Source organism: Podarcis gaigeae (assembly GCF_964106915.1).
Source record: "Podarcis gaigeae genome assembly, chromosome: 5".
Classification (NCBI taxonomy): domain Eukaryota; kingdom Metazoa; phylum Chordata; class Lepidosauria; order Squamata; family Lacertidae; genus Podarcis; species Podarcis gaigeae.
Window position 1 is genome coordinate 42,235,524 of NC_139681.1, and position 72,089 is coordinate 42,307,612.

Here is a 72,089-nt window from a genome sequence, read left to right on the forward strand (position 1 = left end):
GTTCCTGTACATTGACCTCCATCCCCTCACCATCCGCTGTCACTCTGTGAGTACTTCCTTCCCCATCGCCTGCTTACCCCAGCATGTCCCAGTCCTGGCTATACTCCTTGCTGGGATCCTCTTCCTCGTCCCTGTCATCCTTTCGTCCATGACAGGTCCTCTCCTCATGCATAAAATGAGAGTGCACACCATTTTGACAACTCACTCCCTAAACTAGTTGCTTTGACCAGCCCATGGGTAAATGGGTGGGTCATATGTACAGCCTTGCGATGGAAATCTTGGTTGCTATATTCTGGGCCAGGCAAGAATTTCTCCCTCAGATATGTATATTGAGCCTGTCTTGAGGTTTTGGCTACCTCATAGCAATTGTCACAACTTGATGGTGGATAAGGCACTGGGGATGGATCCTTAGTCAATGCGGAGGTTGGGGAACCTCAGCCCCCCCCCCGCCTCACAGAATGGGGATACCTCATTAAAGGGGTCTAGGAGGGAGGTGCTTATGTCCTGATATCCAGATGAGGGCAGATAGGCCATAATACTCTCCATAGTGGAGAGCCTGGTGGGTCACATCTATTTGATGTACATCACAGGGTGATTCTTCTCACAGGATCAACCCTAATGATCCATCAACCAGCAGGCGGTCTGGATGATTTTGGATGCATACCCAGTGCCTATGCCAAAACCTGCTGACATCTGTAATCAATCAAGATGTGGTTTGTTTCAACCCCAGATCATTGTCCTGTGGTTCATGGGTACTGCCACTGTGCTGGCCCTGCACCAGCAGTAGACTCACTCCGTCTGTGCTTGCAACATCAACAAACAATTTTAAAAAGGCACATAAACTCTATTCCAAGATTAAGAAGGAATCAAACACAAAAGTTAACTGATCTCTAAGGTCTTCTTAAAACCAGGTTTTTATTTGACATATAAAAGACAGAATTGGAACTAGGTGGTCTTCCCTGGGAGGAGCCTACTATGCAGAGTTTGCTCCATGATTCAGAAGGCATCCTTGCTAAATTTCAGTTGATAGGGACACCTGGAGCACTCTCTTAGCTGATGATTATGACAGGACTGATCAGAAGCCTCTAGCACATAATATACATTTGCTCTACTCAATTTACAACTTCTGACTATAGGCACAACCCAAAGAGATTAGGCAGGGACATAGGCATCATTTGCTCTCATTCTGATCTGAATATTCTGTTATAAGACTGGACATTTTCCAAGCATAATTAAGAACTGGGGGAAATCAAAAGCAGGGGCTGTTAAGCTTCTTGGAATCTCATGGAAAAGATTTACTGCAAACAACCAAACATATGATTATGTTACATTAATTCCATGGTCATGATATCACAATGAGAACATATTATAAGTCACTACAGATGCTCACATTATGATGTTCTATCATTGCCTTTATTTGCAAATTCTGAACGTTCCAACATTACTTTGTGTAAACAATGACGACGCTATTTCAAATAGCAAACCAGAGCCAAACCAATTCCTAGAAACAAAGTCAACTACAGTACACTTACAATTTACACAGGGGTTATGTTCCAGCAATGACACATAAAGTCCAAATTGCAAATAGCCAAAGCACATTGGGTGTTTATAGCCCTTGCAAGCCCTTACAGCTGAATGCACACAAGTTAAATGCACATCAATTGTGGGTCTACTGTAGTTCCAAAAGAACATGTCAGATTGAGTGTACAAAAACAGGGCTGTAGCTATGGGGGGCGGGAGCTAGCCGGGTATTTTGCCCCTAGTGAAGTCTCCAGAGGAGCACCACTGAGGCTTCCAGCCTGTGTGGCTGTGCGTGCAAATGCACACATGGTGGCGGGGGCGTGTCTTTGACCCAAGTGAAATAAAGCCTAGTTTTGGCATTGACAAATGAGCACCAGCTCATGTTCACACAGAACTGTCTGAACTCAGGAAGAATTTCTAAGCAATAGGAAAAGGTTGGAATCCTTTGATGATGTTTTACTTTCAACCAATTCCATTGCAATTCCATTTTGAAAGTCTCTTATCAGAACAAGCTCGGTGTATGTTGAGCAGCCAGTGACAGGAACTACATTCTCTTGACTACTTACGCCCCACTTAAATAGCTCAGTCCTGGTCCCTAAGGATCACTTGTCACATTAGGTAACCACAAATGCTTTCTAATACATAGGCACCCCACAACTTGTCCCAGCAACCTTGATACACGTGCATTTATCATGGGCACTTGCCAAATTTCTTGTGAACACATGTAAAACATTCTCTATGTTTAGAGCAAGAGCCATAGCTCCATGGTGCAACATTTGCTTTGCATGCAGAAAGACCTGGGTTAAATCCTTGGCATCTCCAGGTAGGTCTGGGAGAGACCAAAGTCCTACCCTGGGGAGCCTCTCCAAGTCATTCTAGGCAGGACTAACCAATATACCAAGTAAGATCACTTAGCCATAAGAAGCTTCCTATGCACACCTTTAAAATAATGTGTGATGTGGCCTAAAAGCAGTCTAAGAAGGAAAGTTGTAAAGGTTTGCTTATTTTTTTAAGTTCACTTTGGCAAATCTCCGTCTAGAATAATCTCTAGTCAATGAAAATGCCCCACTAGCATGTCCTCCTCATCTGAATTTGCTGCACACATGGAACAGACAAGAGAACATTCTCAGTCAATATTGCAGTCCTGAAGGAATATAAGGAGGAAGATTATCTTTTTGAGTATGCACATATGTTGCCAAGCAGGATCACTGATGCAAAGAGAAGAGCGAAGACCAATATTAATCTTCTTTAAATGAAATCCACGTGGTCACAAATTTTGACAGGTTATGTTAGACACAGTGGTACAATATATTTTTGAAAGCTGAAACATCAATATTTTTTAAAGAGTGTAAAAGCAGAAGCAAAAAGCCGAATAAAGAGAAACCCAAAAGCAAGTTGTATATCTACTGCTTATGCAGCATAATAACACTTTTACATATTCTCTTTTCACACTTCAGGCAAATGGTTGTTTTTGCATTTTTTTTTGTTATCCCCCCCCCCTTTGCAAAATGATTTTTCTGCCTCATTTTTCAAAGAGGGTATGGTTGCTGTTCTCCTGCACAGAAGAAGGATCACAGAAGAAGCATCACGCATGACAAGATTCTGGTTAGCAATGTTTAAATTCAATATATTATTTTAGATATTCTACCAACATAAATCTCTGTTTTCTTTACACTGTAAATCTTATCGGTGTTCTTTTCATAGAATTCGAGATCTGATGAAGCAGTCCAGTGGCAAACTGGGCCAGCCATTTGGAAAGGCTGCATAAGGTCCATGGTTCAATCTCTGGCATCTCCAGATGAGGCTGGGAATGTTTCCTGTCTAAAATCCTGGAGAGAAGTGAAGACAAGACTCAGTTAGATGGACCAATGGTCTAACTTATTATAAGGCCACATCCTAAGTTATGATGGAGCAGGCCCCAAGCAGCAGCCAGAGCACCAAAGGGGAGAACCCAGACAGATGGCACAAGCCCACACAGTGCTAGACTCCCTGACCCAGACTCTGCAGAAGAATCTTGGGCTTCCTTGTCATAAAAGTCATGTTTTCCAGGCTGTACTCCCCAATGCAGGCAATGCACTTGCTGGGAGCAGATGGAAAGAAAATGCTCAGCTTCAGACCCAAGAGCTGTCCCTTTAGGTTCTCCACTTTGAGTCACAGGGTATGGCTCTTGATAGGGCTCTACTGGAACTGAGACGCCAATGGAACAAGTGATCAGCTTCCAGTGATCTGTCCAGGGTCCTGACAGCTCTGTATTTTCACTGCCCTTGCTTCATGTGCCTTCCTCTGGATTTGTAATCTGAGATCGGATCACAGATATGTCCCTACATGCCTGCCAGTTTCTGTGCACCTCATCTGCATAGGTAAAGGTAAAGGTACCCCTGCCCTTACGGGCCAGTCTTGACAGACTCTAGGGTTGTGCGCTCATCTCACTCTATAGGCCGGGAGCCAGCGCTGTCCACAGACACTTCCGGGTCACGTGGCCAGCATGACAAGCTGCATCTGGTGAGCCAGCGCAGCATACGGAACACTGTTTACCTTCCCGCTGGTAAGCGGTCCCTATTTATCTACTTGCACCCAGGGGTGCTTTCGAACTGCTAGGTTGGCAGGCGCATCTGCATAGGAGTAGCCAATAAATGTGTGGTATGCCTCCCACTGGCTCTGCTTCCTTGTACATAACAGAAGTCTGTTCCAGCTCAGCTATCCTTAACTGAAATACCGAAAACAAGCTAGAATGTTATGCTCTACTAATGGGCTATGTTCCAATGACAATCACAAATGAATATGTACCTAAAGACATCAGCGAATAATTTCCTATTACTCTCATCTGAGAGCAGGAGCAGTCCACAATTGTGGTGCCATAATTGAAAACACTTTCTCTTGAGTATCCACGTGCTGTATCTGTGGCATCATGTGAAGAGCATCCCCTGATGATCTCAAAGTCCAGGTAGGCATGTAAGGGAGCAGGCAGTTTTCCCTTGGTCCTGAGCCATTTTAGGATATATATTAAAACACTTTAAATCTGATTCAGCAGCATATCAGAAGCCAGTAATACAATACAGTAATACAAAGAAGAGCCACTCCCTCTGACAACTGAACTATGATGCTCTATAGATATAAAAAAATGGCTTTAATTCAAATTAAATAATCAGTAAATATTGTCTGTTAAACTGCTTGTATATACACAAGGTAACAGGTCTTCATGAAATAGTAGCAGTAAGTACATATGTCAAAGCCAATGATATGTAGAACCTCATGGTGCTCTTCTCTACACTTGAAATTATTCCACATAAATTGCTTATAAACTTTTTTTGTAATAGCTCAGACCATTGTATACAAGGGCTGTATCCAACATTAGTGATACTCAAAGTAGACTCACTGAAATTAATGGACATGACCAACCTAGATCCATTCATTTCTAGGTAGAACGTAGTTGGACACAACGTTGTGAGCCAGATTCAACTAAATAGCTGTGCTTCCAGGAACCAACGCAAGGCCCACAGTGCAATGGGGCCTTATTCCTCTCTTCCCCCTATGTCACCCCCCCCCAATCAGTTCTGGCTTGGTGGTCAGGAGAACCCCCAGAGCAGTGCACACTGGGAAGAAAGGTGAAATCATTTCATCAGGCAAGCAGAAATGCTTGCACAGAGTGATCTCCTTAGTGCAGCCTTGAATGTGTTTAGGGCAGTACTTGACTAAACAGTTACACTAATGCAATGACTTTTAGCTGCACAATGTAACTTCCCCACCCTGTCCTCTCCCTATGTGCCCTCTAAATATGCTCCAAGGCAGGCATAGGCAAACTCGGCCCTCCAGATGTTTTGGGACTACAACTCCCATCATCCCTGACCACTGTTTCTGTTAGCTAGGGATGATGGGAGTTGTAGTCCCAAAATGTCTGGAGGGCCGAGCTTGCCTATGCCTGCTCCAGGGTTTCTCCCCAACCAAGAGGGCTAAGGGAGGAGTGGGTGGAGAAGTTACAATGGGAGGAGGAGTCATAATGCACAGCTTAAAATTAGTTGAACACTGCCCTTCATTTTTAACTTCCACATTCAGTTTTGACATTCAGTTTCAATGGTATAGGAACCATTAGTCCATTTAAAAAATATGATTTAGATTTTTTTTCAGGACAAAAAAAACTTTATATTACTGTATTCCTATTAACTGAATACCATTGCTAATACACCCTAAAATTTATGCCTCAATTCAGCAATGTTCTCTGCTATGCAAATTTATTTAAAGGAGGAAAATATATTGCTAAAAAGCATCATTATTGGCACAGGGTTAGGTTCTGAGCCTATTCAAATTATATAACCACTGCTGTGCAGAATTCTGGAATGGATTGTCTGCATCCAATTGATCATTTAACCTGATTTTCCTTTTGGCATAAATGAGATTCCCAATAAGCTTATTGTTACTAACCTTTTTACATTATCTTTTCGCATTATCACTGTTCTGTACCTGAAGTAATGTCATAACACACACACAGACAATCACAGTATTATTGCTGTGCATTAGTTAACAATGATGTTATTAAGTGCTCATCCACAGCTAAGCTTTATTTAATGTTGAATCCTATGGTACTTAATATTTAGGTTGAGCTAGAGATGTAAACTGATCATGGCACACAAAACCTCATTGCTACACTCAAAATGATTTGTCACCTTCCAAGCAGGCCATTTCTACTTATTGAAAATCAGCCCAGCAGCAGACTTCTATAAGATAAGTTTCCAGTTGCAAACACATATTTGTTTGCTATTTCAGAAGAGCAGAAAGTTTTTAAATTAGCATGGAAACTGGGTTATCTCAAAATAACCTTCTCTTCTTGTGCCATTTCATACCCTCCCCCAGATAAGCTTGAAGCATTTTGCTTGGTCAACATTACAATGCTTATTCTTTTGCTGTCTATTCTGAAAGAGTTTGTTGGATTCAAAGTGAGTTTGGAGTGAAGGGCTGTCAACTTGCTTGTAATAAATTCAGCATAAGAGACAACAAGTCTTCATGTTGAGCCCACAGTCAACTTGAGTGAAATCTGCCATAACTAGAGGAAAGATGTTGTGATAGTAAGCCAATAGCTCTCATAATACAAAGGGCTTTGGATGCCTGCCTCTCACTATGATAAGTGACAGACTGATGTTGTAAAATAAAAATATGCACATCACAGCATCTCACATCTCAAAAATCAGATCTGGCTGCTAAATTCTTGCACTGGCTAATATAACAAGCCTTTCTTGAGAAATATGTGGTTGTGTGCAGACCACAGCCACCACTAGCTTATGAGTCCACCTTCATCTATAAACAGGCAAAGTTAAAAATTAATATGAAAGCCAGAATCAGTATTTTCAGATTGTGGTGAGCATTCTGGAATCCTAGAGCTGCTGATATCCAGTCACTAGGCTACAGAATAAATATACTGTATTTTAGAAGTTACTGTAGGCTAAAAAGATAATGCAGAAAGTATCACTGTTCAATAGACCTTAGAAAAAGTATTTCTAGATTTTGCACAGAATCTTTTAAATTCCCATTAATGTGTTTTAATAACACCTTCTAAAATAGCAAATAAAAGCATGCTGCTGCTGCTATTTAATAATTGATAACACTGTGGACTTCAGAAAAATAATAAGCAAGTTACTAAATCAATGATGTAAAAACCCAGTATGTGAATGTAGCTCTTGATACAAAACTCTGCAGGGGACACAAAATTCAGATCTATACATTAACAAAGCTTTCAAAGAGTGTATGATAACCAGGGCAATGAGGCAAACAGGAAGCAAACAGGATGTTGGTTTTCAGTTTGGAAAATGGGTGCAAACTGCTACTCAGGTATAATGCTATTAGCTAATCTTTTTAGTCTAAACCTCAGTTTCACAACTGTAAAAGTGAAAAGGGGTAGGCACCATCCATATATTGCCATGTTACAAGGTAGAGGGTTGTAAACTTCTGACAAACAAAGCCATTGGTTAAAATGGGGCAAAACGTGACAAGGAGATAGAGTTGGGTGGTTTTAAAGCCTTTAGTGTGACACATTTCATGGATTGTTTTGAAAAATTAATGCCATTTCACAGAACTGTGAAAATAACTGAGGTTGCTCTTCCTGAGGGTAAATATGAGGAGATAGGCAGAGGGAAAGGAGGGAAACCTAGAGACAGAGACTATGATGATATAAGTCTGGAAACAAGACTGGTAAAGGAGGCTGAGTTGTAGCTAGGTGATCTTGTGCCCCTGACAGAACCGTCCAAATTGCACCCCATAGCCATGGACAAATTACCTCTTCTTTCCGCCTCTCCTCCAACCCCCCTCCACCCATTCAATTCCTCACACACTTCAATTCCTCATGAACTAATCAATATTTTTATTTATAAACATATTTATGAACATATTTTTAGCCAATTCCCCCCACACACACCTGCACCCCTGGCAGAGGCTTTCCTCACCATCCCCTACCTACTCCCCTGGAAGGAATACTAAGGACTCAGAGTCTTCTGATTATTAGATTAGAAAAAGAGATTACTGCTGAGTTGTTTCCGCACAAACTGTGTAGAAAAAGCATAGGAAGAGAACGAACTAATATATTGCTGGACCCATTCAGGCCCACTGCTGAACTGTTCAGTAACAGAAGCCTGTTTAAACACTTACCCCCTCTGCTTCACCTATGTGCCCCCTAAATCTGTTCTAGGGGTTCCCTCAGCCCTGCAGAACAGATTTGGGGATGGGGTGGGAGCGGGAGAGGGGGGTTGTGTTGTGCCAGCAGTAAATCCTGTACTGATGAGATGAGTTAGTAGAATACCACCCCTTGAATCCAGTTCTTTTACCTCACTCAGCTATCTGTTGTTGATAGAGCCTGGCAGAAGAGGGAGCGTGCTTTAAATGTTGGTGCACCCTTCTTATCCTCTTCTTGCAGCAACTGATTGCTAACTGCTGGATCCTTGCCCAGGTAGAAGAGCTCCTCTTCCAAAAGGTAGCAAACAAAGCACAAGTCATCTTTCTTGAAACCTATTATTGCACTGACCACCGTATGTGAACTAAGAGAACCTATATACCATTTTCATAAAATAGATTGGTTTGACATAAAATAAAAAATCCTTTCACATAGCCCAAAGTGAGGCTGCAGAAGTGTTGTGGGAATGCTTTCATTATATGTATACTCTCAAACGCCGCAGAAAAACCTCTGTCAATGTGGCCTTCTGCTGGAAGAAGAATAACAGCAACTGCCCAGTTTGGTTTGAGCAACAATCATTCACACCTGTCTTGGCAATCACCACCTTAGCTAGGAAATTAGAGCCCTGAAACTCTAGGGAAAATGAGAGAAGATGAGACTCATGAACCATTCTAGCAAACAATGTGCCAATAATCGGCATACCTAGAAAGTAAATAAGCTTCAGCTTAAATTTTGAACTTGGGCTTTTTATTATGGTTTCAAGCAGCACAGTTCTGTTCTTCTTAAAAGTAAATCACTAGACTCCTGAGTTTATTTTATTCAGTCTTCTGAAAGCACTGTAGTGACAATCTAAAACTAAGTCAGAAGTGCTTTCAGTGGGCTTGAACATTGTGTTAGAGAGTATAGTGTATGTGCTCAAGGGAATTCCTTGGGTATGTGAAAGCCACACAATATTACAAACTATCATCTTGAAAGTGATACTTAAAAATGACATTAGGAGACATGGAGAACTATATTTAGAAACGACTGAGCGTGAACTGGCACTGTGCTAAACTAACACACGTTGCACCAAGGCTAACTAAATATCAGGTTTTATATTTAGCACCGCACCACATTAGAAAAGTATACTGATTACAATGTACCGTATTTTACAAGGTTGTGGGGGGGTTTTTTACATTCTTTATTGGTGACAATGTGGCCACCATTTTGTCTAGCTTGTAGAAAACACTGCTGTTATGATAGCTGCTAAACAAATCATTACATTTAAAAGAATCAAATAAAATGATGAAATATATCATTCGGGTCAGTCGTGCATCATGAAGAGACTAAAATGAAGAGCTCCAGCGTAACATCCCAATTTTAGCTCCTTGTGAAGTAGAAACTGTTGCTACTCTGTCCCACAACCAAGCCCAACCCATTGATGAGACAAGGTGAGGTGCTCAGCTAGAGTGCTGGAAGACCAAGGGGCAGCAACTTTCTTGCCTCTGCCGCACACCCTGCTGCCTCCATCACCAGCAGAGAAGTGGCAGCAGCACTGTTTCCAGTGAAATCTCATTCTGGTGAGATTTTCGTTTCAAGCGGCAAAATGGGGAGCACCACCCCTGCCCCTGGCACACAGGTTATTACATTTTTAAATACCAATGATAGATAGATGATAGATTGATAGATTTGGAAGCCTTTTTGTAGCAATTAAATATACCCTAAAGGAACTGGGAGAGGCCACTCGCTGCAAACTAATCATAAACTTCAGTAAGGTCCCTATTTATGTTACCTATGCTAGAAATCATAAACTCTTCGCTGGAGTCGGCAAAAATGTAGCCGTCCAGATCCTGTTAGACTACCATAATCCCCCATCATTGGCCTTGCTGGCTGTAGCTGATGAGAGTCACAGAAAAGTCACAGATTCCCTCTCCTGGTTCGACACAGTCAATGGGAATTTTACTTGCTCTGTGAATTTCTACATTAATGAGGAGGGCTCTGCCCGCCCCCTTGTTCCACTCACCAGCTCCCGGACAGCTCCACTTGAATTTGCTCTGTTCCAGTGAATCAGGAATGATTCGGATAGAGTGGGGGCACAGCCAGGACTAGGACCAATGAGTTGGCTGGATGGGAAGCAGGTTCTGTCACTCATTTCTGGCTACTGACAAAGGATTCCTTCCTCACCTCTGCTCACTTCCCAGCCTCTGGGTGATGTGGATTTCTTCTCCCTCCCCTTCTCAGCTCTACCTTCCCAAGGTGACAACAATCTAGACCCTGCTCTGCCCCAGCATTAGGAGCTCCAGAAATGGTGTAATGACTATCTAGCGCATACTGTATATACAGTGCATATGTACAGGAGTAGTCAACCTTTTTATACCTACAGCCCACTAATGCATCTTTCTTGATGATAAGATTTCCTTACTGCCCACCAGTGCTGCAGTAACATGTGCCATAGAACCCCCTACTGCCAACCTGGAATCCTGAAATGCCTACTAGTGGGCAGCAGGGAACAGGTTGACTACCCCTGGTACAGTACATATAACTAAACTCCAGGTGCACTGAAACATTCCATGCTTGTACAGCAATGATAATTGTCAATGTTTTCAGATTTCTGTATTGTTGCGGCATGGAAAAAGTCAACTTTCACAAGCAACTTTGAAGTTAATATTTGAATTTCCTGGATCTGTGAGTTCTGTTTTAAGTTGTTTCTTCTTCATTTTCAAAACAAAAAAAAATCCTTCCAGTAGCACCTTAAAGACCAACTAAGTTAGTTCTTGGTGTGTATCTGAAGAAGTGTGCATGCACACGAAAGCTCATACCAAGAACTAACTTAGTTGGTCTTTAAGGTGCTACTGGAAGGAATTTTTTTTGTTTTGACTATGGCAGACCAACACGGCTACCTATCTGTAACTCTTCTTCATTTTGCACAGGATAATAATAATGTTCAGAAGTACATTTCCATGCAAACTGAAAGTCATTCTTAGCGTTACAGTGGTACCTTGGGTTAAGTACTTAATTCGTTCCGGAGGTCCGTTCTTAACCTGAAACTGTTCTTAACCTGAAGCACCACTTTGGCTAATGGGGCCTCCTGCTGCCGCCACGCCACCAGAGCACAATTTCTGTTCTCATCCTGAAGCAAAGTTCTTAACCCAAGGTAATATTTCTGGGTTAGCTGAGTCTGTAACCTGAAGCATATGTAACCTGAAGCGTATGTAACCTGAGGTACCACTGAAATCACCTTAAATGTTAAGCCATATTCTTTCACTACTGAGAGTTATGCTCGAAATATACTGCACAGTCCTTTCTTAAACTCAAGTCAGTTTGAGTGGAGTTCAGATAGAAAGTGCCACTGTGATCAAGGTTGTGTGTAAAACTGCTGCACAGAAAGCATTATACAGATCTAATGCCATCTTGCTGGATCTTGATATTTAACAAGAGCGCAGTTATCCTGACAGATCTTCTCTCCCTTTCATTCTTACGGTGTGAATAGCAAGAACCATGCAGGTGGCCCTTCTCAAACAGTTGGAGTTCCTTCAGGAGATAATGAATGCTGCTGACCTGATCTATTTAAGATAAAATGGGAGCCTTTCAGCCATCACCAGTAGCCTTCTTTTTTCTGACCTCAAAAGCATCCAGTGTATCCCTCAGCATCCTGTAGCCATTCTCCCTTTTGCTGAAAAAATGTCTTTCCTGTTCATAGCAGATTAAACCTGGAGGAACAGAGTGGGGGAGAGTGGCCTGTCAAATGCACATCTGAAAGAATATTCCTCCAGAAATCTAGCAGCTGACAGAACCATATGAAAAGTGAGGAAATGCAGCCCAAGAAAACACACAGGTGGGCTTTAACCACCACAATGGTGAGGCTACATGAAATGCCATAGCTGCAAACTCTGCTGGCTGCTTGCTGATAAAATATTGAGCTTGTTTACCTATTCCAGGCTGTCTGCCACTTCTCCAGCACAGCATTGCTGATCTGTGTCGCATGCAAGAGCAGGTCTGTGCTCACGCTCTATTCCCAGGAAGACAGAATCAAAGGCACCATTTTCCCAGCCTTCCTATGTATATAGAGCTTGTTGATTCCATTGATTTTGTGTCAGTTTTTGTGGGGTTCTAATTTAATTGATAGTCTTGTAGTTCAGCCCTGGTTTAAAATGGTTCAATCAACTGCTTGCAACATTTATGTCTCTCTGAAATAATTGGCTTCAACATATAAGACCAGAACATTTGAACAAAGCATGAAGATTACCTGCCATAAAAAAGAATTAGAAGAACCTAAGATGGTGGTTTCGGGCAGCTTGTAATAATAATAGTAACAACAACACCAAGCATTTATTTAAGAGTTCTCAAGTGTTCAGCTCTGCTTCATATCTCAGGTCTCCTTGGAAATGCCCTTATTTCACAAAGAGATGCTATAAAGTTTGAGGAGGTTTTCTCATGTAACCTAAGTCCCACAGGCCAAACTCAGAAGTGCAGAGACGTTATTGCCATTAATTTTAGCCTGGTTGCTAGGGTTTTACAGATTTTGAGGTAATACCACCAGGGAAAATAACATGCTTTTTAAATACTGACATATTAGCTTTAATTTTCAGATGCTGCCTTGGTGTTACAGGATCAACTACACAAGTATTTGCTTCAGCAATGAATAGATCTCCAAGCTATTTGGATGCTCAGATAGTCCTTTTCTTTTTATTTAAATAATGGATATGTTGTGTATTGACATGGGAAGCACTGTGTTCATTTAACAAACAACTTAATTAGTATTTTAGGAGTTTTGTGCCATTTGCAAATGAAGACTACAATAATAAAGACTACAGTTAATAATGAGCCAGGTCTATCCATTTCAACTGACACAGATCTGAAGTCTAAACTGGTCTCTTTTGAGATTTTCCGTGAACTCTGTCAGTTAAACAGTCTTATCTTAAGATTTGTTGAGCCACAAAACATTTATTTCTTTATGATTGCAGAGTCTACTCCACAGTTGCTCATGCATTTCAATATGTGGGCCGCTTGGGTGTGCACAGAAAAATGAATTCACTTTCTTCAGTGCTTCAGAGAGGGGTCCATTTCACTTGAGGCAAGATGTGCCTTGCTTCAGATAAGAAGCAGAACCTCACTTCAGTTTTCCCAAACCCCTTTGACTGCAATGGACAAATCAACCAATAGTATTTTTTTTATTGCTTGGGAGAATCTGATGGGATTTTATTTGAGGCATAGTATCCCCTTCTGAACATATGGAGCCTACTGAAGCTTGTTTTCTCCTGCTCAGGAAGGTAGGACCCAGAGCAGTGGCTTCAAGTTAAAGAAAGGGGATTTTGACTAAACATCAGGAAGAACTTTCTGACAGTAAGAGCTGTTTGACACTGGAATGGACTCCCTCAGAAAAGTGGTGGCCTCTCTCTCATGTGGAGGTTTTTAAGCACAGGTTGGATGGACATTTGCCATGGATGCTTTAGTTGCAATTCCTGAATTTCAGGGGGTTGGATTAAATGATCCTCAGGGTCCCTTCCAACTCTAAAATTCTATGACTCCATGAATTCCAGACAGATGGGGGCAGGGTTTCATATGATCTTTGTTTTTGCTAGGTGCCTAAGAAGTTGGTTGGGGGAGGTGAACTGATCTTGTCAACTCTGCCTCCAGAAACTGCTATTGGGGCACCATGAGGTTTGCCATGCTCCTGTTTCATCCTTAAAGGAAGTGGATGTCACTCTACTGAAATATGAAAGTGTACATTAATGGAAAGCTTGTTCTCTCTTCCTGTGTGTGTGAAACACAGACACACACAATATACCGGTAGATAACAGACACAGTCAAATGCTATAATGTTATACATAGAGACATACACAGACCTACAAATATTTAACACTGAACTTATATCAGATGAAGCTAGGGCCAGATTGGTGGTACGGTATGAAGGAAAATAACTTCCCCGATTCACTAATACTAGTGAATAAACTAACAGCAAGAGTACATAAGAAGATAGATTTTAGTACAGAATTTTAAGAAAATTGGAATAAGAACATCATAGAAGCAAAACACAGCCGCTGCCAACTCCAAAACTCTACGTTCCTGCTCCCAAAAGAGTCAACTTGAAAAAGAACACTAAACACAGATGACTTTTGGTATGTTTCTCTAATGTCACTTCTAAAGAGCTGTGACCAGAGAGCTCGGGGGGGGGGGGATTCCTCTGGTTAGATTCTCTCTAGCCGCAAATTAACCTCCCCTGGCATAGAGGATACAATGCCCAGTAAACCAGTGGTGGACCTTGGAGTCTCAAATTTCAGTGGTACCCTATGAAATGCCAACATGCGGTACCCCTCTGTCTATTGCACTCCATTCTGAATAATAGTTGCAGCAATCCCTGTGGGGCCCCAAGGCTTTGTGGCCAGTGCAACAGAACCGGTAGCGCTCCCCTAAATCTGCCTCTGAGTAAACAAACCCAGAGACACATGCCACCTCTCTGTCTCCCCTCCCCTCTGCCTGGCATTTTCCTTGTATTGAGAACTTGGGAGAGGTTCACAAAACTATCAGTCATCCAGGAATAAACTGTGCAATACCCTTCTGAAGCTGCTATGAAGCTTCAGGAGCAGCTCACTTCACTTTGAATTGTTTCAGACAAGAGTCACTTCACTTTGGAGGAGGTTTGAATGCCCCTGAAGCAGTCCACTCAGTTGGGTATTCAGGCTTCAACTAAAGCAGTTGCACACTCCTAGCAGATAGTAGCAATCTGTCTAACCATAAAGGAACAAAACTTAATGCTTGAAAAAGTCACAGCAATGGTCTGGTATAATAGTCATTAAAAAGGGGGGGAATAAGCATGGACATACAAGGTGAGCAACGATTGGCACGCCTAATTCCTGACACACTTACCGCAACTCTGGGTGCTCGTCAACTGTATTTTACTCAGAGCAGACCCACTGAAATTAATACACCTAACTTCATTCATTTTATTGGGTGTGCTCTGAGTAAAACTTACCAAGGTATGTGACACTGGGGAACTGTGGATAATGCACACTCATTCTCCAGGATTTTATTAAAACAACCAAGCTCTGCCTCTGAAGCAAGAATTCATTCACATTTCTGACATTTTGCCACACACATTCCCACCATTTTGTAGGCATTGCATTGCCCCAACTCTTGTATTCAGAATTTTTTGACACAGAAGCAATGTATCACAGACAAATTAACAGAGTCAAAATGTGCTAAAGGGATCTACCACATCAACATGGACTGTGCAGGTAAACTGACCCAGATGCATTGCTGAATACAAATGTTATAACTAAACACAAACAAACCAAATGAAATGTCTTTGTTTCAAAAGTATATTCAGTCTACAGGCCGACTCTAGACTTCCTTCTCAAAAGAAAACACGTGTGCCAAACTATATCCAAATCCAGACCACTTACAAAATTGAAAACTTTCCACTGCCCATTGCCATAGAAAGAGAACAGGGAACCAGTATTTTTAAAATCCTGTTTAAAAAGAATAAGGGCTTGTCCATACCCAAGTTTACTTTGTGTTTGCAGCTCTTTGTGTTCCTATTTAATTTGCACGTTGTGCATGATGTTACCCTCAAACACCAATATTGATCTTTCCTCCTCGTAAATTCAGGTTTACCCATAACAGGAACCATCTGATAAATTGGGGAAATTTGGGCTCCAAACCACATTGAAGGACTCTGCCCCATTGACAATGCTGAAGTCAGATTCATTTGCCAGTCTGGACAGTTTCTGTACAGGGAATGGAGGGGACGCCATCTTGTCCTTCAGCTCAGGAGCCGGGCCAGTCCTGACAGGCAAAAACATATATCTTTGATAAGTCACTCACCCAAAGCTTTAAGATGCAAATGTGAGGGAAGGTTTAGTTCCAGTAGAAAACACTTCAAAGGAGAGCGAGCAATGCAGCACTCTTGTAACGCTCACAGATGCCAAGGCACATGGAAGGACCGTGTTCACAGATGCACTTATTGCAGACATAGATTTCAGAGGTGTTAAAAATTGATTTGCTCTCTGGATCTCTGCCTAGCCAGGCTCTTCTGGCAAGCTGATATTTCTCATGCTCATAAAGTAAGCACTTTGCTGCTGACTCTGCTTGTGCCACTGCTTCCATGCAGGATCGGAGTAGTTCGTTTTCAGTCAGCCTAAGACACACACTGAGAGGGGGAAGTGATTTAAACCCCTTTTGCTTCTGGGTAACCCTAGAGAAGCCATGATATCCATAGCTTAGTCTTTTTATTATCTAGCCTTTTTCCACATTTATGAACTCTGTCTTTTAAAACTTTATATATACTTTTGAAGGAACACAGCATACTTCAAGAGTGCTTAACTCTTTTATTCATGCAGGTCTTGAGCAGGGGTGGGGGGTGGAATATAATGAATAAGACAGGCAAAAGGAAGGCCGTGTAATGGCTCTCTCTCTTCTGCCCCACCCATTAACAGGACATTATTTATTCAGATATCCATATTTCTATAGTGTGTTGTCTCACTTATTCCCTAAGACAGAAAATGCATTTTTTCCCCTGATGTGACTAGGGCAGCCATGTTTGTTGTTCATACATCTGTTCCATTCATGTGTAAACGGGAAGGTGACATGGCGAGGGGAACTCAGAACTCCCTATTCCATGCCTTAATTCACCTTTCTCCATTCCTTCAGGCATGGTGTAGTCCAGCTCACTTCATCAGTCAAACAGGACTGAGGTAAAAAGTGCAGGAAAGGGACATGAGATGTAAATCAGGAGAATGAGAAGGATCAGATGCCACTACCCATTTATAATTTTACTGTAAAATTCAAACCACCCACTACCATTTTGAATATGATTAGACCAGCGTGGTGTAGTGGTTAAGAGTGGTGGACTCGTAATCTGGTGAACCAGGTTCGCTTCCCCACTCCTCCACATGCAGCTGCTGGGTGACCTTGGGCCAGTCACACTTCTCTGAAGTCTCTCAGCCCCACTCACCTCACAGAGTGTTTGTCGTGGGGGAGGAAGGGAAAGGAGATTGTTAGTCGCTTTAAGACTCCTTAAGGGGAGTGAAAGACGGGATATCAAATCCAAACTCTTCTCTTCTTTTTCTAGTGGAGTCCCATACCTTCACAAGTTTCTGGGTATCACAAGTTGGAGAAGTGCTCAGGTGCTCATTGTGGGCTTTCCATAGGCATCTGAGTGAGAACAGGATTCTGGAACTGTGCGAACATTATGGAACTGTTTGTCTGAAAAGGACTGAGATGTCCTAACAAGCACATAACTTCCCAGTTCATGTTCTTTGAGGTCGATTTGCTGTTTTCCATGGCACTGGGTTGAGCTGAAGAGAGAATATAGCCCTAAGATTATTGTTGTTTTGAAATAAAATTAGTTCAGCATTAGCCGCTAGGCTGTATGCTAACCAATTGTCTTAAATAAATGCATACTGTTTGGTAGAAAGCCATGATGCATAGTGACATTTTATGAACGCTTCTAACAAAAACACATAGGAAAAAGAGGGTAAAATAGAGTTAGTGCCAATTTTCCTGTTTTGTTTTATAAACATCCGTTTTATTAAACCTCTTTTAGTTGTGCCTCTCATGTTTTGAATCTTACTCTACTTTTTCATGAGAGTGTATGACAGAACAATTTAGTAGTAAGACTGAGGCTTTGCATATGTATCTGAAAGTACTTCCCATTGAATGCAAAAATTCATTTTATTGAGCACAATTTTATTAAACTTTTTCTCCCTCTATTATATTGTGACATCCCTAAAATAATCAATTCTCAGTTATAAGGTACTGGATATTTCAAACCTATAATTGAACGAATTGTATATGCTGTTTTCATAAATATCGGTAATTTTTAGAGACACTTGCCAGACACGCACAAATCAAGAATATGTAGTTTTGGTCCTTAAGCTGATGGATTTTGCTTCCTGTATTACAAAACACACACATATAACATTCATCATGCCTGGAGACAGTTTCACAGCTCTACATATATTGGCTATTCTACACCACAGCTAACTATGACTCAAGAAAGATGCAGTGATAAAAAATATCGCTTGATTTATGTTCTTTCGTTTCGAAGTTTCTCTCTCTGAAAACTCACACTCAACATGAACATTCTTTAGTAAGTTACCCTACAAATAAACCACAGATTCATGAATGATACTGAACAGTTTGCCCCACCTCTTAAGACAAAGAATTTACTGAAGATGTAACCTACCTTCTCATTGGCTTTTTATACATTAGAGCCTTTTAAAGGTGCTGAATCACTGTTTTACTACAATTATGTGGGAAACTTCTGTGCTATATTATCCAATGGTGCTCTCTATCATGGTCAATATCCTGGAATATTCACTAAGAAATAAATCTTACAATATTGTAAGGTACCTTACAATATTAAGATTATTGCTCAATTGTTCTGCCACTATTATTGCTTTCTACTGAGCTCAATAATGGGAATAGTAGTCAAAGACTTCTTAATTGCACCTTAATATCAATTCCTGTTCCCACTGGAGGGAGAATACTTTAACTACTTATCTAGGGTGTTTTCATCTTTATTTGCAAAATAATTTTGCTATATAAAAATGAAAAGAAGCAATCTGAAGCAGTCGTTAATTAAAGCTCCCCCATGGGAACTGCCATCAGCACCAATTGGTGGAAAGGTTTTTCAAGGGAAAATCCATCACTAATCTCCCAGCTGTACTCAACACAGAGAAATAAAATGGGCTGAACCAGCGAACAGGAAGCTTTTGATTAAAGAGGCAGTAGTGCTGAAAAGCCACAATAGTGCTTCAATAAAATCTAGGAGGACAGCTCAAAAAAAACCAAAATGTAGTAAGTATACAACAATATTGGCTGACTACTCCACTTAGTATGGAAGCAAGTTGCTAGCTTCTGGTATAGAGAGACTGAAGACAGACACTGTGTAGGAAAACAACAGTAGCCAGCTAATTATACACTGATGTTTTTCCTTTCCTTTCTATTTCTGTTGAGGACCAGATTATTTTTACTTGGAATATATTAAGTGGATCTTCTGACTTTAAAAACCAACATCCTAGAAACTGTACCAGGAACTCCTTTAACAGATATGCAGCTATAAGGCAAATACAGGCAAAAAACTAACAGCCGTGGGGGTAGAGAGGAGTCAATTTTGATTGATGCAAGAAAGGAACAAATACCTCTTTAATCCCTGCTGAAAAACTGGGGGGGAAACAGGGCTATGTTTTAGTTTTCAAAAATCCTGGCAATTCAGTGACAGATGTCCTGCCTTCATCTCTGTAATGCCGGCCTGTTTATTTCTTTTCATTGACCACACTGCTGAATACACATCTAGGTTTAGGATGGGGGTGGATAATCTTTTTCAACCCATGGGCCACAATACATCATGGGAACCTTCTTAGGGGGCAATATGCTACCACTGCGCAGGGCCAGAAGAAAACATGGGTGGAGCAATTAATGTGGCTCTTACCTCTGCACAGAAGGCTAAATTTCCACCCATAAAGAAGCTAGAGGTATCTGCACATACGTACATCTCTCCATTCATGAATGCAGGAGGTATTATTACAGTTCAATGACATATTCCGGCTAGGCAAACTTGATGAGGAGGTGTAGCAGGGTTGGTGGGAAGTGTAGCCTGGGTCAGAAGAGTCCCAAGAGTCAAACAGAGAGTCCTGTAGGGTCACATCTGGCCTCTAAGCCTGAGGCTCCCTGCCCATGGTTTAGGAATAACAGCTTTTTAAAAAATCACTGACTAAAAGTAGGAGGGAATATCCCTATGAGCCAAACAGCAAGGTGTAGTCAGCAAGTAGACACAAGCATTCTAAGACAAAAGGCTTTTCAGGGATTCAGATTGGGAACATATATCTGTTCTTGAGCTAAACTATTCCCATGCAGAAGTGTGCAGCTATTTCGCTTGTGCTGCAATGTTTTTGGTCCTCTAACATCCTTTAGCTCTGAAATTTAAAGCCTTAAAACTCACATGCAAAGCGGATGAGGATTTAGGTAAGAGTGCAGAAACGTACTTACCTAAGTGCCTGCCATTAACAGAAGGATTCTTCGTGTTACAAAATAGGCTTTATACATGTGAAATTCCCTCTAGACATCCTTTGAAACTAACTCTTTTGCGTCTCAGAATGAATGAGCATGTGAGAGAGAAAGAGACAGAGAGACAATCCCAGATGAATTTGGTGCATATTGCCATTAGATTCCATTGTTTACAACGTTTCTTTTCCCAGTTTAACATGTTAAGGGCTTTCCATGTTCCCTAAAGCTCCAAAATGCTAGGAAATTCCAGCTGTTATTGGCACCACAATTAACAGCCATGTTATTTAGGGAATATTGATATGGTGTGGCTTCCTAAACTTTGATTACCTTGCAGCTGGATGGCTGACAGTGGCAGAACAATAGATCTAGGTCCCAGCTTTCTCTCCTCACTGGAATAGATATCCAACAAAGAAGAGCAAGAATTCACATGCAACTTATGCCTATTAAGCAGCTAAATTCATCAAGTGAAATAAGAATAAAAGATAAGGTTGCCAACTTTTTCCCTAACCAGGCTCCTATGCCTTTAATGGAATTGCCAGTTGTTGTTCCTCCTCTGCTTGTAGCCACTGGTTCGCTGGATGACATTAACAGGGGGCCTAACAATTACCCCAGCTGATTTCTGCACATTTTTTTATTATGAAGGCAGAGGAGCGAGCCCAGATGGGGTTTTTCAGGGCATCTGACAAGCCTATCCTGTAAAGGTTGTAACTGAAAGAGGAAATTATGAACAGATAAAACAGCCACAGTTGTCCCCTAAATCTTTCTCCTCCCTCTTTCTTTGAAGGCTCTCTAGTGCCATCAAAAGCTGCCCGTCTTGCAAATGTACTACAGAGATATCTTTTGTTAATGTCTGAGAACATCCTGTAAAACTGGACTGCCACCCAAAAATGACTGTCAGCATTCATTTGTATATGTCCAAAGAAATGGGGAAAGGTGCAAAGTCACAGCTTCATCCAGAATTGTCAATGTAACTGCAATATTAAAATATAATCTGTCTATCTTCCACTTACACACACTCATACTTGTAAAGAATAGTAAGGAAAACTGTGCCTTTTTGGAAGATTTAAATTAAGTACAAAAAGCTCAGTGGATTATTCAGCCTCTCAAAAGGCTTTTGATTTTAAAAAAAAAATCCTTGCAAGAAGCTCTCGGGAAACTTAGATACCAGAATGCAAGAGCAAAAAGCCCTGTCATGGATTTAAAAAGAGGTTAAGAGGCACGAAACCAACTGGAAACAAATGGGCAATTTTCGGTATGGAAAAAGGTTAATAGTGAAGTGCCCCAGAGACCAGGACCAGGTCTGGCATTTTTCAATGTATTCATTAACCATCTGAAAGGGATGATGAAAAGGAAGATGACAAAATTATTTAGGTCAGCCAAGGCTATGGAAGAATACGGACCCCAGGTATGGATCTAATGCTATTCAGTGCTTTCATATTTATCGGAGTTAAATCTAAGATAACACACTTGAGAAATCACTATTTAATTACAAACTTGAATTATCTGTAACCTTACGATGCAACTGCAGGAAGAAGCATATTGCTCTGCAGACGCTCTCCCTCACTCTCCCCCTGCTGTAGTCCTTCTAATTCAGCGCTGGGGAAGCTCTGTCCCTCTAGATGCTGTTGGACTACAACTCCCATCAATCCTGACCATGGCTATGCTGGTGGAAGAGGTCCAGCAACATCTGGGGGGGGCACAGTTTCCCTATTCTACTCTAGCTGCTTCAGTCTTCTCAAGTTCTGAGTACGGAGCTACCTGGGCTTTCAGGGAAACATGCAGCTGGATCCAGGATGTGGCAACATCATCTTTTCTATCTCTTTCTCTCCTTCTTCATTCTGCATGTGAGAGGTGCTTTGGAAGATTTAGATTTTTGATAGCTTGTGCCATCATTTGGCTAAATGGCACCTAATCGTTTTTTCCTCTAGGTGACCCAGGTCTGGAAAATGGAAGAGGATAAACTGGGTGAAATGAAATCCTGACAAGACTAAAATGATGGTGACTGGCAGACCAAATGTCCCAGGGCACATATGAGCCCCTTTCCATTAAAATCCTCAACAACTGTTCCTGGTTGTGTTTGCTGCAGTGGTGGCTAGGAATCCTTTGAAAGATCTCTGCTTCTTGATGCAGTTGTGGCAATTTCATTCTTATTTAGACCTAGCTTCCTTGGCCCACTCTGTTTTAACCTCCAGCTACAACTTCCCTCAATCAGCCATATCACTCCCTTCCTCCTAGCCTAGTTGAGTTAAACGTCATGGAACTACTGTAGTCGGAGGCTTTTGGAAATGTATTGTTACAAGATTCTGTCTTGCCCCAGCCCATTCAGTGATATTACTTAGATTTCAAGTGCTCAGCCACATTTACTTTTTGCCCTATACTTTCTAGGCACAGGTCCTCACTTTAACACTCTGAGCGTTGTTGGTTTTTTGAGTTTTCCCAGCAAAAACCTGCTCTTTAATGCTGAATTGGAACAAATGGCAATTCAGGTTTTCTGTGGATTGCCATTTCCTCCAATTAAATGGTAAAGAGTGGGTTTTCACAGGGAAAATTCTGGGTCAAAAAAAAAAGGCAGCAGCCTAGAAACATGGCACAAAAGTCTGGATGAGCCCCCTGCCTTCTTAGCATAACAAAGAAATAGCAGAAGTGGTCTGTCTGCAAAGAAGTGGAATGATGACTGGGTCAGCTGAGACTTTGAAAAGAAGACCTTTTTGCTTTCCAGCTCCCTTGTGCAACATTCAGAGGGCTTTCTCTTGGGCAGCTCTCGCCTAGGTAACTAGCACTTGGCAGCATTCAAGGATTGTCTTGTATCACTCACTTCCATTAAGCTGTATCACTACAGCAAAATAAAGCCATAAAGCTCCTGCAGAGGCGAAGGAAGTTCAAGGAGAGTCAGATGATAAAAGATAGGCTGTGATTCAGGAAAAGATCTCTTGCTTTTCCTATGGAGTTCACAACAATTCAGCTCACCGGTAAAAATGCAACATTAAAAGATAACAGCTCCATAGCAATAGGGGCTCCCATCATATACATGCAAACAATACACACATACACTGTTGAGTAGCTGGCACTAAGGGAATGCCTGTAAATTGAAATTTTCCAAACATAAATAATGCGGCAGAGGAACAAATTGACAAATACACTGAGGCTTGTATCCAGTGCAGTGCTAAGTAAGCACCCCATCAGTGCCAGGATAAAAACAGCCCTGCTGGATTTAGACTAATGGCCCATCTTGTCCAGCAGTCTATTCATGCAGAGTTCAACCAGATGCCTGTAGGAAGTCTGAAAGCTGGAAATGAACACAACATCACCCTGCCCACCTGTGATTCCCAGCGACTAGTTTTCATAGGCATTCTGCCTCTGACATATTAAGCAATGGGACTCTTCCCCACTCTCCTTCTCAAACCTTCCCGAAATCTGCTCAGGTGTAGACTAGACTCAGCTAGATAGACCAGTGGTCTGAATCTGTTTAAGGAGCTGTTGCTATCTGTCATTGATGGAGGCAGAAGCACTCCAAAAGCAGGTATCCAGTAAACAGAGTTTCTGTGTCAAGGGTGGAGAATCTCTGGTTCGTGGGCCCATCTTAGCCCTCCATAGATTCCAATGTGGCCTGTGAGGCCATTTTTCTAAAACCATGGCCATCTATCCAATGAGTGATCTCACATGATGGATGGAACTTCAGTCCTGTTTGGTTTGCCAGTGTATGCTAGTTCCCTGCAGGGAACTTGCTGTATGCAGTCATTTCCTGCAGAAAGCAGGTTTGAAATCCCACCCATCAGCTAATGGGTAGCTTAGTTTGGTTTCGTATGTGAGCCAGAGCCAGGTAGCTACAGGAGGCTCTGGTTTTCCTCCTCCTGTGCAATGATACAGCCACAACCTTCAGATATTGAAGATAGAGGAGAAAAGCTGGACACCTAAACGTGACATTTCTAGAAGGCAGCATTAAACACTTAGATATGTATTCCTGTCATTTTTCAGTTTTTCTGAAGGAGAGAGAAGACTCTAAGGGAGTCTCTGAATGATAGGTATTTTATGACTGTGACAGGTCACAAGACTGCTGCACTCTAGAATTGGATTTTAAGGGTGCAGGAGAAATGATAGGGCTCTACCCCACTTTGTTTTAGCAACCACTCTCTCCCATTAAGTTTCACACAGCCTATTTGAATGCCCACTTCGGCACCACAAAGCAGTATTCAAAACTGGAAGAAGATTACGCATCATTCCCCCATCACCCACCCACGCTTGCTGGCATTGCTAACATTAGGATGGCCCATTTCCTACAACAAAGGATGAATCATTGTTGTTGAAATTACAGTGAACAGTTGCTTCAGTGTGAATACTGAAGGACATTTTGGAACAGCAAACGCTCTCTGATCCTCCTCCCAAAACAAAAAAAATGAGAATGCAAGCATGCAAGAAAATCAATGTTTTGGAACTGTGTATCAGTCAGTATTCCAAATGCTTAAATAGCCTGGGAGATTAACCCTCTGGCCTTGTTAACAGTCCTTGACTGATTGCTGCATCAGCCGGTTAGAATATTATTACATTTCTTGACAGTTTCTGATCAGCATATTGAGGTAATGTCAGCCTAAACACATACTGAGGGCTGCTTAGTAGTATTTCCCTGTGTGTACCTACATGCTGTATTGAGAGAACCAGGTATGATAAGGAACTGAGCAAGCAGAGTAGAAAATTATTCACGATCTGTTAGTGACAGCAGAAAAGTATTTTTAAGCTCTGTATTTCAATGCCATCACGTTTACCCCCCCCCCCCATTTGACCTAGTAAGCAAAGGGATGCCTTACTAAGAAATAGACATCAGGTTTCAGTAGCAGGAAATGCGAAGACTATAGGTCAAGATTCACAATACAGTTCAGAAGCGCATTCTTTGATATATTTAATATTAAGTTGCAGACCCTATCATACACCTTAATGATATGCAAAACAGCAGGTTCGCTCATTTGGATTATGGGACTGTATTACCTTTGTAAAAAGGGAGAGGAATACAGGGAAAGTGGCAATGTGTTTGTTTTTCTAATGCCCCTGTACTTCATCATGGCATCATTGGGAACTAGGCCTGCCTGCCTGCCTTTAGCAAGCGCAGCTGAAACTCCCATTTTGGCAGCTTGATCTTGGACAACCGCTGCTAGACTGGATTGCTTAGGTGTTAGATACAGTTAAAAGTGTGCCGCTGGGGTCTGCTTCAGCTGTTAACACTGACTGGCTTTTTGATGACTTTGAGGCCCCTGCCCTCACCCCTGCCCCACAGCTGTTCAGAATGGGCTCTGTATTTATGAGCCAAGCTGGTCTTCTTCTGAAAGTTTTCTTTCAATACATACTGTTGGTGTGTGCCTATTAATTGAGCCACACCCATCCCCCTTTTTCATACAGATTCCTGCAAACTGCACTGTTCAGCTTCCTCCCTGAGCCACTATACCTGGGGGAAAGCCAGGGTTTAAAATCCAGATGGGAGACAGCGATCCTTGGATGGTTCTACTACTGGATATGAGCTGGATAGTTAAGCAGAGCCTCCAAGCCTGGAGACAATCTACCACTGATTAGCTGGTGCTGCAGGCAGACTTCCTCCAATGTGAGCTGCTGAACAACTTCCTGGCACCCATTGTTGGAGGCAGACCTCCAGCCCAAGGAAATTTACAAAAATGCATAAATCTGGGGGAAAGTGTGCATAAAAATGAATATCTTAGTGAAAATAACATCCAAAACTGCATTATATTAGAAGACATTACTTGCAAATCTGCATATAAGCATGTGCTTATGTGGGGGGAGAGAATTGCATCAAAATTCTAAAGAAATTTCATCAGGATTTTTAAAAAGAAATTTCCCAAATTCCTGCAGAAATGTGAAGAACCGAATTTAAAATTGGAAAAATGGGAAACTGAGAGAACCAAAACTGACACCGAAGACAGTGGATGAGAATGTGAAATTCTGTCCATATTGCAAGATGGGAAAGGGCATCTTATCCTTGCTGTAGATGAGGAGGGAGATTTCGCTAGCTATATTAGATATGCAAATGCGCTTCTGCATGTAATTTGTGCAGGCAGTTGTAGCTACAATTCCCTGTGTACATCAGAGCTCCCACACGCATCAGGGGCAAAACATTTTCTCCAGGACTGAATGTCTGGGCTTGTAGCTGCTTCCTTAAACCTGCTCAGAACCCAACCTAGTCACAAACAAACCTCACAGTTCCACATCTACAGGTATAAACTGGAAACTATACTGATTATCTCACAAATTTGTTTTGTAAATAAAGGCAGTATGGGCTACAAAGAAGGTTGTGTGCTGGGGACATGGCTGCTATGTATTTTGAGCATTTTTAAGCTCCTTGTCCAGACCAAGTCCTCTCAAGGTAGCATACAGTATGAACCACAAAACTGAAACAGAAGATTAACTTCTAAAGTGACAAAGGGAAAGATAAACAATATGCTAAAATATATATAAAAAACCCAGCATAATATAATTTTAGCAAACCATAGCAATAAAGCAGTTAAGTCAGCAGCATATCCAATAAAACTGTATTAGAAAGAAAGCCAGTTGGAACAGACAGGCCTTCAAAGCCTTTTTGAACATCAGGACTGAGGGGCTAAATGAGTACCTCAGAGAAGGCTTTCCACAAAGTAATTTCAAATTCATGGAAGCGTTCAGTTATATAATTCTTTTGTTACTTATTTATTTATGAAGGGTGTGGTTATGGCATTATCTCCCCTCTGAGAACCACCATTCCTTATGTCAAGAACCACGATACACTGGATGTTGTTTCCTTTCCCTGCAGTTTTCCTTCCCAAAATGAAAAAATATATTCCCTCTGACAGCTCAAATTAGAGCGTAGGAAGCCCCATCTAGTGTTGTTCATATTTATTCTGAATTCAACATCAGCAGGGTGAGCAAGTTTAGAATAATTGCTTTAAAATGTCATCCATTTTTAATGTCAGGCATAGTAATCAGATTTTTCACCTGACTGTGTCATATGACAGCTGAGACACACTATCCTCTTGTGAATGAACATCCTTAAATCAAAAGCGAATTGAACTGTGAAAATGTATCAGGGCAAACCACCCACCCCACATACATGATCACATTTTATTACTACTTCTTAATGTTGATTTAGTACCAACAGGCTAGTTGTCACTGTATTATAGGCATTGCCAGATTTTTGTCTATTCATTTAGGTAAATGGGTTAGCTTTTTTTTTAACACAAAACTAGAAAACCACAGTGTGCTGATTCGAGGTGAGTTGATGCAATGCTAGATAGTGCATGAAGCCTATATCTAAGAGCACTTTACAATCTGAATAGCAAAGCTACCAATTGCACAGAAAATAAGTCCTCAAAAGGGAAGGTTCAAGGAGAGTTCACAACTTTGTAAAAATAAGAAACAATTCTTGACCAGGTCACCGTAGCCTCACAGATGAAATCTAAAAGGTATCAATTCATCATGTTCAGTGACAGGCTAGAATAAAACCTCTGTTCCTTGGGGAAATGAAAGTTTAAGTGTTTAGGGTACTCTCTGTTTGGGCAGCCGGTTCTTGATGCCTTGTGCCAAATTCTAGTTAATCCAATACTGTTGTCTATTTTTAAAATTATTTATAATGGAACAGTACCAGTACTATGCACTGAACAAGCTTTGCATCCAGAAAGCTTATCATTCTTCATTTAAATAATTTACAGGCTGATCCTTTGGTCCTCCTGTGCCACTGGCAAGCCACAACACAAGGGCTAAAGCAGCTTAGTTGTGGTCCTAGGCTCAACTAGCAGCACAATCAAAATGGCACAATAGCTAAGAAACAATATCTAACATAGCAACATTGAGAAGCTCTCACATCATCCGTGGGAACTCTACTACCACCAACCAAGAGCCATGTTTTCATGGGAAATTGTAGTGAAGTGTCATCAATATGCCGATGGCAACCTGTTCAATTTCTCTTGTAAATCTGATTCAGGCAAGGTGGCAGAAGCATTACACCAGTACTTGGATCTATGTACGGACAAGCTGAGGACCAATAAATGGAAGCTCAATCCAGACAAGACAGGGATGCTGCTGGTGGGTGATTCATATGCCTAGAGTGGTGTTCCTCAACCTGTTCTGGACAGGATTGAAATCCCCTTAAAAAGGATCAGATCCACAGTCTGGTGATGTTCTAGATGCAGCTTTTATCATGGGAAGTACAAGTGGCAACCTGTGCCTATTCCAGATCTTATACTTGTGTGCCAGCTTCAGTTATGTACATCATCTGTGACTGGCAGTTATGCCACTGTCTGGAGTAGATCAAGTCCAGAGTGAATATAGCAGGGTTAGGGAGCATGTGTTATTGTAGTCCATATGTTATTGGACTACAACTCACGTTAACCCAAGCCAGCATGGCCAATAGGAATGATAGGATCTATAGGTTTGGATGTAAGAAGGCAGCAATTTCTGGCCCAACCTGCATTTTTCATAAGCAGTGCTGTTTCCATTTCACTGTGATTCAGTTTCCACCCAGTTCTTCATTGTCTGCTATGTTACTGTTGTTGCTATTATGTGATTCCACACCATGTATGCAATCCTGCTTGGTTCAGGTACATGAGGTCAGGCACTTGTATCTGAACCCTGCAGAAATCAGAATTGAACTCCCTGCACATCGGCTGATTTTGAATATGGGGAGTTCAGTGCTACTCAGTCATTGTGATTTCCCCAGAAAACCCAGTTCAGCATCCCTGTATTCCAGGACAGGGAACTGTTGGATCTCATCTCTCTCATTTCTTATGACCTTTTATACTTCACAGATCTGCTCACCTACAGCTCTTGCGAGATCTAGACTATTTCTATTTGCATATATGAACTTTTCACTGTCTTGGTTATCTCCATACAGTTCTGTAGGGTTTCTAAACATTCACCTCCAACTGCCACACAAGGGAATTCCCTGCTATCTCCATAATTAAGCTTTTGGTTCAGGCAAAGTGAGTTGGAGGTGACCTATGTTTTGCCTTGTACTGAACTAACCACCTTTTCCATTCTGTAGCACTGCATTATGGGTGCTTCCAAGCCACAAAAGCTCTTTTACTCACTACCAGGTATTCTGTGTAAGTAAGTATTCTAACCATAACAACTAGTATGGCTTTTGCTTGTTCCTCTGCACAAGCAAGATACCGTATTGGCCTGAACATAAGTCGCACCTTTAAAATTGGAGGGGGGAGGGGAAAAACCCTGAATATAAGCCGCTCCCTTCCTCGCTGCTGCTGGCTGCATACTGGGGGGGGGACCATGCTGTGTTGCCAACGGTCAGAATTTGGGGAAAAGTGAGGCTTATATTCAGGCCAATACAGTAACAGTGGCACCTATTAATTTTCCCTAATTTCCCTAAAATTAATCAAGGCAAATATTAGCATTTATGGAGCAATCACATTGCAATAACTTGCATTTCAGTCCAAACACAAACTGAGAATCAGGTAGAGGAGGAGGAGGACAGTTGCCAGCTGCTAAAAAGGAACAGGAGAAGGAATACCAGTACTTAACAGGTGTAATGGCAGAGGTACAAACTACCAATGCAGGTTAAAATCCCACTCAGCAGCTGTTTATATTCAGTATTGCTCCCAAAGAGAATTTTAACCTTTCTGAAAGGTGCCCAGTTATCTATGGTAGCTTGACTGGGCTTTGCAAGAGTGACAACTGCCTCACTGATCAGTGTTTTTTAATTTAAAAATACAAAGCGGCAAATGTTTGAGCATTTTATCCTTTTATAAAATTTATAAAATATCAAGTACACATAAAAGAAAAGCCAGTCAAAAAAAAAAAATTCAGCACAAACGCAGTCTTAAACAAAGCTGGGAGGATGGCAAGGGAAACCTTGAGATGCAGTGGGTTGGCAGCGACATCCTATGGCTATCTTGGAAAATATGAGCAAATGCATGATACATGCTGGAGGAAATGGCTAATGTGAAAGAGATCTCTCCTCCAAGCATGCATTTTCTCAATTAGCATCCCCTTCCCCTTTTTTTGCATTAGCTTTTATCCTAGTCAAATGCTGTTATGGTCATAGCAAATGAAGACCTCACACTTTAATTCAGAATTACTTGATCTTACCTATAGCACACACAGAAGGAACGCATTTGGGGCACAAACAGTCCTATGCTGACATCGTGTGGCAAAACACATCTTTGCATGCATGTGGTTTGTGATGCTTTCTCTAGAATGCTGGTGCGCATCACCCTCTTGTGGAAGCACAGCAGACATGCTGGCCAGCAAATACTTTCAAAGTAAAGCAGTTGTGCTTATAAAAATTATTACCAATCCAAAAAAAGGATATAAGAAAAATTAGGCTAGAGAGAACTGAGTTTGTTAACAAAGAAGACTTACAGGTGTAGTACTGATTCAATGTAGTCAGTGCTAGTGCCAGGTTATTTTGCACCCTAGACAAGGCTAACGACTTGTACCTGCTCCCCAAAATTGCTAACTTCAATTTTCAAAAGCAGATGTCTTATAGAAATGATAAAGTTCTTCCAAGTATAAAATAAAAGTAAAATGTTATCAGAAATTTATAAGAAATAACAAAGACTAATCTGTATAAAACTGTTTCTCTCAAAAGTCAGCACTGCACCCCTTGAGGTCTGCAGTATATATCTGTAGGGGGGACAAATACCAGAAAATAATCACATAACATCTGATGAGCGCACTGAAATTCCAGATTTCATCTATTTTGGTATCATAGAATAATAATAAAAATGTTCATCAAGTTCCTTCTCAGTATGACACTTTATAAGGTAAAGGTAAAGGGACCCCTGACCATTAGGTCCAGTCATGGCCGACCCTGGGGTTGCAGCGCTGATCTCGCTTTATTGGCCAAGGGAGCCGGTGTACAGCTTCTGGGTCATGTGGCCAGCATGACTAAGCCGCTTCTGGCAAACCAGAGCAGCACACGGAAACGCTGTTTACCTTCCCACCGGAGCGGTACCTATTTATCTACTTGCACTTTGACGTGCTTTCGAACTGCTAGGTTGGCAGGAGCAGGGACCGAGCAACGGAAGCTCAACCCGTGGCGGGGATTCAAACCGCCAACTTTCTGATCAGGAAGTCCTAGGCTCTGTGGTTTAACCCACAACACCATTTAGCTCCTATTATTTCTATAAGGGAGGCTCATTTTGTTTTTTTAAACACTCAATATTTTAGGCACACATACACAAAAACTCTTTCCAGCTCTGCAATATTTATAGGTAAATTTCACCCTGCTTCTTGGTTTTGCTTAATTTTAATGTCTATGTTTTGCCTGGGCTTTGATACCTGTTCAGGCATTGTCTCAACCTGACGGCCCCCACTACAGAGACTTTTCCCCCATCTGTATAGCATCTGTGTTGTGCTTTACTTATTACGCCAGAAAGACAGGCACCTATATCTTGTCCAGCATTTTACAAATAAATCAGTATAAAATTTAAGGCCATCTTCTAAACAAGAAACCTTAAAAGAAGATGGCTCACACTTGCATTCAAGAATATGTAATGCAATGAATATCCTGTAAGGTTTCTGTGTGCTTGTAGGAAAAGGAAAAGACAGCTTTTATGGGGAAACTGCTAGAGTAGATGAATGAGGTCTCAGACTGAAGCACTGAATAAATGTTGGGGGGAAAGATTTGTCAGTATGAACCCCCCCCCCACACACACACACACAAAAACTCAGTTTGGTGGGGACAGGGTTAAGGACTTGAGTCCTTACTGTTTTTGGATGCAAGACATTTACCCCTCACTTTTTAAAAAAAGTCTCTTCAGCGATTAGCTGGAGGTCTAGTTACATATATCTCTTTAAGGCAGGTTTCCCCAGCAGGTTGCCATCTAGATGTTTTGGAATTTGACTCCTATTATCACTGACCTGCTGAGCTACCTGATGGGAGACGGAATCCAAAATATCCAGATGATTGGGGAAGGCTGAATTAGCAGCAGTGTCATTGCCATACAGTGCACTTCCCTGTACTTAGCATGATAAATCTGATACCCACACTTCTAACCGTGCTTGGACCACCTTTGCTTTTAGAGGGGCTTGCCCAGATTTGGTTATGATCATTAATTGGCCATCAGTAAGTATTCAAGCAGCTAGAGAGGTGGTTACAGAGTTTGGAATTGCACCAGCACTCACACTGTCAGCATTAACTGTTTTGTGGCAATTTAGCTGATCTTAATAAAAGATTATTACTCAACTGTGGCTTTTGGATTTATTTGTGTTTTAATTGACTACCGTGACAACAGTAGTTTCCAGGTTATTATGACTGCAGAGACAGATGTCTTATGCAACAGTCAGCTTATTGACTGGGATTCCATTCAAAACTCACATAGCCCATTTTAAAACACCTGCCCTGGTTGCCAGTTCATTTCCAGGCCCAATTAAAGGTGCCCATGCTAATATTTAAAGCATTAAATGACTTTGGCTGCAAATACCCCAGACCACCTTCTTCCCTACAGACCCTCAAGGGTGTTAAAATCAGCAGAGAGGGGACCTCTTTGTAGTTGCACCATTCTCTAAAGCTTGTGTGTTGCCCTGGGGAGGGCATTCTATGTGGGTGTAGCAGAATGAGAGATTGCATTTGAGGAACTTCATGGAGGTGAGAAGAGGAGACAGGAGATAGGTTATAGTGCCAGGGACTGGCAGGACACAGACACGTGTGCACTGGGGAAGCAGGGCTGGAGTCTTGACTCTAGAGAGCGGGTCAGTGATTTGTGGGGAACTGTACTAGCCAGGAGGCATGAACTAGAGGCAGGGGACGCTTCAAAGGTGGAGGGTGGAGCACAGAATGGGCCAGAAGAAAAGGAAGAGCCAAATTACGCTAGTGAAGGGCCATGTGCTTCCCCCACCTCTCTTGCACCACTGTCTCCCAGAACCAGGAGGGGACTGAAAAGGGATGAGCAGTGGAAGTTGCCACACGGGCGTAATCTCTGGCTGCATGTGTGCAGCACATTGATGAGAGGTACATAAACTGGTGGAGGAGTGGCAACTGCTGCATACAATACCAACCTGGGAATAGCTACCTAGACACAATATTGCTATCCAGAGCTGTAGAAACACTTATCTTTGAGAATAAAGAGTTAACTATCAGCCGTGTACATTCCTTTGGCTAGTAAGAGGCCCTAGGCGGTATGGCCAATGCTCAGTGACAATGTGTGTTGCAGCCCAGCATCATCTGAAGGGCACTAGATTAGCTAGTCCTGCCTTAGTCCATTACTTCATGAAGAATCCATCAACTGCTGTAGTGGGCAATACAATCTACTTCATCTCATAATCTTCCCAGGTTAACCTCCTTGAACTTGTTCCTATGCCAATGCTCTATCTCTTGAGTGGGGAATGTGCAACCTCCCAGCTGCTGCCAGACTACAACTCCCATCATCCATGGCCTCTGGTCATGCTGAATGGGGCTGATGAAACTTGCTAGTTTGGCAACATCTGTAGGGCCATAGGTGCTCCCCACTCCTGCTCTATTTGCTGCCACTTATTTGAGGAAGGTCCAAAGAGATGAGGCTCAAGCAACAGCTTCTTCTGAGGCAGCTTCTTCTGAGGCTGGTTTCTGAATCCAAGTGTGGGTTCAAAAATCCCAGGATACCCTGGGCACGCAGGTGGCGCTGTGGATAAAACCTCAGTGCCTAGGACTTGCCGATCGTATGGTCAGCGGTTTGAATCCCCGCAGTGGGGTGAGCTCCGGTCGTTCGGTCCCAGCTCCTGCCCACCTAGCAGTTCGAAAGCACCCTTAAGTGCAAGTAGATAAATAGGTACCGCTTTATAGCGGGAAGGTAAACAGCGTTTCCGTGTGCTGCGCTGGTGCTGGCTCGCCAGAGCAGCTTCGTCATGCTGGCCACGTGACCCGGAAGTGTCTCCGGACAGCGCTGGCCCCCGGCCTCTTAAGTGAGATGGGCGCACAACCCTAGAGTCGGACACGACTGGCCTGTATGGGCAGGGGTACCTTTACCTTTACCCTGAGCCCAACAGAAAGGATCAATGAGCCACAGGAGATGTGAGTGAGGTCCACGAGTATTTTACAAAAGCTGAACAATTTTGTGTGCAGGAGGAAAAATGAAAAGTATGCAAGAACACCACAGGCATTGTTGGCTTCCAACTTTAATTCAATTTGAAGATGCTTACGGCTTTACATTTGGGGTGAAACCTACAATTACATACACCTGTAGTATGGCCTTGTGAAGCATGAGCAGGAAATCAGAAACCGGCATTCTATTCTTTCTGGCAAATCGTGAATTCTTCCAGTGCAACGAACAATCATACATTTTATATTCCATTGGTCTTCATTAATGTGTCCTTGTGATGCATTAATTTTCTCCTTTCAGGGTAGATGTCAATTCACCAGTTTCTTTTAGTTCCTGGAAACAGAAAAAAGGGGAGGAAGCATTCAGAGGCTGGTGCCACCAAAAGAACTCTAGTTAGCCTGTAATTCAGATTTCCTCATCCTGGTGCCTCAAGACTCCAACTCCCATTACCCCTAATCAAGCAATTTTGTTGTTTTGCATATAGCTACATTACTGCAGGAGTAATTACTGCAGGAGTGCCTGGCGTGCTCTGGTCCATGGGGTCATGAAGAGTCGGACACAACTAAACGACTAAACAACAACACATTACTGCAGATCTACCAAGAGGACAAAGAGATACCAAAAAGCTTCTGTTGCTTTAGAAGTTGGTCATCTATGGACCTACCAGTCCGACAACTGGTAACCATCTCTCTGGTAGAAGCCAGGAGACCAGAGAAGAGACTGCAGAAGATAACTGCAGTTGCCCCAGCTAAGGCAGTGAACAGTCACCCCTGCAGACTCCTTAGAAAGGGGCAGGCGTAGCAGATGAGGCAGGTGTCAGCTGTCTGAAAGACGGACCACAGGGCAAGTGCATGGCAGAAGGGCATCTCTGTCACCTTTAGCTAGCTCTAGAATGAGACTTTGCTCAATATACATCCTCTCTCTTAACGTGCTCTCTAGAATCTGGGTAAGCGTGATAAGCAGGGAGAGGTTTGTTGTTTGTTATCTTTCTGAACATGGAAAGCACACCATGTTAATCCTAGGTTGCACAGTGCCAAGGAATGGCTGCCACCAAAAGTATTGGCCCAATGCCTCTTCCTCGTGGCATTTAGCAAAACAGAACAAGCAGGATGCCATCATTGTCTTAGGCATTTCTACTGCTGGGAGTTGGGGAAGGAAGAGTGAAGCAAACAGTTTTGGTCTTAGCTATGCTTTGAAAAAGCAAAGTGTCGCCATTCCTTTGGACCAGGTTACCTGAGAGATCACCTTCTCCTCTTTAAGAGCCCCTTCTCAAAATGCACCACCAAGTGAAGTGAAGCAGATGGTTTCAGGAAGAGAAATAGCTTCCCAAGAAAAGCTCACCTGCTGCCTTCTTTATGGTCTTTTTGGTTCCAAGTGAGTGACTTTTTCTTTATTTTTCTTTAGGGTTTTTTTTAGACCAGTTGCTCAAAGAAAATTCTCCATGTGGTGTGCAAGTCCACTTATATATAAAATATGACTAAAACACACCAGCTAATTAAAAATAAGTATAATTAAAACCATCTTTATGGTTGGTTTGTCATGGTGGTTGTTCTGTGTTTATGGTATATAAATGTAAAAAATAAATAAATTTATGGTATAATATATTTATACTAATGTTTTCAAATATGTTGTAAGTTATTTGGAGACCTCTGGGTAACAAAAGACTAACAAGTCCAATAGATGATTATTATTAACATATAACACCAAAAAAATGTTTAAAATGAACGCTTTATTCTCCCAGGCTTTTAGAAGCTGTCATCTTAAAATCTCAACTTTTATTCCACTGCCCATATAGTGTATCTTAAATTATACTGAGAATTTGGTTTTAGGCCTTTCTCTACCAGAACCTTTATGTTTCAAATGTTTTTATGATATTTTGGTATTCTTCTTACTAAGAAGTTTTTGGGGGGACTTAGATCTATTATTCGGCAGGCAAATACCAGAAATAAAAAATAATAAATATAATCTTAGTAAGATCAACAGAGAAAAAGCTTGGGCAGGTTAATAGATTAAAAATAGGTTCTTTAACTGGGCATCCTTAAAGAGATTTCTGTATGTAATTTTTATTAACAGTTATATTTGGGGGGGGGGATGAGAGAATGATGCTGACCTAGAAAAACTTCTAAAATAACTAAACTTAACTTTAAACAACATTTTGTCAACTTCAATTTATTCAATGCCCTCTAAAAGGCAGATTAACATGACTAATTTCCCCATCTCTCTAAAAACTATATAAAAAGAACCCTTTAATGCACAACTCCGAGAAATAAATGTGTGGGGTTTTTTAAAAAAAATGGATACATGAGCAACGTAATACCAACTTCTTTTTAAAACCTAATGAGATTTATTGATTCTGTCTTCCCGGGAGTTACAGTGCCTATGGTATTGGCTATAAAACATTCAAGACAAGAATAGGCCCAAGAGTATTTGGGTTTAGAAGCCTGTGCTTGTTCTGTTGCACGCACACACACAAATATATATCAGAAGATGCAGTTAACAAATGCAGATCTATTTTTGTTGCTTAGGGCCTTTTCAAGAAAGTACACAATAAAGCCTTACCTTTTCTCAGGAATGAGAGACAGTTTGCTAGGCAAAATGCCATCACCTTACTCAAGAAAACACAATGTCAAAAAACTAAAACTGAGAACCAAATGAAAAGCTGTAAATGCACCCACAGGGGTGAAATGGTTCTTACAGGAAGGTAAGTGACTGCTGTCAAGAAAATACATTTCAGTGCTACACTAGCAGGCAACTTAGTTGCACACTGGAGATTTAGGGCTCCTTTCACCAATATATTAAGCTAATGATGAGAGTCACAGGAAAAACCAACTAAGTCACTCAGTCTCAAAACAAAAAAAAAAGGATCAGAAAAAGGGGTGTATGTGGATGTGTGTGTGTGTCATCTCACCACGGCTGAACAAAGGGGAGAGATGCTCAAACAAGGAATAAGAAAACTCAGAATGCAGAGAAAACGCAGAGATAGATCAGTCTAGAGGTAGCTGGGCAGGGAGGAATGCATAATAATAGAGAGATTTACTTAGGAAATTTAAACGCTGCCCTTCCGATGGGTTTGCATTGTGTAGGCCACCTTACAACAATAATAAAAAAATCACATAGCATTTATGGCTGCTGTGTTAAAACCTCTGAACAACTAGGATTGTTTCTAAAGGATGTGAAAAAGGCACCAACCAAAGCAGGTTAAATGTTTGCCAGAATAAAAATGCTTTTTTGACCTGCCGGCAAAAAAAATAGGGGGACGGTGGGGTTCAACCGATCTCACAGAGCAAGATAATGAATGGCTGCTAGCCACAGTGGACTGTGTTTTTACTTCCATTGTCAGAGACAGGATGCATCTGAATATTAGTTGATGGGAATCACAGGTGGGGCAAGTGCTGCTGCAGTGAGGTTCTGATGAGGGCTTCTCACTGGCATCCGGTTAGCCACAGTCAGAACAGGATGATGGGATACATGGGCCCTTGGCTTGATCCATCAGGCCTCTCCTTATGTTCTGGGTGCAACTAGTTATGGCTGTGATCTCAACCCAACTGACCAGGGCTCAGCCACAGCTACGACACGAGAGAAAGGAGCAGGTAAGCTGATATGGAAATTGATGGTTCTTTGGGTATCCTGGACCAAGACATGTTTTAATTGGCTAATGACTCTTCAAAGTGATGGTGTTTGCTGTTTAGGGATGTAAGAAGGAAACACCACCAGTTCGAAGAGTGACTAACAATAAAAACATGTCCAATATAAAGGAGAACAAAATTTAGGAAGACCTTTTTTTAAGAATGAAGATTACACACACCTGCCAACTATTAGGTCTTTGCTTACCTTCACAATATCCAGGCCTCCGACGAGTTCCCCTTTCACATACAACTGGGGGTAGGTTGGCCAGTTTGAGTACTTTTTTAATCCTTGCCGCACCTAAAGAGAATAAATGCTTTGTCAGCCTTCCACGGGGCAGTTTTTAAAGATGATGACAGGAAAAGCGCAAGCAAAACAACGTACCTCTTCATCCTCCAATATATCAAACGTTTCATAATCAACACTAAAAAAAAAGAATAATATAAAAAAAGGGATTTTATTATACAGGCTAGGAATATTCACTCAGCTACTCTAATTTCTATCGCTTATTTATCAGTGTAAACGTGATCCCAGCGACTGCATTTCAAGAGTAAAATGCAAGACGTTGCAATACTGTAGTGATGTATTTGTTTATTTAGAGAATTTGTAGCCCACCCAAAAAAGGCTCCCGGAGTGGCTTACATTACAATCAATTAAAACAAGACAGTCCCTGCCCACAATACTCACAATTTTAAAGAGAAACGACACACAAGGGAAGGGGACAGGGAGGGAAGAGGAAAAATACACTATATATTTGGTGAAATATCCTAATAAAAGAGAGAAATATTTAATGAAGACTAGCAGATAATCTACACAGGCCAAACCATTTATGCAAATAGAAGTTAACTGGGCAAGGAATAGGTCAGTTGGTAGAGCACGAGACTCTTAATCTCAAGGTCGTGGTTTCGAGCCCCACGTTGGGCAAAAGATTCTTGCATTGCAGGAGGTTGGACTAGATGACCCTCGTGGTCCCTTCCAACTCTACAATTCTATTATTTTATGGTTCTATTACATAGGTCAGGTCCACCATTTGCAGATGTTGTGGGGGAGAGGCTGAGGGGAAGGCTAGAGGTGAACCAAAGGGAGCCCCTGATCACCTAACACTAACATGCAACATGTTCCTAAGATCAGCTTCTGTTGAGGCACACTGCAAAGCAGCCAAGGTAGCACCTCTCAGGCAAAAGGAAGCATTTCCTCACACAGTTCAGAGGTGCTCCGACATTTGCTATTACAATATTGTAGTAATAGCCACCAACTTGGATGGTTTAAAAAGGGGTTATGGATGTGTCTTGGTGGCTGGGGCAGTACCTCCAGTATCAGAAACACTGTGCCACTGAATACAGACTGTTGCGAATGGAGACTGCTGCTTTGCTGAGGTGCTGCTTGTGGACTTTTCAAAGGTTTCTGGTTGACCACTGAGAAAATGCTGGAAGAGATGGCCCTTTCGTCTGATCTAGCAGCACTGTTCCTATATATCTGTGCTCTTACTTTAAGAACAGATTCAAGGCAGAAAAGTATTTACATACCCGGTACCGTTTAGAATTTCTAGAATTTGCTTGCTGAATCCACACTTTGCCATCTGCAATAAGAAAAAAACAACTCTGACGTGCATTATGTTCCAGTGCACGTATGTGGCATGTAGCAATCCCAAGTAAGTGTCTGAAGCACATTTATACACATTTTTATTTTCCACCTTCGCTACACCAAGGATGAGGAACCTGTGGCTCTCAAGATGTCGTACTGTGCCGATCGCTGGCCATGCTAGATGGAGGTAATGGAAACTGAGGTCCGTGTGGCACAGTGTAGTGGTTAGAGTGTTGGACTAGGACCTGGGAGAGCAGGGTTCACATCCCCACTTGGCCATGACTTTGGGCCAGTCACCGCCTCTCAGCCTACCCCGCTTCACCGGGTTGTTGTGGGGATTAAATGGATAATCATGCACACCACCTTGAAAGCCTTGAAGAAAAAGGTGGGATATAAATAAAGGGGGGTGCACAGGTTCCACACAGGTTCATCATCAGAAATTGAAATACGTGGCTACTTTACCAGCTCCTTAGGAATTCTCAGGGAATGAATTATATTTGCCATCAACATCTGCTCGAGCAAAAATTTCCCATAGCAGCCCATTACTCATATTGCATAATTAGGGCTGCGCTTTTTGCAGCTGTCACAATGATGACGCAGTTGCCAGTGACCCTCACGGTTCACACGGACTGTGGTTGTATACCCATGTACACATCTATATATGACCACGCAGGGAAGTTAGCAGTGGGAACTGCCCCATTCTACCCTCTGAGCTAAGGTGTCAGGAGAAGAGGAAAAAGAGATTGTTCTGTTGTGGCACCCCATTGATGGAACCTGGTGCCAACACTGTTATCATTTCAGCCCCAGGCAAAGGTATCTTTATTGATCCTAAGCCTTTAATGTATTATTTTAACATGCTGCTAAAACGTATCCTTTTTTAAAACCTTCTGTGTTTTCATGCTCTAGAAATTGCTCTAGAAAGCCGTGCTGAAGGAGTGAAATTAAGTACTTTCTTCATTCCCTACTTGCAGCAGCTGTCGGCTTGCTGTGTAGAGATGAAAAACACACGGCACCCACATGTGATCGCTACGTTACCTCCATTATCAGAGGGAGTATGGTTCTGAACAGGCGTCTGGTTGGCCGCCTTGAGAACAGAATGCTGGGCTAGATGAAACGTCTTCCAGTCCAGCAGGGCTCAACTTGTGTTCTTACGTTTATGATCTTTCACAGCCAGGTGCACTCCAGATGTTTTAAAATGACAGCTCCCATCATCCCCAACTACTGGCTACACTGGCTGGGGTTTATGGGAGCTATACACCAAAACATCTGGGTGCCACTAGACTGGGGACAGATGGCCTAAAGGATTTTAAGCACTAAAAGCATTTCCAAGAGGCTTACCTGCTTATTCCCTTTCATAAAGAGCATCACAGAAGCTTTGTTTATCAGGTCTTTAAGCCTAAAACAAGAGGCAGGGGGAAATACAGATAAAGTAGAACAGTCTTAGATAAAGGATTTTTTACCTGGTAAAAAAAGGTGAGAAAGGAATTTAGCCTAAAAAATTGTCTGGTTTTAGAGCCATAGTGCTCCGGTTCATAATAATTGTAAGAATTGTAAAAGTTGTCGTTATGATTATCACTATCATTATCATTATTGGCTGCCCCTCTCACTGCGTTGTCCCACAATAAAACATCAAACATTAAAAACTTCCCTTCCCAGGGCTGCCTTCAGATGTCTTCTAAAGGTTGTATAGTTACCGTATTTTTCGCTCTATAACACGCACCTGACCATAACACGCACATTGTTTTTAGAGGAGGAAAACAAGGGGAAAAACATTCTGAATGAAACAGTGGATGTATCATTTTTGGGCTTCATGCTGTGACCACAGACATGTGATCTGATGGTGAATTTGGGGTGACCCAATGCCAAAATCCTGAGAATTCCTGTGGATCCATGCTTTGTAACCACGTTTTTGCACAATTGCAGCCCCAGACAACAGTGGGTGCGTGATTTTTTTGGTGCAGGCTGCAGCCATGGACATGCTATGTGATCTGATGGTGAATTTGGGGTGACCCAATGCAAAGATCCTGAGGATCCATGTGGATCCATGCTTTTTAACCACGTTTTTGCACCATTGCAGCCCCAGGCAACAGTGGGTGCGTGATTTTGGGGGGGCAGGCTGTAGCCATGGACATGCTATGTGATCTGATGGTGAATTTGGGGTGACCCAATGCAAAGATCCTGAGGATCCATGTGGATCCATGCTTTTTAACCACGTTTTTGCACCATTGCAGCTCCAGGCAACAGTGGGTGCGTGATTTTGGGGGGGCAGGCTGTAGCCATGGACATGCTATGTGATCTGATGGTGAATTTGGGGTGACCCAATGCAAAGATCCTGAGGATCCATGTGGATCTATGCTTTGTAACCACATTTTAAGTGGGGAGCGAAGGAAAAACAAAGAAGGGACATTAGAGGGGTGTGCAGAGAAGCAGCTGGCTAAGAATGCAGGAGAGGGATTTAACGGGTTGGAGAAAAGAAAGGCAAAAGTTTTCCCCCACCCAAGCCAGCCAGCCATCGCTCCCCCTCTCTCTCTCTCTCTCTCTCTCTCTCTCTCTCTCTCTCTCCCTCCCTCCCTCCCCCCTCTCTCTCTCCCTCCCCCCCCTCTCTCCCTTCCCCTCTCTCTCTCCCTCCCCCCTCTCTCTCTCCCTCCCCCTCCCCCCTCTCTCTCCCTTCCCCCCTCTCTCTCCCTCTCCCCCAGCAGCACCGGAGCTTGCCTGGAGGGGAGGGGCTTTCCCTGCTCTTTGTTCCGTTTCAGCAAACACAGCAACGAAACAGAGAAGGGTGGGCAGTAAGACCCTGAGGCACAATGCAGGAAAGCAGCCGCTTCCTCTTTTCAGGTTTCCCTTCTCCGTGAAGCTCCGCGATTTGATTTTTGCCTGGCGATTTGATTTTTGCCTGATTTTTCGGCTCCAGGGACCACACATTCGCTCTATAACACGCACAGACATTTCCCCTTCCTTTTTAGGAGAAAAAATCTGCGTGTTATAGAGGGAAAAATATGGTACTTATATTCTTGACATCTGATGGAAGGGTTGTTCCACAGGGTGGGTGCCACTACCGAGAAGGCCCTCTGCCTGGTTCCCTGTAACTTCACGTTTCACAGTGAGGGAACCACCAGAAGGCCCTCAAAGCTGGACCTCAGTGTCCGGGCAGAACGAGGTATACTGGGCTGAGGCCGTTTAGGGCTTTAAAGGTCAGCACCAACACTTTGAATTGTGCTTGAAAACGTACTGGAAGCCAGTGTAGTGCGAGCCAATGTTATACAGTCCCAGAGGCCACTCCCAGTCACCAGTCTAGCAGACATAGGCTGGATTAGTTGTAGTTTCTGAGTCCTCAACAAGGTTACTGTGTATTCTGCTTGACCTGTTGCCTGCTCCTCCCAACGTTTTATTTCTAACCAAGTTTCACAACTAGACTAGTGGAATCAGTGTGCAATTCCCACCCTCGGGATTCAGGAATCCCCACACACCTAGATCATTTTGGGTTCCACATTATTGGAAGTCCAAGACCAGTGTGGACAAAGGCAGGAATTTGCCCTATTCTTGGGGAGAAGCAGAGGGCTGGATTGCACTCTGCGTAAATTGCAAGGGATTGGCTGGAGGTGTGAGGCGAACTGGTACAGGATGAGACAATTTAACAAAAAATAAAATATCCCCAGTTTTCCCCAGTTGAAGGTGACCCAAAAAAAGGTGAGGTGGCAGCAAATACCAGGTAGCAAGATCTGACTGGCAGCTCTACAGGGTTGTTGTGCGGCAGATGGGCAAGGAAAATGAAGGTGAATGAAAACCATAAGGCACAGAATTCTGTGTACTATGCACAGTAATCCTACACAGCAATAATTTTAATGGGGAGATCATTAATGGAATATGTGATTTTCCTTCGCAATATTTTTTTTTTAAAGTAAAATGTATCATACCTGTCTTCTATTTTATGTGCCTTGGGGCAGGTCGTCTCCAGCTCTCCAGAAGCCTCAAGCTCCTGAAAAGAAAATTATTTCAAATTCATAAACCAAACACTATTTTAAAATTACGTTACTGAAAATGCAGATCTTTTGTTTTCTTACCTTAACAATGTCCAGCCCGCCTATAAGTTCCCCAGCTACATATAACTGTGGGTAAGTAGGCCAGCTGGAGTAGGTTTTCAGGCCCTGACGTACTTCTTCATCAGAAAATATATCGAAGCTGCTATACGCAATGTTATGTTTGTTAAGAATCTCCACTATTTGTCTGCTGAAGCCTGGAGGTTACGGAGAAAAGAAAAAGAAAAGCACAGACCTTAACAAGGCTTTAATTTTACCCAAACTGTGGTCTAGTGTCTACATTATAGCTTATATTAACGTGTTGCTGCCCCCACAAAAAAGGTAAATCTCAATTATCCAAATTGCATACCCTAGCGAAAACTACAGAGCTGAGTTTACAGAGCTTGTCCTGCTGCTTGCTCTGTTTTGAAGTGTGTTGTCCAGTTTAGGCAAAATCAAACCCAAATGCACATGCAGATAAATGTAATGCTTTGATCCAACCAAGGCTCTTATTTTAATATTTAGGTAGATATATTTACAACATAATGAATATTGCTTCAATCCCCTTTAAAAAAAACCACTTTCAAGAATGCAGATTCAACTTATAGGCATTAGTCCTATCAGCTTAAATAGAATTAATTTCCAAATAAATCATACAGTTCAATTTCTGAACAAAATTTACCTTTTTTAACTATAATACAAAATTTTGATATTTGAACTGTTTGAAGCACTGCATATCCCAAATCTGTAAGTCTGCACAATTTTTCTCCACATAGAAATATTTCAACCACACAAATTTCAGAAAAACGTTAACCTAACTCCTTAATTAGCAACTTGCATAAATATCAGTGTAATAAACCTGCATAAATATCAGTTTTGAAACCACAACCCATATCAAGTTTGGCATATTTTTCTGCTGTTTTAAAATCCTTTCCTAAAGAAAAATTATCTTCCTCAGACAACTAAATATGCAGTATATAAATTAAAGTAGCTCTACCTGGTGAGACCTGAAACACCTCACACCAATTTTCAAAAGGTTCCAATAAATGGGATTTAAAGCAACAAATTTTAAAAAGTTTCAGGCACATACAGACAAAAGGAACCTTTACATGATTTTCCATCTCACAAATTCATCCATTACTTTTGATATGTGCTGTAGCTCCAGGTCCTCCATGATCTGCATTTTGAGCCATGAGCAAGTAGCATTTATTTATATGGCATCTAAGTTGCTTTTCTTCCACAACTGAAGCATTAAGTTCTTGTACAGCCTGGAGTGAAACAAGAATCCCGAATTCCACTTCCCCCCACTACCACCAACCCGCCATTCATCTGGGAGTTCATTAGTAAACAGCTACAGGCTGATTGCTGATGGTTATTCTGCTGCCAATATATTAACTCGTTTCTACTGTAAGAGGCTGAGAGGAGAGAGAAAGAGAGCGCTTCATTTTAGCTGTAGGCAACTCCATGCAGACGAGAAAGATTGATTGGTGGCGGTTCATTTTTAAGGGTTAAAGTAGCAGACTGGAAATGTTATGCTTAGGGATAAAGTGCCAACACTGCTTTATTCCCATAACAAAAGGTTTAGGCTGACTTTCTGAGCAAACACCATCTGAGCAACGCAAGAGCTAATGAAAGCGCCGCTGAAGTGCACGTACGTGAACACACAGGCCGCTTGAAGAGTGGTGCGGACGCTGCGCTGCCGGTGATAGGAAGCTAAGTACAATTATAATACTAATGATGTAAGCAAGCAACAAGCCCGTGAGCACAGAGCCAAGGGGATAGACCTCATTTAACATTATTATGAACTGGCTTTCCGTAGGAAGTGGCGAAATGCGGGACATAACAAGGATTTCTGATTCCACACCAAGATCCAATTACGCTCCGTTGCAATCGACAACCTGCTATTAGTATGAAAATTAGCCTGGACACCATTCATCAGAAACCTCTTCTGCACAAGATGTGGTGTGCAGAAGCTCCTGGCTGAGCCGCTCCTGGGCCTGAAGCTGCATTGCAAGCCGAGGGGGCTGAACTCCAGTAAAAGGCCAAGGGGCTGCTTTCTTACCCTAAGCCTGGGGCCACTCAGCTGAGGCACTCTGTACATCATCGGACTACAACACCCAGAGCCTTGGACAGTGCTGGCTACGGCTGACAGGGCCCCAGCAACATGGGGGCCACCACAGGTTAGCCCCTTCCCACCACCCCTACAGCTTTTCCCCTCCGTTGTCAACACAGCTGTCCTAGCAGTCCACTTGAGGAAATAAGGATTGGCTTACTATTGTGTTAGCTGTGTTAGTTGTGGCACATATTATGAACGGCATTGGCTAGTGAGGTGTGTATGGATATATAGCCCAGTCACGACAAATGTCTCTCTAAGCCCAAGGTGGGGGGAACTATATATATTCAATTTATTATAGAACAGCAAAGGAGAGCAGCAATGTTATCTTCAGCCTTAGTACTTTGCACTAATTCTGATCCTCCCATGCAAATCACACCAGCTTTTGGAACTTGCTGCCCACTGCAACCAGCAATTGCCCCCAAAAGACCACTGAGATAGTGAAATATATCTACCTTGCTAGAGACACACTCTCCTCCCACCCCCCTGGACTGGTGGACTTGCAGACTGCACTGCGTTAACACATCGCAAATAGCTCAGCTTCTCCCTCTTATAGAAGGAATATGCATACGGTGCATGTGCAGCCGGTACCAAACCGCATAAGCACAATATTGTACTGTGGTGCTTACGTATGCACCATGTCACATGAAAGCATCTGTACATGAGAAATATTAAAGCTCTCCATAGAGCCATATTAAGATGCAAGCTTCAAACCTGAAGCCACTGCTCCATCTGCAACCCCATACAGTAGGGTGATTTTTTATGTCTCAGAGCGAAGGGGGGGAACCTAACTAGGGCATTGTTTGCATTTTGAGAATTCAATGGCAACTTCAGCAAGATGATGCCCTTGCCTTGCTGGGACTCTGTTTGCTTATAAGCTTGCGGGGAGAGAACCAAAAAATGTATAATGAGTTACCAGGGCCTAGGAATCCATTTGTCATACCTTGATCTCCATTATTTCAGTTTAGTTCATTTTTCTTTTATAAAGTGGTATACGAACATTATTGGTAATGAAAAGACAATACATTCCATAATTAGAGCCATTTCCAGAAGAAAAAGAAAAAGAAGATTCAGTAATTGAATTGGCTCAAGGAACCAAAAATTTTATTCTTGGGTTATACCACCTAAATGTCAATGTGTCCTTTAACAAAATCACTAACCTGACAGGTTCAGTGATGGAATGTCAATTAATTTTCACCAATGGATGTTAACAAGAAGTGATTCTGAAATGTTTTCTTATAGGCTGCTAACTGACATCCCTAAACAAATGCTTAAGCTATGTCTCTTATGGTATGTATTGCTCAGACTGATGCTCAGACTGATGCTTGTGCAATGGACCTCAGTGATCCACCTTGAGTTTCTGAGGGCAACTACTCTGTCACTTGACCCTGAAAATCTGCTGCTTGCTTAAAACATCTCCCTCTGCACATGTCCTGTTCTACTCCCCTTTTAATTTCATTGTTCAATCAGCACACAGCTATTCTTACAGAGCAACATGGTGCATGCGAGGACCTCTGCACACTGACAAATAGATTGTTGAAGGGGAGAAGGCAGAAAACAGAAAAAGTTAGAACTGGACCCAAGCACAAAAAAAGTTTGAGAACAGTGCTCTGGCTTGATGACTGTGGCTTTAAGCCTCAACTCATTCAGGCAATACAGCTGTGTGGACATGGCTGGACTTGGGCTGCTAGGTGCCCTGGACACAGTGGAAACCTATATCTGCATCACCGTTATTCTCCATCCATCTCCATTCCAACTCCACTCTAAGGCCCTAAACCTCTGGCCTAACCAACTGTTGATCTAGCAACCATATTCTACTTTTCGGAACCTAACAAGATGGTGGGCCAATACAAAGGCTATAGTGTGGCTGCAGCTAATGGGGTGCAAGGCAGCCTTGAAGGGGAACAGCACTATCCCAATCGACTTATCCCCTCTGGAGCCTAGGACAACAGTTCCATTTGTCGCAAAGGGTGGACCAACAATGGTGACAAGAATAGCAGCCACTCAGATAGAAAGAGTAAGATATAATATCGTTAGATACTCCTTAGGTATCTAGCCCTGCTGAATAAAATAGAAATTCAAGACAATTCCTACCACAACGAGGCTCCTGAGGTGTTCCCTTCATAAACAGCATGCAAGGTGCAGCATTTGTCAGTTTCTGGAGTCGCACATTCAGGTCTTCTTTCACATTGTCATTAGAGCCAGGCGGAATGGTTGAGCTGGAGGCGTGGCGCTGGACTTTCTTGGTCAGTTCTGGTGCATGAGCACCGTCTAATCGGTCAATTTTTTGGGAATTCTACCAACAGAGAACAGCAGTTTGGGCAAACATTATGAACTTCACAAGCACAGTCTTTAAAAAGCTACTGGAATTTGAACACACATACTCTCTTTCTCTCTCGCTAGACCATATACAAGCATTATTTTGTAGGATTCAAGTCAAAACAGGTTAAAAGCCCCCAGAGAAATCCACTGAGTGCTACTGGTGTACAATCTCATTTCTATAGGGCTAACACAACTGAAGGGAGCACACACACGGCCAGAACGAATAGTAGGTTAACTAACCCAAGCTCTGCGCTTGGTGAATGGAATTTTGTTAGAACTCGCTTTAACAACAATATCATTACCTGCCAAAAGGATTTTGGACGGATCACCACAACGAGCTTAGGAACCAATCAATAGTCATCTCCACATCACTATCCAACAGTGTTAAAAGGTTTCAAATTCAGGAACTGCCTGGTGATGCAGAATGTATTTCTCAAAAAAATGTTTCTGCAAGTTACAGCGTAGGGTAGCTTCAAATTTTTTGAAATGGGCTTTCACCACATGGCTAAGACGAATGAAATTCGCAGCATTCCTAAATTAATCAAATGTTACCTCTGAACAAAGTATCGCACCAGTACTGAGAACAGAGAACATCATAAGCATCCATGGATGTAAGCGAGCTAAAAAAAGGCTTACCTTAAAAAACAAGAATGTTGGGACTGAAGTAATTTCATATTTTTCAGACACTTCGGGAACCGCTTCAGCTTCCAGCTTAAAAACAAACAAACATAAAACATCTTTTGTTTCCAAGCTCTTATTTATAGTTTAGATTGTGCTGGCTGATCTTGTCTACACTGTTCTTTTAGTCATGTTAAATGTTTAAAAAGGATTTCAGTGCAAAAGTTTGTGACACATTTGCATTTAAATGAAACTCACAGGGAAGGCTTGTCATCCACTGAGCCTGCAGTGTCAAAACAGGTTCAGAGGTTTTTATTTTGTTGCACATTTCAAAAGATGCCTGGAGGCTGTGAATAAAAATTTTGGTGCACTAGTGACCTAGTAAATTTTCAATCATATGCAGCTACTACTATATTGAAATCCATAAATCACTGACCCCAGTTATGTCATGATTACAGTGCTTATTTTCTGCCCACAGCAATTCTTGCTGTTTGCTCTATTGACTAATTTCAAGAGGCAGTACATCATGACTGACATTTGCAGCCTTCTGCAAATTATGAAGCAAAAAAGGAGTATTTCTTCAATAAACTATTGATGCCTGCTAAATTTTTGTTTTTAACTCTTGCAAGACTGCTAGATATTAGTATACTACTGACCTGAAACCTAAACAGATCATCAAATACAAAATTGTAGAAAATGCAAATATCAAATACATTTCCATTTACAGACACAGGAGACACATATGATCCAACTATAAAGGACTATATGACGGTTGGGAAACGGGAGGCAGACAGGGTAGTTTGCTTAAGAGCACATTAATTCTGGCATGTGATATACATGTGTGAATGCCTGAAATATTGGTGAATGTTGACATTAGCATGTGAATGCCGATATCCCCAATGAGTTTTGTGTATATCCTAAAACAGATATATTTTAAGCACAGTATTCACTGGGGTTTCTGAGCTGGGGAAGGGTCACAGCACATCTGATTTCCATGCAGCAAGCCCCAGGGTCCAATCCTCAGCATCTCCAGGTAGGACAAGGAGAGAACCCAGCCTAAAATCCCGTAGAGCAGTCGCCAGAAAATGTGGATAATACTGAGTTAGCTAGATCAAGGGTCTGACTCAGTGTAAGGCAGCTTTCTATGTTCCTATGCCCTTACAACAGAGGTTCTCTTTTAGAGGACATATGCTTCTGCATACCCATTGCTGGAAAATGCAGGAGGCAAGAGTGCTATTGCACGCAGCTCTTGGCTTCTAGGCTCCCCATAGGCATCTAGCTGACCACTGTGAGAACAGGAAGCTGGTCTAGATGTGTGACTGGCTCTTCTCATGTTCTTCATTGTTGGAGATTCACAGCATTTGGGAGGCCTATCAACATTTAAGCTGTCTTAAACCAAGTGAATTTCATGTCACGCATACATGGCGATTTGTAAGTAGAAACAGCAAGACGGAATGAGCTACTTGAACTTTAAAGAAAACCCGGTGACTATCTGTTGTGAAGATGAAGGGTAATGAGACATTAGGGGTGAAGAGAGATAAATTAGGAGACCAAAGTCACATTGACATCTTGCACTTTATCCTGAAACTACAAAAAATCAGTACACGTCGATGCAAATTTTCAATACAGTGGTACCTCAGGTTAAGTACTTAATTCATTCCAGAGGTCCGTACTTAACCTGAAACTGTTCTTAACCTGAAGCACCACTTTAGCTAATGGGGCCTCCTGCCACCAGAGCACGATTTCTGTTCTCATCCTGAAGCAAAGTTCTTAACCTGAGGTAATATTTCTGGGTTAGCGGGGTCTGTAACCTGAAGCGTATGTAACCCGAGGTACCACTGTAAAGCGTATTACTTAAGGTGCAATTAAAACAAAGAAAACAACCTTGACTGTGGAAAGACAGCAATTCCAGCTAAGTTTATTTTTTTATGTTTGTATGATCAGGACATGGAGCAGGATCAATTTCCCACCCTTCTGTTGTTAGGTCATAAAGCTTTAATATTTCCTACTATTAGGGAAATGGAACCTTATTGTGCAGGTTTTCCTGTGCCTAGACGTTTGACTCTTACAGTAAGCATCTCTGCTTATTTCAGTGGCACCTAGAGGTGACTCAAGTGTCCAGGTGCTCATGACAAACTCCATCCCAACATAACTGAATCAGCTCAGTATATATGTGGGATCAATGTTTGAAAGCTCCTCAACAACAACATCTTAGGTACGGTTCTCTGTGGTGCAGCCTTTAAGTGATGGAATTCCTTCTCTCCAGAAGTTCATTATACAGTTTTCAGCAAATGCTGAAGATGCACCTCTTCACCCTGGCTTTGAAACTTGGTGTGCATTTTCAGGATGTGGGTGGCGCTGTCATCTAAACCACTGAGCCTAGGACTTGCCAATCGGAAGGTCGGAAGTTTGAATCCCCGTGATGGGGTGAGTGCCCGTTGCTCAGTCCCTGCTCCTGCCAACCTAGCAGTTCAAAAGCACGTCAAAGTGCAAGTAGATAAATAGGTACCGCTCCGGCGGGAAGGTAAACGGCGTTTCCATGCGCTGCTCTGGTTTCACCAGATGCGGCTTAGTCATGCTGGCCACATGACCCAGAAAAACTGTCTTCGGACAAATGTCGGCTCCCTCGGCCAGTAAAGCAAGATGAGAACCACAACCCCAGAGTCGTTCGTGACTGGATCTAACTGTCAGGGGTCCTTTACCTTTACTATTCTTGTGATTGAAATTTGTTTTCATTGTTTTCAATACTGAATTTTAAATTGTTGTAACACGACCTGCTGGTGGAGGGCAGGCAGTAAATTTAACAATAGCAGCAAGAAGGCAGACTTTTATTTATTTTTTTTGCCCTCACTTTGTTTAGGACTACTTGTGGTGTGGTTTCTATAGTATTTTAATGCATTAAAAAAAACCAAAAGAACTCTTACTACAATAAAAAGTTACATGCCACAGATGTAGCTAGCCATTCTGAGGTGGCAGAGCTACAGAAGGCAAATCAGCTACATCTCTGGCAAACAAGGACAATAAGCTTTCTTTTCTCTTTTCTGTTTCTGTTTAGCATAATTGATGTTGTACTTTCATGTTTCATCTTTCCTCATTGTAACTCACTAAAAGCCCCATCTATTTTCAGTTAATCGCTACCACACAAACGTATTAATTTTATAATTAATTTGACTTCAGGCAATATAATTATAGACTTGCACAATGATGGGACTTTACTTACTGTAGCTAACTGTTACCAATAATGACTTAACGACACATTATTCAACTACAAGAACTACTAGTACAATAATGCAGAGTTCTGTTCCATACCATACATCAAGACCAAAGCTGTTTGGCTGAAACACTGCGGTCACAGGTATTTATGTTCTAAGTGTCATGGTGGGGCATCTTAATGGCCCAATTCACACAACACATTACACCACAGTTAAAAACGAACTGTAGTTTAATATAAACACACCTTGTGCTAGTGTGCACTGCTGGAAATGTTTAATTCCACTACTTTCCTGTTCCTGCTGATGCCACACCGCCAGGAGACAAATCACAAGAAGCAGGCCAAGAGCAAATCTTGGGTACCACTGGTGGTTTTGCTTGGAAAGAAATAAGCCATGAGTCTTGAGTTCAGATTGCAAAACAGTCCGGACCTTTGCTTGTTTCCTAGCAGAGAAGTAGGAACTTCTCAGCAACATACACATTCCCACAGTTTGTTTTTAACTACGGTTTCAATGTGACATGCAAACTGGGCCAATATCAATTTCTGGGCATAATCTATCATTATTATTGTTTATTGCATTTGTATCCCAACTATTTCTCCAATGAGACTGGAGTGTTATACATGGCTCTCCCCCTCCTCATTTAAAGCCCACAACAATCCTGTGACGTACATTAGGCTGAGAGGTTATGACTGGCCCAAGGTCACCCAGTGAAGTTCATAACTGACTAGGGATTTGAACCCTGGGTCTTCCCTTTGAATGGCACTAACAGTTCAACCACTGTAACATTTTCATATGGCACAAAGCACTGTGAGGAGTCGGTGGGCAAGCAAATCAACTGGTCATACACAGGGACAAGCTTGTGTCTCGCATTAGTTGAAGTCAATGGTCAACTACGAGGAAACAGGCCAGTGACACAGTTGCTCAGGACAACCCTTAACGAGGTATCTTGCAAAGGTATTTCCATGAGCAGAGGGGTTGGGGTTAATTAATAGGGTAGGCCACATGGCAATTGACACCTCGTCGTGGTTTGAGGAATTCCTAAAGCATGGAGCTGAGGAATACTGACACAAAAGTTTAATGTTTGTTTTTCAGTACGATAGGGGTGTTTTAATCCAAACTACTAATGAAGGGTTGATGAACAGCACTTGTAACTAGCGCATTTTTCTTTTCCTACCTACCAGAGTGCTGGTTCTGGGACATACAAGTATTATTACACAAATCCAGATTTCAATCTACCATAGGAAGACAGCCACCATACATAATTATGCAAACCCAAAAACTTACGTATCTTTGTTAGGTGAAATCAGTAGCTAAAACACAAATTAAGAGAATATCTATTTACCCAACCAGCAGCATCATTACATCTAATCACACAAGTGGGGGGGGGGGGCTTTTTTAAAGAGTAGTATTACTCTCTTAAATCCCTCAGATAAGAAGATCAGGATTTAGTCAATTGCATTACAGGGAGAAAAAGCTACTGGGAGTTGTATTAAAAGTGCTAGCTCAAGTAACTAAATGAGAGAAAAAGAGTATTAGCATTATAGCTGAATACTTGGCAATCAAAGATTTGGATGGCTATTTCATGTCAACATTTTGAATACCAAGCCTCTTAGACCTGCTTGCACCCTCAGATCTTAGCCATAGACTACTTATGTCTCACCAGACCTCTTTCTATCAGCTTTCCTTATTACAGAACACTACCTCCTGTTTTTATACTGATGCTTGCAAACAACCACTGAGTCCAGGCTTTCACCAGAAAATAAGCGCCATCTCAGCGTTTTCTAAGGCAACCAAAGACCACAGCATTGAAGTAAGGAGAGGTTCTCTCCCTCCTCACATACTGTGGAGATTTCTCCTCTCCCCATCATCCACACCACCATCAGCATCAAGGCACAGGCCCCACTCTCCAGGTCCAGATTTGCTTTCCACACCTAGTAGGAGCTTCGATCACAAGGGGCATAAGTGTGTGTGTGTGTGTGTGTGCAGCTCAGAGTATGGTATTGATAAGACCAAGGGTACAGGTTCGACCCCCATGTGGGGCAGCTGCATATTCCTGCATTGCAGGGGGTTGGACTAGTTAATCCTCAAGGTCCCTTCCAACTCTACAAGTCTATAATTCTATGCATGCACCTCCCCATTGAAAATACATTTCGTTCAATCCCCTCCCACTGACTTTCATGAGATAATTTTACAGACTGTGGCATTTCCTAGGCTGCTAAGCATTGCCCCTACTCTCGACGCTGTCACCAATTAGCTTTAATAAGTTATTGTAGTTTTAAAGTAAGGGAATAGAAGAGTCTATGACACTTACAGTGGTACCTCAAGTTAAGAACTTAATTCGTTCTGGAGGTCTGTTCTTAACCTGAAACTGTTCTTAACCTGAGGTACCACTTTAGCTAATGGGGCCTCCCACTGCCGCCGCCACGCGATTTCTGTTCTCATCCTGAAGCAAAGTTCTTAACCCGAGGTACTAGTTCTGGGTTAGCAGAGTCTGTAACATGAAGTGTCTGTAACCTGAAGTACCACTGTACTACTAAGGAAAGAGAATAGCAAGGCAATTGCAAAGCCACAATAGACCCAAGTTGCCAAGTTCCAAGGTTTTAAGCAATGGAGGAGCAGCTAGAGTAGTTACGCTTCCACCTTTTCCCAGTATGCACACAGCAAGCATTCATGTTAAATCAAAAGCAGATAACACAATGTCAGTTCAACTTACTTTCACAAATGCAACCTGTAGATGCTCCTTTGCTAGCTCAGCCATGACATTGTTCATTTGAACACACTGAGGAGCCCATGGGGCCCAAAAATGAACCACCACTAAAGACCTGTGATGAAATAAACAGGGAAAACAGAGAGGTCAGATGCCAGCAAAACAATGTAAAATAAAAGCAATCACGAGTCACGGCGAAAGGTTCTAGCTTTAATCACTAGTTATCTCACATGAAAAGATCTCGGGAAGAGGACAGAAAACGTTTCTCTCTGCCTGAGACCCTGGAGAACCACTTCCAGTCAAAATTGAGATTAGTTGGCCAAACAGACCAACCATCTGACTCCATGGCTGCATTTAGATAGTTCTCTGTCAGCTTAAAAAGCCAAGATATGAACAAGCTGTGTGCACATCTTCCTTTACACAAGCAAGCTGAGAAAAGAAGGAAGTTTTCTGTTAACCAGAAGCTGGAAACTATAGTTAACTGCCTCTGATTGCATTAGAATATTTTAAAACAATTTCAAACCATGGCTTAATATCCTGGCTTTGGAACAAGGGGCTTAATATCCTGGCTTTGGAACAAAGCCGTTAGCCATAGTTTCCTGGTTCAGACAAAATGGGAAACTAGGGTGAACTGAAAAGTTACTGGTTTGCTCACCTCTGCTACAATGGGAGAAGACAGTTGTTACACAGCCACAAGGATTGCTCATATCACAGTATATGGCAAACCAATGCTCCCCATGGCCTGCCTTCTGGTTCTACTCAAGGCAGTGATCCAAATTCAACTCTCACTCACTGCCACATATCCCATTTACATATTCCGGGTAATTTACAGCCATGATGTGTTGCCCCTCAGTGGGAGATTGCATAGCGAAGATTTCCAACCTAGCAATTCCCTGTAGGACCACACTAGAAGGTACAAACTGAACCTGTTAATTCACCTCACATTAATCCATTATACCCCATCATTCCATGAGATGGATAAATAACGGTCCTGGCAGTCATAGAGGTTCCGCAGAGAAAAGTTGGTAACAACTAGGGCTGGGGCTTTCTTTTCCAACACGCTGGGTCTTTTTCACAGGTCATGCTAGCAGAAATCCATAGTGTTTTTAAATCCCCTTTATTTGAGAAAGAGAAATCCCAATCACAGGGCGGGGGCATCTTTCCCTCCTGGTTGGGTGTGTAAATCGCTCCCATACATGGGTATCAACCTTGTGTTTAAACACTAGTCTCATAGCCACAGGCAAACCAGAAATACATGATGGCAAGTGGATGAGCTGGCAGAGAAGCAACATAGCAATCTAGCCTTCTATTGCACTCAGCACACAAAGGAAGCCATCTGCAGAACTTTTGTCTCACCTTTATCAACACTGGGCAGGATAGTAAAAAAGGGGGGGCATTCTAATACTATAAAGTTATGGCCTGCAAAGACACTCATACATCAGGAAAAGTGTGCAGATCCCTTTTTTAAAAAAGTATCAGCACTTAAGTCTGGTGGAGTGTCATTTATGTGGCTGACCTGCTCCCTTAACCTCTGTCCTGTGGGGGAGCCAAGACCATGCTCCCGCCCCCATACACACGTGTCCTCAAGAGGCGCTTTTATATTTCACACGATTATGGACTGGACCCTAAAAGCGCACACTTCTGGGAAGTAAAACTGCGCACAAATTAAGCCTACTTTCAGAAGGACGGCGGCGTCGTTGAGCACGACCCCCGAAGCCCGTCTAATCAGAAGTAGGACTTTGAAGCCTTATTTATTCCCGCACAGGAGAAGAACTCTTGCCACCCTTCAACCCTCTCGATCGTGAGAAGGGTAAAGGGAGCGCACAAGGCGGGATAACGACGGCTGAACTCCTAGCCACGCTGGCTGGAGAGAAAGCCCCCATTCGGCTCAGCGGCCCAAAACGTCGGAATGGACACCCGCATCAAGTGAACGTGTGAATACGGAGCGGCGGCCTGGCAGCGGGCGCTGCTGCTGCTGCTGCTGCACCCGCTTTCGGCTGCGGTTGTTTGCCAGCCTCGGAGCCGAGCTTGGAAGCCGGGGGAGGCGGCGGCGGCAGCAACAACGTACCTTCCCGGCTGCTGCAGCAGATCGCGGAATTGGTCAGCGGACGCCGCTTCTGCCAGAGCTGCCGCTCCTCCTTCCGCCGCCATGGCTGGTGCTGATCTCGGCGCCGCCGCCAAGCGAGGGAGGGAGGGATGGGGACTGGGAGGTGCTAAACGCACATGTCGTCTACTAGCCTATCGCCTCCGCTAAGGCGGCCTCACTGCGCATGCTCTGGGGTTGTTGTTGTTTTGTTTTTTCTCACCCACCGATTCATCCTCGGGAACGCTTGCTGAAATCTCGCGCATGCGGCTTAGCGAGAAATGAAGCCCTGCGGTTCCAAAGCGGCCTGCCCACAACTCCTATGCAGGTGTAGGCAACGCGTCTGGTTCTTAAGGCAGTGCATAGCTTAGAGGCAAATGCCACTAAAACTTTACTGGGACTTTTAATGTTGGTGTACGGGATCTATCCATGTTTGCAGTTGTGTGCACACACCCACACCCAGCCAGTCTGAAGAACGTAGGAAACTGCCCAACACCGACTCAGATCTTGGTCCACCTAGACCAGATGCAATAGAGAAGAAGCTGTGCAGGCAGCTCCTATATGAATTGATGGGTACATCCATTCCACTGTTCAGGATTTTATAATAACTTTGTTTGTGACAGAGAGTGAATGATGTTTCCACTTTCTGTGTCATGGAAGTACCTGGACCATAATTTCACTCCCCGAAGCCTATTCCCACCCCCACCACACCACCCTGGCCTCCTACAAACTAATGGGTCCACTACTTCCTATGAAGGTGTGGGGCTGGTAAGAAACTTTAAGGTTAAATAGAAAATGAGAGGTGGGGCATCTCCTGGCCTCAATTCACAGAGACATACAATTGCCTTCTTTGTAACATTTTCTGGTCATTCCGATATCTAGTCCTGTTTGCAATACAGTACTGTACCAAATTTCATTTTTCTAGCTAATGAGGAAGTAGCTTGACTACAGTATTTGGGATGCACCAATAGCCCCTCACCCCCCCCCCCATTTTGAAATGATTGTTGTGCAAGAGTCCATTAATTATTATTATTATTATTATTATTATTATTATTATTATTATTTGGACACCTTCATAACATGTACTCCACATTTCAGCACCCCAGCCCATTGGGACATACTTCACAATTTGATACAGTGGTACCTCAGGTTACATATGCTTCAGGTTACATACGCTTCAGGTTACAGACTCCGCTAACCCAGAAATAGTGCTTCAGGTTAAGAACTTTGCTTCAGGATGAGAACAGAAATCGTGCTCTGGCGGTGCGGCGGCAGCAGGAGGCCCCATTAGCTAAAGTGGTGCTTCAGGTTAAGAACAGTTTCAGGTTAAGAACAGACCTCCAGAATGAATTAAGTACTTAACCTAAGGTACGACTGTACTCCTTTCAGTGAGGCTTTAAGCTGTTGTAGATATTACAAACAAAAATGCATAAAGTCATGCCTTCTTTTCAAACTTACTCATAAGTATGCCTGCTATATCCAGTATAAAATGCACCTCAATACTATGCATATCAACCCAGAAATAGGTGACACTGATTTCAGTCACTTCCAAGGTAAGCATGTACAAGTCTGCCATCCCATACACATTTACATGAAAGTGGAACTTCCTGCCTTTTAAGAAAACCTCCATAGGGTTGTGCTGAAAGAATACAGCTGTGTAGTTTGATCCTATGTTCAGCATAACATGGCTGCATTGTTTAGGGGAATGAAAATACACTCCTGTTCTTCCTGCCATTTGTGATGAGTACAGGGTCCAAAGCTTTGTAAAACAAGTGCAGAGACCTAATATTAGCTCCTGCTCAAGCACAGGCAAGTTGATTGTCTTGAACATAAAAAAAAAGCAACAGAGAAGCTTTCCCAACATGGAAGTGCAGTTTTGAGTTAAGTTTCACTTGTTGAATTTGCTTAGCATGCATCTGTTAAAATTATAAGAGCCTTGAGGGAAAGGGGAGGGGTAATGTTGTTTAGAAATACAACTCACCTAAACTCATCCCTCAGAAGCACAACCACTCCCATTTGATTGATATAAGCTTAAATCTACTCAAGTTTAAGCAATCCTGTTTTAGTGGCTGAAAGCAATTTGTAGCAATAAACTTAAGTTAAATCCAAGGATTCCGAAGAGAAGCCAGCACATGTACCAGTTTCTCTTTAAACTGCTTCCACCATAATTCATCAAATTAGGAACAGAGGAAGCAGCCTTATACTGTATCAAAAGGTCACCCAATGAGCTTTGTTGCTGTGCAAGTCCCAGGCTGTGTACAAACCATAGATTTAAAGCACATTCTTTCCTCAAACTGATTGATGTAGAAAACCAGATTGGCGTTTGTTCCAATTCAGCAGTAAACAGCAGATTTTCCTGGGGAGAAGTGGCAGGACAGACAGAAGTGTGGACAAGCCCTGAATCAGACCATTGGTCCATGCAGCTCTGTCCTGTCTCAAGCAGTGGCTTTCCAGTGTTTCAGATAGGAGACATCCCTATCCCTAACTGGAGGTGCCAAGGACTGAACCATGCAAGCAAGCAATACTCTACCACGGAGCTATGACCTTTCCTTCCAAAATACGTCCTGAACTTGCTTGTCTAGAAACCATTGTCGTTTATTACCGGCCTAAATTTTAGAAGAAGGCCACAGCTATTCTTCTTGTCCCTTTCCTTGTGCATGCAAAGCAATCTCTGAGGATGCCAACTGAGAATAGAGGAACAGAGCAGGGGTACGAGACTGGGAGGCAGCAGAAGAAAAGTGAAGCAGCTGCAAAATATATGGAGTTTGCATATTTTGCTGGCTATGGACTTTGAAAGCTCTGTGGCCATGTTACATGGATGGTTCCTTTTGCTGGGTTGTGCCATTACATGCAAGTAACTTGCACCAACATCAGCACTGTGTGCATCAGACTGCAGGGTATAGCAAATAGCAAAAAACAAACACCCTCTGTTTTGCTCTGCTCCTGCAGTTTCTTTTAGCACACCACATTTATGACTAAGAAACCTGCTTAAGCCCTTAACACTACATGTCCTTATTCTAGTTTTAAGATGCTAATGAAGCCATTCAACAACCAAGTACAAACCTGATGCCACTGAATGTTAAGGATCATCTGCATAGGTGGATGAATCTCCCTGCACCAATTATGGAAAGAATACCGCTTCCTAAAATAAATACCCTCCCTAGTCTCTTATATCAACTACAACTGTTTCAGAGAATTTAAAACCTCACACTTTAATAAGCTCCACAAGACCTTTTCAAGGTTCATTTGGTAGGCAAAAAACAAGAATTGTCATTAAAAATGTATAGGCCCATCGAGACATGGGAGAACTAAATCTCCCTAATGTTAGGCTATATTTCTGGGCATCCCATATGGAATATCTGGCAGCAGGGTCCCAGAGAAACCGAGGGCTTCAGTAGCTCCAGATTGAACAACAGGCAGTGGGCCAAATTAATCTGGCAAACCTCCCAGACAAGTATAATCCTCCAACCGCTCAGCCAATACGAGCCCCACTGAAGTGAACAGGGCAGCAGCGAGCACAGCTTTTTGAGTACGGAAACCAAAGTTTCCAGATGTGCAGGTATTCACCTTAAGTCAAAAGGAAGCCGATTGCAAAATCCATATCTAACTCTAGGGCAAAACATATTAAGAGGTAAAAAAGATACTGAGGACCACATGGCCCATCTCCTATTCTGTACTGACTTGCTCATGAGTATTCCAATTGGAGTTCCTAGGGATTGGTCACTTGTAACTGGTTTTTAGGCTTACGGTCCTTATCATCAGAATGTATCTCATCAGCAATAGCTCAAAAAGCATCACAAATTACTTATGGAGACCTCATATTATACATATGTTAGGGAGGGAGAATTACTGAACCTGTCAAAAAACACATTCCTGACCATTTCAGTTTTTATTTCAGTGTATTTACAGGAGAAATTCCCCCATTAAAAATTAGCACCGTTAAACAGAATCCTGTACTCCCGTTGGAACCACTATTTTTATCTGAAGGAGGAAAATAGGATTTACTTCTTTAAGCTCTTTGGCCTTAAAACTGCCTGCCTCACACACAGAGCCAAAGTCATCACAGTGGACGAGGGACACATCTTTCCAGGTCACAGGGGGAAGGAAAGACTGAAGTCAAGGGAAAACACATTAAAATGAATTCAAGGCAAACACAAGGTTAAATTTCATACATAAATTTCATTTCTCCATTGCTCTATAATAAAATACATAAAAATGTAGCCAAATGTCTTAAAGGAATACCTTAAAACCTCTCCATCACCACCACCAATTTTCTGGTAACCCACCCTCTTCCAGTTCTGGGAAATTATAGTACTGTGGGGAGCCTCAGCACTGCTTATTATGTATTAATTGGGTTTGGGAGCTCATATATTAATTGGGTTGGGGAGTTCTTTTATGAACAAAGTATTTTCATAATATTTTGCCAGAAACATATTGTGCGTTTTCCAGTTGCTGACAATATGCTAGTATACAAACCACTTCGAAAATAACTTACTGTTTGAGTATATGCGTTTGAAGGCAGTAAATGCTGGAATTTAATTAATGTTTTCAAAATGCCATGTATTATTTGTCGAAGATTACTTTTGCATTTAACCTACTTATCCAATATCTAGTGTTTATAAGCATATATAGCTTCTTATAATTGAAGCATGCTGCAAGTGTTTATCTTGATTTTGAGCCACATCCCACATTCAGTAAATCCATAACCAGGTTACAGTCCCCCTCATACACCTACTTGGAACTAAATTCAAATGAAGTCAGTTATTACATATGTGTTTACAATTGGAATGTCACTCTCCCCTTTTTTACTTTATATTTACACACACACAAGATAACTCTACAAAGCCAGTAAAGCAGTGTTTCTCAATATTGGGTCTCCAGCTGTTTTTGGACTACAACTCCCATCATCCCAAGCTAGCAGGAGCAGTGGTCAGGGATGCTAAGGGTTGTAGTCCAAAAACAGCTGGAGACCCAAGCTTGGGAAACACTGCAGTAAAAGAAGGGGAAGCTATTCTAATTAAACCAGCCACATACTTACAAGAAGAGGATATAAAATCTTTCAGGACCAGTTCACCCATGAGGCAAGGTGAGGAAACTGCCTCAAGCAGTAGGATCCTCGAGGGCAGCAGATTCCAATATCAATCTTTTCCCCCTTGATCCTGATGAGGATTTTCCCTCATCCATTCTTCCCTACCAGGGAGGAGACCTCAGGTGCCAAAATGTCTAAAATTTATGAATGTTAATGAGCTTCCCTTTACTTATGTGAGATCCATTTTTTGACCAAGGCAGAATGCACAGTGAGAAGTTTAGTGATCTCTTTGCCTGAGCTCAAACAAGGCTCACCAGAAAGTGAAGATACCCTTGTAATTTTTCCTTTATCCTCAATTGGGGGGATAAAGACACAAGCAAGTAAAGATTGCTTACAGAAAAGAACATGGTCACCTGAATAAATCAAACCTCTAAGTAAGATAAGGGGACTAAAACTTTTTTGTGTGGCGAGGCCCCAGGGCCCAAAGTTCCCATTAGATAATAAACACACAGATGCAAATATTTTGAGTTAATGGGATAAATAAGGCCACAACTTTATTGGTTACAGATGTGAGCGGTTTGGCTTAGGCTTTGGGTGAAACCAGACTATATCCTGACTCCTGCATGCCCACAGGAAGTCTCTTAAGGGTCAACCACCGATAGGGGGTGCCCTATGATATACATCAATTAAGAGCACCCCAATGGGGTTGTGGTCCTAGCCCATGCCCAGGCTTTGGCCCTAGCCCATGCCCTAGCCCATGCCCAGGCTTTGGACAGGATCCACACCCCCGGATCCCTTTAACAATATACCCTTAACGAGGAGGGGCAGGTGGAGGCAACAACCTCCCCTCCCATGAACCATGCTTACCCAATGCATAACCGCCTAACCTTACAAAGTTGTGACGATTGCTACAAGGTAGGCGAAAACAAAATGGCTAGTGCCAGTTTGCCAAGTGGAAAAATTCCTACCTGGCCTCAACAATAAGGTGACCGACATTAGACCATAGCAAGGCCAAAATCAAGCAACACATAAAAAGAGGGTGGGTGGGCTGGGTGATCTGAAGAAGGAGGTGAAAGGAGGCCACCCCCCAGCCATGCCGTGATTTAAATGGCAGCAGCCACGCCCCTGGCTAACCCCCCCTGGCCAGCCGGGGGGGCATGATACGGCTGGGAGTCCCAATGATGCGGGTGGCATCACTCCGCCCCCTACCGGGTCACAGTGAGGTCCCAGATGCCCACCCACAACTTCGCCCCCAGGGAATGGGAGCGGTCTTAGCAGGAAAGTACAAGGCTGCATTCAGAAGAGGGCAAAGTAAGAGTGTAACTGCAAAAAAAGTTGCTAAATATTTAGTGCTGCCGCCCCAACTGCCTTGATAATTCTCTGCTGTAGCTGCTGCCAATTGCCAACAAGCCCAGGAAAAGCAAGGAGAAAGCAAATGAATATGGAGTTAACATAATAAAAGAATATAAGGCAAAAAGTCAGATGAAAGTCTACAAGAGTTCATATAAGAATAACAGGCAAGCTTAACCAGATGTCCAAAAGTGAGAAAAATGCTGATTCCATTTGCTATGCAACATTTTCATCAAATATTTGAGTTACAATATCTTAGATCCTTTGACCTCCTAATCTTGCTAAAGGAAATGTATCTTAATCATTCTTTATTTTTCCAATAAATAAATCCATGGTTTAATTAAGCCATTACAATATTTCTTAGAAATGAGTCTTTTTACAAGTCTGAGTTGTAAAGATAGCTGCTTGTCTGTAGATGGCATCAACACCCTCTGAAGATGAGTGACTATACATTGTTGTTAAAGCTTTTTGTTTTTATTATTAGCTGGCCAGGAAATTGGGTGTGGGGTATAAAGTTAGCACTATCCTCTAAGTATAGCCAAACTTTTTACACTGTGTTTTTAATAGTGCATTTGCATTTCTTTTGTAAAACGAGAAGACAGGTGCAGGTTACCAACACAAAGAATCGGGGAAAATCAGTAATAGCACAGAAAAAATAATAACCTCCTGTAATTTTATACCCATAAAAATATTCTGAACAGTGTTACACTGAGACTTATCATACTAAATTTGTGTTTTGTTTGATGTGATTTTCTTCAGCAAAAGTATACCTTCTGTTTGTAACAGTCAGGTATATCCCATTATATCTGTTGGCATACATTGGTATAGCCAAGTTGTGTTGAATCTTTGGCCTGCCAGATGTTGCAGAACTACAATTCCCATTATCCTGGCTATTGACCAGGCCTGCTAGGGCTGATGAGAGTTGTAGTTCAACAACATCTGGAGGGCCAAAGGTTCTTCACACTTGTTATAGTTTAATGAGACTAGGGCCAAAGTTCTAACCACACCTATGGTCAGAAGTCCCATTAAATTAAATAGGGTTTACTGCCCGGTAAGTGGCATAAGATTGCAGCATAGCTAGAATGATGCTGTAAGCTAGAATAATAAGACTCATTGAATCATATAGAGTTGGAAAAGACCCTGAGGATCATCAAGTCCAACCCCCCACAATGCAGGAATATGCAGCTGTCCCATACAGGAATCAAACTTGCAACCTTGGTAATATCAGCACCATGCCCTATCTAACTGAGCTATCCAGGCTGTAATTCAAGCCACTATGAAAGATAAGTGAGACTCCACCTTACAATGAAATCTTAGCTATGTCTGCTCAGAATTAAGCCCATTGAGTTCAACGGCACTTACTCCCAGACAACTATGTATAGGACTGCAGTCTTAGAGGTGGTCTTTTATCTTCAGAACTACTTGTGAGCCTATTATACATCTAACATCAACAGCACTAGAATTCAAATCACAGTCAACCATTGCCAAAGGCTGATAGAACTTCATGTGACTTGGAGGCCTCCCTGGACTGATACTCAGTTTGGGTCAGAAGAGTGCTATTTACTCTAACTTGCTTCTGCCAATGTTCCAACAAGCCCTCTCCGGGCAAATCCTGCAAAAACTATTTCTAATCCAGATTAGAATCCAAACTAGTGGAAGATGGATTTTGTTTCACCATTAATGCAGAAATTTCCTGCCCCCATTGCCTTTGGTCAACCACCAGACAAAGTAAATGCATGTTTAAATGAGCTACATCGTTTCCATGACAACCTGTTCTGCAGATGTCACTTATATCATTGTATTATACAGAAAAGCCCCGACAAAATTGGAAAGGACTGCTACAGACACTGAGCATTATTAAAACAATATTGTGGCCTTATTTAGCCATATTCATTAATAATAACATTTCTCATAATACATAGGCATACAATCCAACACCAACTTTCCTGGGAATAAGTCCCAGTGAACTCAGTAGTGGTTGCTTCTGAGTAGACCTCTGAAAGGTTACACCTCTATGAACACAAAATCACCTCAAGAGAGTAAGTCCCAGCGAACCCTGGGACATACTTCTGACTAAACATACATAGAACTACACCTCTGCGATGAATTCACTATGTGTCCTTAGGCAAGCCCGTCTCTCTCAGCTTCATCTCTCCATTTGCAATATGGGTGTTGATAATAACACTGACCTACTTTTCATAATAAGGATTACCGCTAGGCAATTAAGTGAAGAACTTCGAACACACGAAAGCACTTTGTAAATGCTAAATATTACTAATGATGGGAGGCAACCGTTCAGACACTAGGACGCTGTTTCAATATTCCTTGCCCCCACGTTGCCATAGAGTAATTGTATCATATTCTAGAACTGAGCAATTCTGTTACACGGAGTACTTTCAACAGGAGGGGACTGTCTTTTGACATAAAGTAACAAAAGAGTTATGATGGTGATAAAATATCTGTATTTCCCAATCCTCTAGGGCAGGCATGGCCAAACATGGCCCTCCAGCTTTTTTGGGACTACAATTCCCATCATCCCTGACCACTGGTCCTGTTAGCTAAGGATGATGGGAATCATAGTCCACAAACAGCTGGAGACTCAAGTTTGGCAAACCCTGCTCTACACTGACCAGCAGCACTCTAGGGTTCCATGCAGGAGTTTTCCCCACCCCTACCTGGAGACACCTGGCATTAAACCTGAGGCTATTTGCATGCAAAGCCATGTGCCCTACCACCGAGACAATGAGAGAACTGCAATTGTTTTAGCTCTCAAAATGCTGACTCTGGTACAGTGCCATAAACTTTTACTTAACCCTTCAATAATATTTCCTGTCATGAAACTGCCCTGTCATGAATACCGTGAGCCTTCCGTTCAGTTGTGTAGAGTAACACGACAGACTTGGGGAAATGATCTGATCAAGAAAACACCTTTAGTGGAGTCCATTACAACACATAGACTGTTTAGACTATGTGTCAGCAAGATTATTTTTACCTACTAAAATCTGTTGGGTGGGGTCTTAATTTATAAATCTTGAGTGTACCTGTGACTTGTAAATATTCTCTTGTGGTCTTTTTTTTAAAGTATGGGAGACTACAATCCACAGATCTTTAAAAATAAAAAACCGTCCCTAGAAACAACAACCATAGCTTGTGTTCTCGTTGGAGAAATGCTTAAAACCTCAAGGGGTGTTATCTAAACATCATTATTGATCAGAGCTGAAACCTACAGATACTGCTGCTGAGCTGCATATTAGTAACACACTATTATGAAACAGGAATAGCAACAGATGTGTGTGTGTGTGTGTCACACTTGGTGCTCCAGGGAACTGCAGATATCTAGTATCTGTGAAAAGAAGACTATTTATTTATTCCCAAACAGTTGTGATTTTAAACTTCACCTAGTAGTGAACCACAGTCTGCAATGGATTAACTGCTGGACTCCAGAAACACCGAAATGTATGAGGATTTGGACAGCCATACAGCTGAGGTTGTGTCTGGCTACATGGTCTGTGCTAGACACTTGGGCCATAGAGGATGTCACAGAGTCAGTAACACCACCCATGCTAGAGGACAACAAAGACTAGATAACCATTCTACATTTGAAGGTTCTTAACAGTTCCTGAATAAATATATAAAACAAATGAATTCCAAAAGCCACATAGGGCAATATTTCAGGCCAACAAATGTGTTTTTTGGAACCCTTCATCAGGCTTCGGTAAACAAGGCAATAGGGGGAAGAACTGGCTAATGCTGAAGCTATGGAGTCTTCATTTAGACAGTCTAAAGATGGGAAATGCTACAAGGTAGCAGACATTCAAATGAGACTCTCCTACCTGTTATGCTGGTTTGAGGTTGCACCTAGGTCTATGGCAAAGAAGAAACAATGATTGAACCACCTTTTTGAAAATTTAAAATCTAGTTACCCATGCCTGTCTCCATACTTAGGCAAAACACACAGGTTCCTTGGTAGGTATAAAACAAGAATAAAGAAAATCTAGATCGTTTTTATGGTATATTAACAAAGCTGACAAAGGGGGACGCAGGTGGCGCTGTGGGTTAAAGCCTCAGCGCCTAGGACTTGCCGATCGAAAGGTCGGCGGTTCGAATCCCTGCGGCGGGGTGCGCTCCCGCTGCTCGGTCCCAGCGCCTGCCAACTTAGCAGTTCGAAAGCACCTCCGGATGCAAGTAGATAAATAGGGACCGCTTACCAGCGGGAAGGTAAACGGCGTTTCAGTGTGCGGCTCTGGCTCGCCAGATGCAGCTTTGTCACGCTGGCCACGTGACCCGGAAGTGTCTCCGGACAGCGCTGGCCCCTGGCCTCTTGAGTGAGATGGGCGCACAACCCCAGAGTCTGTCAAGACTGGCCCGTACGGGCAGGGGTACCTTTACCTTTACCTTTAACAAAGCTGAAGATTAATTTTGGTTGGGGCACCAAGTAGAAAAGTCAATGGAAACCAACTACAGTGGTACCTCAGGTTAAGAACTTAATTTGTTCTAGAGGTCCGATCTTAACCTGAAACTGTTCTTAACCTGAGGTACCACTTTAGCTAATGGGGCCTCCTGCTGCTGTCGCACCACCGTCGTGCAATTTCTGTTCTCATCCTGAAGCAAAGTTCTTAACCCATGGTACCATTTCTGGGTTAGCAGAGTCTGTAACCTGAAGTGTCTGTAACCCGAGGTACCACTGTACTACTAGTTGTTGGGCAGAATGTTCTCTAAGAGAATGCAGACATCAAAGATGGTATGAAGACCTACCTCTCCATCACAGGCCTATATGTCTTGCATAGAACTCCTGATATTTTCAGTTCTAAGCCGGCATTTTCAGTAAGTCCACAAAAGTTCCTAAAAACTACAAGAGGCTTATTTCCAGGACCTCCAATTCACAAGTTCCTATGAGGAGGTGGCTCAAAACCTACTTGGAATCTGCATGGACCTTGTGTTTTTATCTTGTATTGTTGTGCTGTGGAGCACCCAGAGATCTACAGATGAATGGCGGTATACAATCTTAACAAATTATCATCACCATCATCTAGATAACAGAGTATTCGTTTAATAATTATTTTCCGTCTGGGTTACTATGACAGGACAGGGTAATTTAAAGCTAATACTAGCACATATAACACTCTTTTCCACATGACCCAAGAGCTGATGCTCCTCATCATTCCATCTCAGAGGTTGACGCATTACAAGGAAAACACAAACTGGATGTTCATTGAATGCACTCCATACAAAGCTCATCTCCTTCAGGGAATGTTGTTGTGCCAAAAGGTCCCCATCTACTTTTGTAAAACGGATATGGGTTGTGCAGAAATGGTTTATAAAATTAATGAAACTTTCCAAGAGAGGTGGTTATTTCAATTCAGAAACAAACCATTTCTGCTGCTATAGACTCAAAGTCTTTGACAGCAAGTTAATTTGCGAGTGATTACCAGAACGACTAGGAAGTTTCTGCCAAAGCATCCTTTCAAAGAACAGTGTGCTCCGACTATCTCGCCTCACTGAATTTGAAAGGAGGGGTTAGATGTTTTTTCAGTAACTAAAAAAGGTCTTTTAAAAAATCTTGGGGGGGGGGGGAGGGGAATAATAATAACCCGGTTCGCTGCAGAAGCCCTGAGCCCTGCTTGCATTTTTCTCACGGATCGATCACTGCATTACTTCCTGGTATCGTTACATCTGGGCATCGTAAACTTGCACCAAACAGCTCTGGGCTCTATCAGCCGGGCCTTGCAAGGAGAAAGACACGCGCGGAGGCCGCTCTATCCTTCGCCGGCCGGATTAGGAGGATTGGCTACGAAAAGGAAAGGGGTGGAGCGCCAGGCGCGCAGCCCCACGAGAAGCGGCGCGGAGGCACCGAGCGCGCAGTAAGAGAAACGGGCTGTCAAGTGGCCATGAACCTGGTGGCGGATCGGCGGAGAGCGAGGCCCGCGGAGCTGAGCATGCACGAGCCGGAGCGCGTAAGTCCCCCGCTCAGCTCTAGCAGGCTGCGCGCAACAAGAGCCGCTGCCGCTGCTGCCCGGCCTGATACGTGTAGGCTTGAGCATGCGCTGTAACATCCGCTAAAGCAACGAGCCCCCCCCCCCCCCGTGCCGCTCTCCGGCTCTCCTCCGCCTCCGCAGCCCCTCTCCTGAATGCGGGTTTTGCGGCCGGCTTTCCAAGACAAGTTGGAAAGCGAAAGTGATAAAGGGCAGAGAGCGCGCATATTATTTCTCAAAGCAAGAGCTAAAGAAGAGGGTAGGAAAACCGGGCAGGGCGGAGGGGAGAGAAAGCAAACTTCATGAAAAGAGCAAGGCTGCTTGTTGGAATTCTAAGCAAGCAAAAGGAGCCGCTTAAACTCTTACAGGACCTCGCAAGTTAATGTGCCAGCTTTGCATTTCAAGGCGCACGCACACGCTCTCGCTCGCTACAAGGTCCAGGCGAGTTAGTATTGTCTGAAAGAACGGGCGGAGCTCTAATGAGTAGGAATACTTTGCAACTTTTTCACAACCTCCAAATCTGTAGCATTTATGTTCAGTATCTCCCGAACGTAAATGTCTTGGCGCGTGTGCGCTCTCTCTCTCTCTCGCTCTCGCTCTCCTTTAAGTTTCCTATTTCTAAAAGTGGGTTAGATAACAGTAGAAAAATTATGTCAGTACTTGCCAACTAATTACGCCGAACTCCGGCTCCATCTGCAACTGTTTTGTGACTGGTGGGCCTCAGTAATTTTCAGGTGTCTCAAGAGAGGCCTCAGAGCAGAAGATCTGAGAATTCCTGCCTTGTCCCATTTCCCATATTGTATTTGAAGCTGAAGTTAGTGGGGATCTTACTTTCTGTACTCTCAGCCCCAAAGGCCAGAGCTGTGAGTGGACACCACTGGGTACCTGCAGAGGCCAGTATTCATGCAGGCAACCAACTGTTAACCCCCACAGCCTCCTGCCTGTTCACCTGCCCCCCCCCCCCCGAACATCGAAGCAGTGACAAGAGTGAAGAGATGGAGAAGCAGCTTCTTGTGTCCTCATCCTGGGCAGCTGGGCAGATTTAGGCTCAGTGGGAGAGGGAAAGGAAGGAGACCCTGGCACTTTGGAAAGGAGTTAAAGGGCAGCTAAAGGCACCTTAGTCTATGGCCCCAAAAGCCTAGAGCTGGCTTAGGTAGCAGGTGAGCATGCTGAGCCACCTTTTTGCCCTGAGCTAGGCTCAGAGCTGAAGGATAGACTTGTTTCTTAAGTTGGACTTGGGACTGACAGGTGTTTTTGCTGGGCTGAAAGGAGCCAAGCAGATTTAACTACCCAAATTTCCCGCCATAGCTTGCCCATGTTTGTACCTGTGCTTTGCTCTCCACTGCCAAGGATATTGTCTGGCCGCATGGGGTAAGTGCACTTCGGCAACCCTGAGCCCTTTCTGTTCTGAAAGGTCTTGTGGACGAGCACTAAAGCCCTATTAGCCTCTTTGATTTGGTTTGGTTTCTTTTCTGAAACAGACTAACATGGCTATCCCTCTGGAAACCATCTTGCTCTCTCATTCTCTGCCTTCTCTCTGAGGTCCAATGCCGAGGACCTTCTGGTGGTTCCCTCGCTGTGAGAAGCCAAGTTACAGGGAACCAGGCAGAGGGCCTTCTCAGTAGTGGCACCCGCCCTGTGGAATGCCCTCCCACCAGATGTCAAAGAGAACAACAACTACCAGACTTTTAGAAGACATCTGAAGGCAGCCCTGTTTCAGGAAGCTTTTAATGTTTATGGTAATATTCTGTTGGAAGCCGCCCAGAGTGGCTGGGGAAACCCAGCCAGATGGGCAGGGTATAAATATTATTATTATCATTATCATTACCATTACCATTATCATTATCATTATCATTATCATCATCATCATCATCTCTGCCTTCCATATCTGCACTCGGAGACAGGGTGGTTAAAAAACTGGTAGGTGACTACTAGCAGTTACAACCAACTTCCTGGGGTTTCTTCTTCTTTTGGCTTACATGAACTCAGTGTTATCCTTTTAAAAGACCAAACCATAAAACCAAAGGCCTGAACAAAGATACTCTGGGTCATAAACCTTTTGCTTCATGCATCACTTCTGGTGTTCTTAGGCCTATCCCTGTCAGATACTTTTACTGCCTCTTCAAACCTTCAAGTGATTCTCCTACATCACCTTCCTAGAGGGTCTCCTCATTCATCAGACCTTTCCATCCTTGCAAGGAAGTAGCAGATTCTGACAAGGAGATTTCATGAGCTGTCAGGGACGTGAGAATGGAGAAATATGTAGCCACTTCGCGATACATAAATGTCAGAAACCATTACCCAGTTATAAGTTGTAGATGCATCTGACATAACACATTGTCACTTCCAAAGGAGGAAAAGGTGGATGTCGTGTGCACTGAAGAGAAAGCGTTGCTTGGAGCTTGAAAAAAATAATAACCAGCCTGGGCACCTTACCTACTGGTACCTGGGAATTTGAAATACTCAACTATGACAGGAGTAGGCAATGTGGTTCCCTTAAGTGATTTGCCTCCCATGGATGGGGAACTCATGGCCCTTCAGATGCTGTTGGACCTGCCATTAGCCCAAACCAGGATGGCTGAGAGTCCAAGGTGCAGTTTAGCAACGTCAGCCCAGCAACAAATTCCCCTCCCTTGTTCTATACCAACCTACTTCTTCACAAAGCTAAAAAATATAAATAAATACATTGGGACTAAACTAAATAATATCCCTTGAAACCATACTGCAGGTGACTTCAGTGTGCTTTGTAAGCAAAGAAATTTCTAACACCTGCACTTTGTATTTTAAAATATTAATTTGTTTCCTTCTTCTGAGGGTTACTTTAGCAAATACTAAGATTTTGTTTTGCCCTCTAGTGTTAATAGTTAAACATGACTGAGCCTGGTCCTTCAAATATTTTACAGACAAGGTTTTTTGGTGTGTGTGTGTGGTTTTGTTTTTTTGCCTGTGTGGAAATAGTTCAAGGGAAAGTTCTTCTTTCTTAACACAAAGAGCTTTTAAAATTTCTTAGTGAGCAAAAATCCAGTTTCTTAAAGAGACTCGGAATTTAAATGCAGCAGCATACTCATGACAGGAAGCTGAAATCACCAGTGATTTGTTATACACTAATTTTGCAAAGCTTGATGCCCCTATATCTTTTTCCTGAAGTGTTTTCCGGTGAGCTTTATAGTGTAATTAAACCTATCAGTGCAATGGCATGTGCTTGTTAAAAGAGCCACCTTTGGTACTTAATTGTAGTTAGCCATCATTTGCTTTATTAAAAGGACATTTGCAAATATACAACAAGGCA

The 72,089-nt window shown here is 42.6% G+C and overlaps 2 protein-coding genes across 3 annotated transcripts in view; one reads left to right on the forward strand and one right to left on the reverse strand.

Annotated features, from left to right (window-relative positions):
* Positions 1–34,230: 34,230 nt before the first annotated feature.
* On the reverse strand, positions 34,231–56,694 carry GLRX3 (glutaredoxin 3). The gene is made up of 11 exons (XM_083738099.1): positions 56,435–56,694; positions 54,373–54,481; positions 48,466–48,540; positions 47,602–47,803; positions 43,440–43,612; positions 43,293–43,354; positions 40,717–40,774; positions 39,321–39,373; positions 38,179–38,218; positions 38,002–38,094; positions 34,231–34,503 (listed from the first exon to the last, which is right to left on the reverse strand). The coding sequence occupies exons 1-11, from the start codon at positions 56,515–56,517 to the stop codon at positions 34,453–34,455; spliced, it is 999 nt and encodes a 332-aa protein (XP_083594225.1). The 5' UTR covers positions 56,518–56,694; the 3' UTR covers positions 34,231–34,452.
* An 11,701-nt stretch (positions 56,695–68,395) lies between these two features.
* Positions 68,396–72,089, forward strand: part of LOC310845229 (uncharacterized protein C10orf143 homolog) — a 13,579-nt gene continuing 9,885 nt past the window's right edge. The window contains exon 1 of one of the 2 annotated variants that reach the window (XM_083740030.1): positions 68,396–68,782. In XM_083740030.1, coding sequence (XP_083596156.1) covers positions 68,717–68,782 — 66 coding nt within the window. In that variant the 5' untranslated portion in view covers positions 68,396–68,716. The remainder of the gene's footprint in view (positions 68,783–72,089) is intronic. The other variant, XM_083740029.1, reaches the window with a different exon arrangement.

What these genes read in the sequence shown, in the direction of transcription:
- GLRX3 (XM_083738099.1), bottom strand. Translation starts at nt 56,517, where the DNA reads ATGGCGGCGGAAGGAGGAGCGGCAGCTCTGGCAGAAGCGGCGTCCGCT. An exon ending in CAACATTCTTGTTTTTTAAG is followed by an intron (nt 47,804 to 48,465) that starts GTAAGCCTTTTT and finishes CTCTGTTGGTAG; the next exon opens with AATTCCCAAAAAATTGACCG. An exon ending in GAGGCCTGGATATTGTGAAG is followed by an intron (nt 34,504 to 38,001) that starts GTAAGCAAAGAC and finishes TTCTGTTTCCAG; the next exon opens with GAACTAAAAGAAACTGGTGA.